Genomic DNA, 72089 nt, shown 5'->3' with positions numbered 1-72089 from the left:
AGCGAAGGGGGGGGTCCAGGGGGTCCGGACCCCCCCCGAAATTTTAAGACATATTAAAAAATAAGCATGGAGCAGGAGAAAAAAGGACAGTTATCATTACTCTTGTCTACAAACATTAAATTGATTGATTTCACTGATTGAAGTGAACCGTTGTTAAACATATAATTGTCCTTTCGTTTAAATCATAAAAGTATCAAACGATACTTTTGGGCTCGGCCTTTCGGATAGTGTAGTGTAATCACGGGTATTTCTATAGGGCGCGGTCAGGTGACGTCGCAAAGTCACCTGAACCGTAACACGACGAACAGTTTAAATTCAGCGACCACTTCGTTCAAATTCGTCGTGGGGGACGTAAAGTGACTGCTAGAATTAAGTTACGACGTTTGATTTTAGGTGTCATTAAACTGTAATTGATTGAGGATCGCGCTGCTGTGATGGCGGACGATGTCCTCATAGAGGAAACTGATTCCACCAAGTTCCTCGGAATGTACCTTAATCGAAGTCTGACTTGAGACAATCACATTGAAAGTACCTGCTCAAAGGTTTCTTTATGCTCTACGGAACCTTTCAAAATTTTGCTCCCGGGATGTACTAAAAATGGCCTACTTCGGCCTTGTACACCCCCATCTAATGTACGAGTTGAGGCTATGGGCAGCTGTTCTAAATTACAAATTTGAGCGAATATTTAGAAGTCAAAAGAAAGCTGTCCTCATCATTTCAAAATTGAAATCCCGAAATTCCATGCAGAGATGCCTTTAGGGAGCTTGGATTGCTAACTTTGCCCTGTCTCTACATCCTCGATGTCGCCCTGTACTGCCGATTTAAGTGCGAGTTCGTCCGGGGCAGGGACGTCTATCAATACGGGATAAGAGGCAGCGACAACCTTCGGTTACATCCGCACAGAACAGCCGCATTCAAACGTTTGCCATCCGAGGTTGGTGTTAAGCTGATCAACAAGCTCCCTGATGAAATAAAAAAATTTGAATGAACCAACAAAAATTTAAAGCCCGATTGAGACAACTTTTTGGTGTCGAGGGTGTTTTATTCAGTGGAAGAGTTTATGATGAGCCGCTGGGATGAAATTTAAATTAATTCGATCATCCTCTATTTCTGGTGGTAAAATTTCGAAGATTTAAAAAAACGTATGGCTGTAAGTATGTATCAGTCTTAGGAATGAGTGTGGACTGTGTATGAACGGGTATGAATGGGGGCAATTTAAAATAGATATACATATTTCTAAATAATTTAATTTGACGATTGTATGCAATCTTTATTATTGTTGACACATAAAAGTATTATTATAATTATATTATTATTACCCTCCGGTCGGAATATACGAGGAAAAGCTCTACTGATTCAGATTTTGACGATTTTGGATTTCACTGGTTGAGTCGTTGAGATAAAAGTGGTACTTAGAATTATCTTAGAACATTGATTTTAGGTATCAATTGAACGCCGATTAATATCTATATAATTATCAAAGAAAAATTGGAAAACGCTTCCGGTCAGATAATACACCGGAAAACTCTACTGATAAGAAGTTCCGACTACTTTGGATTTCACTTACTGAGGTATTATTTAATTTTCCTTAGTATATTCCGATCGGAAGTGATTATTTTTGTTTTTTTTTCTCGATAATTATACATTTATTAGTCAGCGTTGAATTAATCTCTAAATAATTAACATAATTATAAGTACTACTTTTACCTCAACCACGTCAACCAGTGAAATCCAAAATCGTCAAAACGAAATCAGTAGAGAGCTTTTCTTCGGTATTTACCGACCGGAAGTGTTTTTTTCTCGATAATTATATAGGTAGTCGAGTACAGTTTAATGATAACAAAAAAATTCGTCGTCCTAACTCAATAAAAAATACCACGTTTACCTCAATAAACCGAAGTCCGAAGTAGTTGAAGTTCTAATCATTAGAGTTTTTTCAGGTGTATTTTATTTCCGACCGAAAGTGATTTTTCCGATATTTATTTACTTGTCTACAGTGTAATGATACAAAAAAATCGTCATTATAACTCATTCATAAATACCCTAATCAGTGAAATCCAAAGTGGCCGAACTTCTAATCAGTAGAGTTTTTCCGGTGCATTTTCCCTACCGTTAGTTTTGATCTGTACCCGAGCAACGCTCGAAAATCGCCCTTCTTTTCTTAAAGGGTTTTCGGCCGTCAGTGGCCCCAATGTCCCGAAGGGGTATTTCATTTTCTCCACAGAATATAGTTGAGTCAATTATACGCTTGAGTGAAGCTCTGTTGTGTTCTTTTTCTTTCTTATCCAGTGAATCCAACATCACTTTGGTGCCTTCTACTCGGCCAGAATCGAACTTCGTAAAGTTTCTGTAGGAATACAAGAAAATTTGTGGTACTAGAGTTGCTGTGAGAGTTTAATTTGCCTATTACATATTTCCACTTTCTATAAGGCGTAGTTACTAAAGCTCCATGTTTTTGGTAATTTCCTTTTACAGTGAATTCATTGGCAAATAACACACAAAACGTCCCCCGGATCCCCCGGTTTCGGACCCCCCCGAACGAAATTTCTGGCTACGCTACTGCAAGTCATTGAGCTCAACTGCTCAGATACTGCCCACAGACCAGACCAGGAGGAGCGCCCAGAGGCCATCCTAGCGACCCGACTTGGACAGTTCAAATTAGCGACCACTTCGTTTCAAATTCGTCTTGGGGACGTAAAATGGCTGCTTAGAATTAAGTCACGACGTTTATTTTATTGTCATTAAACTGTAGACGTGTATATAATTATCGAAAAAAAAAAATAAAAGATCACTTTCGGTCGGAAAATACACTTTAAAAAGCTCTACTGATAAGAAGTTCCGACTACTTTGGATTTCACTGACTGAGGTTATTTGTCTTTGCCTACATTTTCCTTAGTATATTCCGATCGGAAGTGATTATTTTTGTTTTTTTTTCTCGATAATTATTATATTTATTTATTCGTCGGCGTTGAATTAAAACCTAAAATCAATGTTCTAACAAAATTATAAATACCACTTTTTACCTCAACCACTCAACCAGTGAAATCCAAAATCGTCAAAACTTGAATCTGTAGAGAGCTTTTCTTCGGTATGTACCGACCGGAAGTGATTTTTTGTCGATAATTATATAGGTAGTCGAGTACAGTTTAATGATAACAAAAAATCGTCGTCCTAACTCAATCAAAAAACCACGTTTACCTCTATAACCGAAGTCTGAAGTAGTTGAAGAGTTATAATCATTAGAGTTTTTCAGGTGTATTTTATTTTCGACCGAAAGTGATTTTTTGGATTTTTTTTCCGATAATTATATACTAGTCTACAGTGTAATGATACAAAAAATCGTCATTATAACTCATTCATAAATACCTCAATCAGTGAAATCCAAAGTAGCCGAACTTCTAAATCAGTAGAGTTTTTCCGGTACATTTTCCGACCGTTAGTTTGATCTGTACCGAGCAACGCTCGAAAATCGCCCTTCTTTTCTAAAGGGTTTTCGGCCGTCAGTGGCCCAATGTCCCGAAGGGGTATTTCATTTTCTCCACAGAATATAGTTGAGTCAATTATACGCTTGAGTGAAGCTCTGTTGTGTTCTTTTTCTTTCTTATCCAGTGAATCCAACATCACTTTGGTGCCTTCTACTCGGCCAGAATCGAACTTCGTAAAGTTTCTGTAGGAATACAAGAAAATTTGTGGTACTAGAGTTGCTGTGAGAGTTTAATTTGCCTATTACATAATTTCCACTTTCTATAAGGCGTAGTTACTAAAGCTCCATGTTTTTGGTAATTTCCTTTTACCAGTGAATTCATTGGCAAAATAACACACAAAACGTCCCCCGGATCCCCGGTTTCGGACCCCCCCGAACGAAATTACTGGCTACGCTACTGTCAGGAGAGAATAGGGAATTGTTACCTTATTTCCAAAGGAAGGACGAGCTAACAGTTGAGCATGGCATTGTTTATGTGGGGATATAAAATTGTTGTTCCTAACAAGTTGCGTAGCTACGTATTAAATGAGTTACACGCGAGTCACTTGGGAATTGTAAAAATGAAGTCAGTAGCAAGATCCTATATTTGGTGGCCAAATATAGATGAAAACATTGAAAGCCTAGCGAACAATTGCTCTTCCTGTCTTATGGAACGTTCTAGTCCTAGTAAGAGTAATCTACATGTTTGGCACTATCCATCTATGCCATGGGAAAGATTGCATATTGATTACTTGGGTCCTTTCAAAGATAAGACCTACTTGGTAGTAATTGATCCTTACACTAAGTGGTTGGAAGTATTTGAAGTAGGCTCTACTTCAACTAAGCTAGCTATAGAAAAGTCAAGAGAACTATTTTCTAGATTTGGATTACCTGTCACTATCCCATAGTGATAATGGACCACCATTTACCTCAGTTGAATTTAAAAATTTCATGCAACTTAATGGTATAAGACATACATTTTCACCAGCTTATCATCCTCAGTCTAATGGTCAGGCTGAGAACTCAGTTAAGTATGCTAAACGTAAAATAAGATTGGCTTTTCAAGAAAATATTGATACTAAAGTAGCCTTGAATAGGATGTTATTTGATTACAGAAACTCCGTTCATAGTACTACTAACGAGACACCTGCCAAATTAATGTTCAATAGACCACTAAGATGCAGGCTAGATTTACTCAGACCTAATGTAGCCAGAACTGTGCAATTAAAACAGGACAAACGAAAAGAATATTTTGGCGGTAGAAAAAACGAGAATTCTATTTCCTAATCAATCTGTATTAGTGAGAGATTATCGCTCTAAAGACAAATGGATAGAGGGCATTGTAATAAAACAGTTAAATAATGTGATGTATTCTGTTATGACAAAAACTGGTTTTTAATTTGGAGTAGACATATTGATCAGCTGATAGGACTACACAGCAGTATTGTTGACAGTGACAGTCAAATTCCACCATCTCAGGACCGTACAGTTGCGGAGCGTGAGACAGGCGCTCAGTGTCCGCCAACTCCAAGCCCAGTCAGAATTAGTAACACTGACCTCACTAGATCAGCTGGTCTCTCCCCCTCCTCACCGCATCATACCTCTCCATGTCACATCACTACCCCTCATTCTAGACCACGTCTTTCTCTACTCTCAGCTGTTCCTTCTCCTGTCACTAGAACAGCTGATCATACAAACAGATACCCAACTCGTATTAGGAAACCTGTAGAGAAATTAAACTTGTAAATAACTTACAGTACTTAGGATGACATTTACTAATGATATGTGTTATTTATATTTAAATGTGTTTATTATATATTTATTATTACACTTGTATTGTTTAATTTATCTATGACTTGTGTGAATTCAATTTATTTTGAAATTTGGAAGGGAGGAAATGTAATGTATTGAATTACAATAATAATTATAATAATAATTATTATACATATTATAAATTGTTACTGGCAAGTTAAAGCCACAGCCAAAGACCAACTGTATGATCGTATGATGCTGTGACGTCATATGGGGTGATCAGTTTGAATAAATGCCATTGGCTGTTCTCATCACGCCACCAGATCATACCACCACTACCACTTCCAGTGTCCTGCCCTTGTCTCTCTCTCAGTTACCCTCCAACCTTAACCGAGCACAGTCGATGATGTAAACTAATTCAGTCTTTTATTCCGATTCCCCGTAACCCGTACACAACATCAACCTTCCAGTAACATACCCACTACAGCTTGTTTGTTAGTAGATGGTTCTGTTAGTGATTACATGAGTTCAGAGGACGGGAGCTCCAAGAGACCATAACACTCATATAGGTCGGAGACTCATTGAAGTTTTAACCTTCCAGTAACATACCCACCACAGCTGGTTTGTTAGTAGATGGTTCTGTTAGTGACTACACGAGTTCGGAGGGCGGGAGCTGTCACTAACCAAAATCCTAAATTACATATGTTAAGAGTATGATTGGAGACTATATTTAGTCTTCCAGTAACAGTGCCCCAGAACTAAAATTATACCAAGATAAGTCTCCAAGAAGCTAGTTGGTACCAAGTGGAGAGAGATCTTCTACAGATGACAGATTACCAAGTCATCTTCATGTCTCCTGGAGGTTTTGGGTCTGAGATCCCGGAGGCTGTAAGCTCCATTCATGTGATATCAAAAAACAAGGTGTCATAATAATACAGACAAGTTCTATAATAAATGTAATATGTAATATAATAATATATAAATGTAATTTGGGTAAGAGGCAACCTGTAAATATTGGATTTGCAATTCAGGAATACAATTTCAATTGTTTTTAATTTTCTGAATCTTTGAACATATGTAATGTATTTCAAATACAATACCACAAATCTTCTCTATTTTCTAGTAGTGTAATAAAATAAGCACTAATAATGTATTAATCATTGTATAGGTATTAAATTAAGTACCATATTAACCGTACAGTTTATACTAAAATAATCTTGTGGATTATCAGTCAATTTACATTAGAATCTTGTGTCATGTGAGACAAAAATTATTTTGCTCTATCACAATAACTTAATATTAATTAGGAAGAGTTTTTAAAACAATAAATTATTGTCTATAATTAAGACAATTTTAAATTGTAAATTGTAAATAATATTAAGTACCTTAAAAAAAAGAATTTATGGTTTGCATATATATTGCATTACACTTTTATTTTTGTAATATTTAAAGAATTCTCTTGGTGAATATAGTTTTAATTAAAGTAATAGAATACTAATCAAACTGTCAGTGAGCGAAGAACAGTCTGTCAAAAATATGAAACTCTCCATATTTAATTAAAACTCAGCTAAGTGACTAGTATCTGACAGGCTGACAAATCCAGAATTCATATTCAATCAATGTTTCAGACATTGTGAAGAATATCCAATTACAAGGACGCAATTTTAATAGTAGTATATTAAAAAATAATTATACAAATTCCCAAATGTATTATTAACAACAATTTCTAGTTTAGGTAACAAAATTTAATACATTTCAAAGAACTAAGGATTATCATTTTATGTTATAGCTGCAATATGAATTAGAAAATCTGCTTTCTGAAACTGACATTATAAATCAAGAATGGTTAGATTGAACAAAGTTTGTTCAGTTTTATAAAAAAAATAGAATCACTCTAATTAAAATTTGTTCTCTTTGATTTCTTTGTAACCATGCTCTCTTAAATCAAAGTCAAGTATATTGTACATCACTAGACTTTGTCTTTATTGTTTGAATAATTTCTTGTTGAATACTTCAGAAGAAATCTATTCCAAATAACCAAAAGGATTACACCTCTAGGTTCTGTTATTTTATTATTTTAATCATTTGAGAAATTGTGTACAGAATAAATGAAGGTTATAATTAAACAAAATATTTGTGATATAAAGCATATGCTAATAAGAGCCAATGGCCGGGCTTTGAATCTGAGTTTGAGATAACACAGGTTCAAAGCCTGCCTGTGACCCAGGGTGTGATTTAAGCATAGGCAACAAAGGTGCACACCTAGGGGCCTGCACCTAGAAGACAAGGGTTTCATCATGTGGAAGTCGAGAAATATTTAATTGAAATTCATAAATTTAATCCATAGCTGGTTCTTTTATTGTGGAAGAAGTTGGTACTAACAAGAAGCTGTTATTCATGATAGTTTTAAATGCTGTAGAAGTCAGAGAAAAACTTAATGTAACCATAGACATACTAAAAAAATGAGAGGGCCCATTTAAAAAACACATATTTAAAAAAATTAAATTTGGTTTCTGACAACCAATCTAAACTCGCCCTAATAAGTATTAGTAGGTGTCTGTAAAACAAAATGTTGGCTTTATGGGATGGGATAGTGTATGCTCTAAGGTATTGGGTTTTGGAAACTGTAGAAGGATCGGTTAACAAGCCATTCTTTAAGCTCTCCTTTTCAATGGGTCTCTTTTTAGTTAGGGCCTGTAAGTTGTTTGAGAGCAGATGCCACAGCTTCTGACCAGCATAGGATGACTTCTTTTCCAGGAGAGTGGTCCTATGTATAGGAAGAGCCATATCGAGTGTTGTATGAGTGATAATCTCTGCCTCTTTTTGCATTCAACTTGCAGCAAGTAATCAAGAATCAAGAAGTTTATTGCAACAAAACATTCACAGATTTTACAACTTCAGATGTTGTGTGAACAGGTTGCTTGTCAATAATAAATACTAAATCTGTAATACAATTACATCAGAATAAAACTTACATTACATTAAAATATTACAAACATTAAAACATGTGATCGTAAAGACTGTCATGTAAAAACTCAGTTATGCTATAGTAAGCTTTACTAATTAGTAGACTTTTAACTGAGTTCTTAAAACAAGACATTTTAAGCTGTTTTAAATGAGGAGGAAGCTTATTATAAAATTTAGTTCCCATATAACTTGGTGAACTTTCTAATAATGTTAATTTGTGTACAGGAAATTGCAGTCTATCTTTAAAACGGGTGTTATACTGGTGCTCATGTTGCTTTAAATTTCCTGAATTTAGACGATTATGAATAAAAATTAAACAACTATAAATATACAATGATGGAATTGTCAATATTTCTAAATCTGTAAATATTTTTTTACATGAGGTTCTTATATTCAAAAATAGCATGGTTCTTATGTATCTCTTTTGAATTTTGAGGACAGAGATAATGCCAGAGCAGCTGCCCCATATTTGTATTCCATAATGTGCTAGTGAATAAAAGCAAGAATAATAAACTATAAGCCTAGTCTTAATGTCTACCAACTCCCTTAATGTAAACATTTGGTAGCAAGCTGAACTCAGTTTTTTGTTTAAGACATCTATGTATGGTCTCCAGGACAAATTTTTATCAATAAGGAGCCCCAAAAATGTACTAAAATCTACAGCAGTCAGAGTTGTATTCTTGAAATTTATCTGAAAATTTGACAGGGTCTTGCTTTGCAATGTTTGGAATTTTACAATTTGAGTTTTATCACTATTTAGTACAAGCCCATTATATGTAAACCATTTTTCTAAATCTATGAGCGAATTAACAATTTCTGATTTAATATGTTGTCCTCGGTTACATTTTACTAGGGATGTAGTATCATCTGCATACAATATCAAATTATTTTTAACATTATAAGGCAGATCATTTATAAAAATAATAAATAATAAAGGACCCAAAATAGATCCTTGTGGTACACCACTACATATGTTTGCCCATGATGATGTATGTTTTATGCCATTATTGTTGAGTAATATTCTTTGCTTCCTATCAGTAAGGAATGATTGGAACCATTCCAAAGGCTTACCTAAGATTCCATAAAATTTAAGTTTACTTACAAGTAATGAGTGATTTACACAGTCAAAGGCCTTGGATAGGTCACAGAAAATACCAGCAGTATCCTGTGACCCATCCAAGGCCTCTAGAATTTGCTCAATCATTTCAGATGCTGCCTCAATAGTGCTGTGGCCAGAGCGAAAGCCATACTGATTTTTACAGAGGAAACCATTGTTTTCTAAATATGTACATAATTGCTTGTGGGCTATCTTTTCAAAGACTTTTGATATGCTAGGTAATATTGACACTGGCCTGTAGTTGTTAGGGTCTTGCCTTTCCCCTTTTTTAAAAACTGGTATTACATCTGCATATTTAAGTTGCGAGGGAAATTGACCGCACATGAAAGAGTGGTTAATAATTAAAGCCAGAGGTTGTGAGATGTAAAACGCAGAAGCCTTCAGCACTTGCACTGGGATCTCATCCCACGCAACGGATTTTGTGTTCCTCAGACTCATTATTACTCTATGGACTTCTTGTGCACTAACATTTTTAAAGACAAATGAGGCTTGCTTATTACAATTAAAGTTACTTAAAAGTTGAATCGCAGAGTTGATCTGTGGGTTTGCACTAATTTTATAAGTAGTATTTACAAACATAATATTGAGGTGATGAGCAATGTGCTTAGTGTCTACACAAATTTCATCTTTTATTTTGAGTCTTGTACAGTCTTGTTTTTTAGTCGTACTAATACCTAACTCTGACTTCACTACATGCCACACAGCTTTACTTTTGTTTTTGGAATCACTGATATATTTACAGTTATACATTCTTTTAGCAGCAGTACAAACTTTTAAAAAAATGTGTTTGTAATCTTTTACATACTGAATAAAATTTACATCATTGCTAGATTTAGCTATTTTATGTAGTTCCCTTTTTTTCTTACTTGACTCGATTATACCATTTGTAATCCATCTCTTGTTCTTTAAAATATTTTTAGATCCACATTTAGCTTTGACAGATTTATAAGGGAAAGAAGATTCAAAACATGTCTTAAAACTGCTAAGAAAACTATTGAAATTCTCCTGCACAGTGCTTAATTGACAAACATTCCATGATGTATTACTAATACAGTCAACCATACCAGCAATATTCTGAGCTGTAAATATCCTTTTTCTAGTGGAACCTTTTTGTGCTGTAAAATCATTCTTACAATCAACTGATATTAATAAGGCTCTATGGTCAGATAAACCTAGCTCAATATTTAATAGTTTACTTTGCTTAACTCTATTATTGGTAATAATGTTGTCTATACATGACATAGTTTCTTTAGTTACTCTAGTTGGCAATTTAAAATTGTAAGTATACCCATATGAAATCAGTAAATTTAAAAACCTATTTCGTAAATTGTAATCTCTGCATGACTCCAAAATATCAATATTAAAGTCTGATGTTATATAAACCTGGTTTCTTTTAGATTCTCTTTTAGTGCCTTAAATAGTTTTTCAAGTTTAATCAAAAAGCCATCTACATTGGACTTATTTGTGTTATGATAAATTGAAATAACAAGTTGGCTCTCATTAGGGATTGCTATACAACAACTCTCAAAAACGAAATCTTCTTTGAGAGAAACAATCAAATCATTTCTTTCAATAAACTGTGTACCTTTTTTAACTAAAATACAGGAACCTCCTCTAGTACTACTTACCCTAATATAGTGAGAAGCCAATACAAAACATTCAAAAGTATTCAAATTTGATAGCTGAGAGCTGTTCAACCAGAGGCAAGTAAAATGACCTCTTAAAGGTATAGAGATATTGCTGTCATTATGCCTAGATTTATGAAGGCTTCTTGCATGATTGGCGAAGATGGTTCTCACTGCCTTTTTTTGCAGGACTAAGATTCTGTTATAGAGTTGGCTGATGTTCCTCCCCATATCCCTATACCATATCTTATGTGTGACTCGATAAAGGCAAAATATGCTGTCTTGGCTGCGGGTAGGCCAGCGATATGCATCATTTGACGGACAACGTAAACTCCTGAGGCAAGTTGTTTGCACAAACAGTTCACATGGTCATTCCATGATAGCTTGTTGTCCAGAGTTATTCCAAGGAATCTTGAATTTGTTGTTTCTGTGATGAGTTACAAAATAAATAATCTATTGTGATGTTAATTACACCTTATTAGATTCATAGGTTCAGGCCTTATGGGTTTTTTTTTATAATGAGAGCTTTTATATAAATTTGTAAAATTACGAAATAAAAAACTTAACAGCATTTTTTATGTAGACAAAAAGCTGAGAAAATATCTCACTACACTTAATTCCATAAGGACTTCTTCAGAGTGACAGGATTCACTTGTATGAATGAGGAATAGGGTACCGCCAAAATCTGACAAAATATGAAGGGGACAATATTTCTTCACATATTATAGAATATAGACTAGAACACAATTTAATTTTGTACTTACGTACAAATATTAAGAACACTTCTAGTAAACAATATGCAATTCACATTTTAAGTTATGTGTACCTTGTTAAATTCTCTGTGAAATCATGACCCTATAAAACTAAGTGAAATAATATGTGTAAATAGTTCACAATTGAACATGGAGTTTTTTTATTAAAATATTTTTATGAAACTCTATAAGGATTAGTGATGTTTGGTTTACTTTGTAAATTTTGGAATGAAAAAGAGTAACAGTTTAAACATTTATTATTGTTTTCACTGTATATTTTACTTTATAGAATTCGAATTTATCCTAAACTGTAATCAAAGTTCAATACATTTCCTAAATTTGTTCTTTAGTGGAGAATATTCTTTTGTTCACAATGAACTTATAGTATATAATAGTATGGTTCCTTATGAATAAGAGTTACACTGACAGCATAACAACATGTATGTAAATTAGAATTTTTTTATTATACTTAGTAAAAGTGCTTAAAACAGTACTAAAGTAAAATTTTAGCTATCTTCTATTAATAAAAAAATAGAATAAATCTAATTTTGTTATTAAAAACACTGATTAGTCTTTTCATGAGAAATTTTGGTAACTATATGCTATTGACATCTTAGTATCTGCTTTTTATGGATATTTTGAAAGGTCTTGGAGCAGTAGTGAACCCTGGAAGAGCCATTGTGGAAGGTTCTGGTTCACCTGGTGGTAAACTGATGGAAAACTTCTCAAAGAAAGTCGTAGTGAAGAGGAATATAATGTTTCTTGCTAACATTTCTCCAACACATGTTCTCTGTCCTGTAATACAAAAATGTAATTTGTAGTAGAAGCAATAACACAAGATTATTACATTTTGGAATTAAAATATTACAGCATGTGGTAAAAGTGACAAAAAAATTATAGCAGAGTACATCCTGAGAGAAAAATAAAATACTTGAGAGTTGATCTTTTATAGTTTGATCTATTCAAAATGTTACAAAAATCATCTCTTACACTTACCAAGTCCAAAAGTTGGCATAGTGGAGGGCTTGATGTACTGTCCGTCAGCATTTAAAAATCTTTCGGGAATGAATTCTTCTGGGGTTTTCCAGTATTTAGGATCATAGCCTACAGCTCTGAGATTTAACAGTATAAGTGTATCCTGAAACCAATTTTCATTTTATAATGATACATTATAGAGATTAGCATACAAATGTCTCTACTGATAACCCTGAAGATACTAGGATTGTTCTGACAGATCACTGTGTTACAGTCAAAGTTTATTACTTAAAACTCTTTAGTTTCAAATTTCATACTGTTATATTAGCACTGGAAATACTAGGATTTGTCTCGAATATCACTGGGTACTGTCAAAGAATTAAGTACCATTCTTAGTATGAAATTATGTATCAAGTTACTGAAACTCTAAAACATTACAAATAAGGGACAACACACCAAAGTTATAGCATTACAAGACATAGGTTGTCTGCCAATTCCATTAAAATGAGCGAAATGAGAGAAATTTTCATGAATTAGACAGAACTAACTCACAACACAAAAACAAAAAAATTATTTATTGGGACAGAACAGTAATGTTTCTTTTGTTTAATTAATACACATAAGCTAACATATAGCCATATAAACATTTACCTTTTGAAATACTCCTTTATAAAACCATTAATGTAAATAAAAATTGTTTTAATCTCCAAAACTAGTTAGTGTACCTTAGGAACGAAGTAACCACCAAACGTAGTGTCCTTAGAACAAAAGTGAGGCACACTCGCTGGTGCTACACTGTTGATTCTCTCCACTTCATTGAGGACTGCCATCGTGTAGTGCATCCTACACAACACAAACTTGTTGGTAATTAGGCTCATTCACAAAGTGAGGAACACTCGATGATTCTACTCTGCTGATTCTCTCCACTTGGTAGAGGACTGCCATTGTGTAGTGCATTCTACACAACTTCCAATTGGTGATTAGTCTCATTTACAAAAGCCACATGTAACTTTGTACAGCATGGTAAATTATTGTAGTATGACTAGGTACCCAAGTAGGTTAAAGAATCAAATCTGCTTGGTTTGGTAAATTTTTTCTCTTAGGACGAAAAGTTTAAAAACCATTCATTGTTCTGCGTAAAAGGACCTTTTACGATTACTTGTTGATAACCATGAGGAAGAATTTCGGACTAGTATCTCAGACATGTCACCTTGGAAGAAGGGGAGGCCAGCTCTTACCAGCGTCTCCAAAGTGGTAGGAGTAGCATGTCCTTTGTCCTGACTAGCAACAGCTTTTAACACTTAAGGAGCCCTACCAACTCCAAAAGTCATCTGTCGCAGTAGACAAAACCTATTGATTCACCCTTGTATCCCAATATCTCAACATTTAGGGTTAGTGGTGTGCAATCCATAGGGTTGCCTATATTAAAGTGACACGAGTTTTCCTTTACACAGTGTAGGTTCACCTAGAAAGTATAAGTAAACTAATCCCTCCTGGAACCTTACTGGTATAGTGAACCCTCCTGGAGATTTGGTAAGTATTGGATTCTGTTGGTGCTCCTATAAGTGTGGTTTGTATCCCTGAGTTAAAGCGTTATAGTCAATATCACTTTAAATAGTAAAAATATACATAGATAATCTTTTTTAGATAGAACTTCATGTGGGTTAGGGAACAATTTAATCTGAAATGACAGCTAATTTTTCCAGGTTCTAAACAGATTTTCAATTCAATTTAATTTTTAAATCTTTATTTTCATAAGTACATAGTAAAAATTAAACATGCTTGGAACCATTAAAATTATCATTATTTAAAAAATGGCAATGCGTTTTTAACCAAACAAATTCAAAAGTTTTGAAATAGATATGTTTATAAAAATAATAATATAAATGTGTTATTATCAATAGAACTTGTCACCAATATGTACATTTAAATTAATAATGTACAACTTTACATATATTTATATTTAAGTTTCATTTGCTGTTAAGCATTTGAAGCCTGAGAAGCATTCCAGAAATTCTTTCTTTCAGAGGTTATAGGACCACTTACAGTAATTTTCTGTTAGCATTATTGTGTATTAACTAATTATTGTCCTTGGCACTGGTGTCAGCTGATACTCTTAGTATCTATCATCACAACCTAACACAAGAAGTGCATGTCTATCTAGTAAACTAATTAAAACTAAAATACCGGTAGTGTTAATTTACCCTCTTACTAACACTATTATTCCACACTTTACAACTAATCTGACTCGAATTTCAATGAACTAGAGAGAATTGTTTATTTTACTGTCCATTGGTATTAATTTTCCCATCTCATCTTTAAATTGATGAACAATTTAACCTATGCTGACGTTTTTTGGATTGTTTCCCTTAAGATCTGGCTGTAGTGAAACAACCTTGATTATCACCCTATAACAAGAATGTTAAATCTCACACTTTTATGCCTTTACTTTTGGTTGTGGACTTATGAAAGATGTCTTACTAAAGAATATAATAAATGTAGATGCAAACATTTTTCAGTTTTTTTATGTTATATTATATTATTAATACATTTTCATTATTAAAATACAAAGTAAAAACCGTTTGATAGTTTTTCTAAATAACCAATAAAATTGTCAAAAGGTAAAACTTAAAATTATTTGGGTGCATATTAATACGTTTAAAATAAGACATCTTCCATGATTGTATAATTAAAATTAAGGGTGTGAAAGTGTTTGAGGTTTAACATTGTTCTTATTGAGTTAAAATTAAGATGGCCACTAGTGAAGCCAACTGGAGAATGCTGCAACAATGGGGGACTAACTATGCCAAAGACTACTTGTTACTTATAAATTGAATTTATCAAAATAAGATCATCTATATAGTCCCTAACACAGTTTCCATTGTGTTTGACTAAAAAATGTTTAATATCTTTTGTAACAGGGCCTTTAAAAAGATATGGTGCACACCATTTTAACTCTAATAATTTGAATAAATAGCAAAACTGAATCAAACCTGTTGAATTGGTTTTTCATACAATTACAATTTTTTAATATTTGAAGCAAGTAAAAAGTATATTTTGTAGTTGATGAGCAATGCGTCATTAGATAGTGCAGTTTTAGATAGTTAAACTCAATAATCTTTTTTAACCTCATGCTTTGGATTAGCAAAGTAGTAAAAAGGGCTTTTGTAGTGTTGAATGAAACAATGGTTAAGAATTGATTGTACTGTATATGCATGGCAATTCTATATCAAAACAATTGATATACTATCTAGTTTAGCCTGTCAGACCAGATTAATTTAGTCTGATGACCATGCTCTGTGTAAGTATTGTGCGTGCATCCGAATCCATATTGTGCGTGTCCTCAACTTTAAAGCATTAACAAACATGCAGTTCACCAGACATGCTAATATAACTTATTGTATACTAAATATCTAGACAAAACAAGTTAATTCTGCTAGCTGTAATGGAGTCTAAATCTATGCACTGATTACATCAAGAACATCACTACATATTCAACAGAAAAGCAGCAAAAAATAAATCAATTCGCTCTTCAATTCAAATTAAGCCTGTTTTAAATCAAAGATGCTATCTGGAGTACTATATAGGTACAACATTCAACTAGGAAACCCATTGTTCAATAGCTGAAAACTCTGGACTTCTTCCAAGAAGAAAGTCCAGCTACTGAATGCATCAAATGTGATTCTGGAAAGGGACCCCATACACAGCTTTGATGTTTTGTAGTAGTGATGTTAGCTTTGATCATCTTACATCATTAATGTGTGACTTGGGAAACAGGTCATGGCAGAAGGTCTCGAGTGGTTCCACAAAGTATTAGAGGTTCAGATTCAATAAAATAATTGCAAAGGATTGTATTGATATAAATAACAAAAGAATACATCAAGCAATAACCCCTGAGGGACAGCTGATGATGACAGCCAAAGAGGGTTAATGAAACACAAGAGGCAAAATATACTATGAACTCTTTACCCTTAATGTAGCTTCCTAGCTAAAGAAGCAGCTCAGCTATGCACTGTAACCTGAAGCTTTGTGAGAAGGGACAAGAAGATTACTGTACTTCAAGAGATCGGATGGAGGGATGCCATAAGTCACATTTTTTAGAGGGATGCAAGTTCATGAGCAGTTTTATGACTTCCTTAACTCTCACTCTGCACCTAACTGTGTTGGTAAAGCTAGGCACTGAGAAGACAGAGGGAAGTATACTCTAGTAGTTTGCAAACATTCCACACATACAGTATCAGCTTGAGTTGAAGCAGCCTTGTTGTTCTATTTGAGACCTGAGGACGTAGCCAGCAGGGGGTCCAAGGGATTCGGAACCTCCCCCAAATTTTCAAAATTTTTAAATTACTCTTTTAGCAAAATATTATTATTATTTAAATAATTCAGTATTACTGACATGTACTGCTGAAGTATTGTTCTCAACATTGAAACAAGTCAAGTACTTATTAATTATCAAAATGGGGAATGAGCGGTTGACTGTACTTTCCTTACTTTGTTTTTGTCCACTACAGGAAAATACGGTATCTGTCATCTTGAACCCTAAAATGTTTTGTGGCTCCTTTCTTGTTGAGAACTATTAGCAACTATTCTTGCAACTATAAACTTATATATATATATATATATATATATATATATATATATATATATATATATATATATATTAATTATGCTATGACACAAATTTTGATTATTGACATACTTAGCTTTGTCTTCTAACAACGGTTTCCTTGACCGCCCCAATACTCGGTCGATTTCTTCATGCATCTTTTGCTGTACTTCAGGATAGAGAATCATGTACAAAAGTACAAACTCGCAAGAATTACTGGTAGATTCTGCTCCAGCAGAGAATAAATCACTGGCAACCACAGTCAAGTCCTCCTCTGAAAATTGTATGTGTATGAATTAATTGTCAGTAATATGAAACAGTGATGATATAAATGTATGATCTTTAATCTTGTAATTTAACACTTGGCATGTCAATGACATAAAGTTACTCCTGAATTGTAGTCTAGCATTATCCTGATGATATTGAGCATAGAGATCTCTAATGACTGTCTGTGTTGCAGGTAATTCAGCCCCACAATTAGACATTGACTTGAGTGTAGGGTGAACATATGCTTCATTTTCATATTTTTTCATGACAATACATTTTTTAATGACCTGGTCAGCCCATCCAATCTTAATTCTACACCTTAGTGAAATAAATATTAGCAAGTACATTTAGTAAGAGTTAAATCGAAATGTTAAGTACTAATATTTTATGGCACACTACCTTACAATGTGCTGACAGACCATCGTTGGTATAGTAAAATTTGAATACCTGAGAAATACGAAGGATGGTTGTTCTTGTTTCTTTCAATTTCAATCAAATAATTGTCAATTATATCTCTTGGGTTGTTAGGATCAAGGATTTCTTTGTGTTCTTGAATTGTTTCCTGCACAGCAAGCAAATAATTTGATTAGTGACATTTTGTAGTATTTTAATAAATGCCCATCCATTTAAAGACCTGATGTTTGTTGGTTTCTTAGATAATTACAAGGACTAAAAAATAGATATACGAGTGTGTATGTATGTATATATATTAAAATATATATTATAATATACAATAATTTAACATTTTTATATAAAGGGAAATAGAATTTAATTTCAATAAAGATTGAATCACGAAAAGCACCTGTAATATTAAATTAAATTAGGTTATTGCTATTTATATACAGGGTGTCCCATGAAGAAATGGAGAAACTGTCAGGACTTGTTCTTACGGTGAAAATAATGAAAAAAGTTCATATACACATAGGTCCAGAAACGCTTAGTTAGCGAGCTATACAGGGTGAAAGATTTCGCTCAGATTTCAGTGCCACCGTTAAAAGGGAGCCCTATTAAATTATTTTGGGCGTTACCCAGGACGTAAAATCTAATGTATATTATTCAAATTGAACTGAAAAATTGAATGAAATTGGTACCAGACCTCTAGCTACAGTAATTTTTAAGATATCTGAAGAAATACGCAAAATTCGGTGTCCAAAAACAAGTTTCATTTAGGTTTCAAGTAGATTAACTTTGTTAAATGTGTAACAAACACGTAAAATTCTTTAACAAAACTTGTATAGAATTAATTTCTTAAGATAATGATGTAAAATAAGCCAATAAAAATTATACGTAAACATTAAGAAAATCATTTGAATGCTAATTTCTTGAACTGGATTGGGCATGGTGGACCAATCAACTGGCCACCACGATCGCCTGACTTATCGCCTCTTGACTACTTCTTATGGGGACATATCAAAGCTATGGAGTATAAACATAAAGTTGATATTACTCGTTAGAATTCGCAACGCATTTGACAGTATAAGAAACAATCCAGACATAATTCGCAGAGCCACCACAAATATTTTACGTCAAGCAGAGTGCTGTGTGCATTGTGAAGGAGGGAATTTCGAACAGTTACTAAACTAAGGTTAGTTTAGTAAGTTAAAATAAAAATTTATAAAAACATGTACGTTCAGGAAGAAAAAAAGTGTAACCGATTTTGTCTATTCTTCGTACGTTATTTATTTAATTAAAAATTTATTTTCTTAAAGTTTACGTATAATTTTTATTGGCTTATTTTACATCATTATCTTAAGAAATTAATTCTTTACAAGTTTTGTTAAAGAATTTTACGTGTTTGTTACACATTTAACAAAGTTAATCTACTTGAAACCTAAATGAAACTTGTTTTTGGACACCGAATTTTGCGTATTTCTTCAGATATCTTAAAAATTACTGCAGCTAGATGTCTGGTACCAATTTTATTCAATTTTTCAGTTCAATTTGCATAATATACATTAAATTTTACGTCCTGGGTAGCGCCCAAAATAATTTAATAGGGCTCCCTTTTAACGGTGGCACTGAAATCTGGTCGAAATCTTTCACCCTGTATAGCTCGCTAACTAAGCTTTTCTGGACCTATGTGTATATGAACTTTTTTCATTATTTTCACCGTAAGAACAAGTCCTGACAGTTTCTCCATTTCTTCATGGGACACCCTGTATAAAAATGTAATGAATGTAAAATAAAAGTCGCTTTACAGGTATTTGGTCTTTTGATTATTTGTTAGTTTGTTTATTTGAACACATATGTTACAGAATTGCCTAATTACAAAATAATTGAATCGTAAAAAGTAAGGGCTTTGTGGTGTAGTGGTAGCGCACTCAACCTGCAAGTGAGAGATCCGAGTTCAAGTCCCAGTGGAGCAAATACTTTTTTTATTCAATATTTATTGAAATTATGTATATATATATATAAGTTTATGTAATTGATTATATATATAATCATTTATATACATATATAATATATATATATATATATATATATGTATGTATATATATATATATATATATATATATTTATATATGTATATATATATATGTATATATAAAATAGGATACTTTTTTTACTTTATTTAAATACTAATGTTACAAAACTAACTCAAATTATCAAATTAATCTTAGTCACCTGAATGAAACCATAGATTCCATATGTCAGAGCTTGATCATGTTTGAACTTCTTACTCACAAATCTAAAAATTGGAAACATATCTTCTATTTCTCCAGTTGTACTGCCTTGACGGAAAAGTTCATGTAAGTTTTCTAAAAATTGGATTGATCGTTTGTCATTGAAATCAATTCTTTTGCTGGCTACTATCATCCAAATGACATTGATGGCTGCTAGTCCAAACATACCATTCCCCTGTAAAAAATCAATTTGATATTATAAATTTAATATTATAAATTGTAATTTTGAACCAAGACTACTGATAATAGTTTTTCATAAATTAAAAAGAATGAAATAAAATGTTTTTACTTTTAAATTTTATTTAACACATTAAAATTTGTTAAATATTGTTCATTTCAACAGTTTGTATAAAACTTACCTGAACAATAGATCCATCTTTAATTGTTTCCATAAGTTGGCTTATTTCATCAGCTATTAAATTTTCTTTCTCATTTTTCCCAAAAGCCCGCATTTGTTTAACAGTAAATTTCCGGCTGGAAGACCACTGTTCTCCGGAACTAAAAAATATTCCTGTGAATAAAATTGAAATGTTTTATACATCAATATGAAATTTCAAATTTTTAAGAAAAAGAGTTACAACAAATCTCTTTAGATTATTATTTTGTAAGAGTTTAGTTAGGTACCAATAACGTACAAACTGAGATGGCAGAATATTGAGTTTGTTAATTCAGTTATCACAAAGTAGTTTTACTTACTCATAAAAATTTGATTGCAAGAGATCTGAAAGGATGTTCTAACAGGTAAGATTTTTTTAGTTTGCACCTCCATTTGATAGTTTTATCTCTAAGCATTGAGTAATAATTAATCTTCACCTAAATCTTGGCTGTGTTTTTCTGAACTTTATTTGTTAATATTAATATTTTTATGGCTAAAGTGTTTTAACACTGTTCAGCCAGTCACTTTTTGATACATTAACATCATATCGTTATTTTTACTAAGCATCTCCTTAAAATCTTGGCTCAGGGTATTTGAAAATTAAAAATTCTTGTTGTACTAGTAATTTTTAAAAGGTGACTTCAAAAATTTTAATTTTCGGTGAACACTGGGAAACAGAGTTAATATTAGTTCATCTTCATGTGGTATCTTTAGCTGTCACAAAGTGCTAGTGATAATAACAGTATAGCACTGATAATTTAGTATCTACAGTATAACAATGGGTCTTTAGATTGTGATAGGGCTCTAAAAGTAAAGATATACATTCAAGATAGCAAACAAGATTGTATGTTTGTTTTGTAGGCTATTGAGTAGAACGGACAATATGAAGGAGGCCAAATTTAGTTTTGCCATTATGTAAGTATTGTTTTGTGGGTACGTTCCACGGCATACTTGTAGGCTCTTGTTTTGAGTGAGGGAAGCAATTTTTAAGGTTTACTGATTTTGGTTGATGTTTTCGAGTCAAAGTGCTTGAGTCTTCAAATTACACTGAATTACATAACGCATGCTGGCGTTTGATTCTGTCTATGTATGTTTTGACCTGGATTATAAAACTAAACTTATTTAAAGCTTCCAACTTCACATTTTCATCTGTTTCTATGAGTCCATCATGTCAGCTTAGGTTGAGATAAAATATACATTCAATTATATTTTGAACTGATAGTAAAGGTTCCTTGGCTCTGCAATATTTATCATTGTTTGTGCTAAGTATTTTAAGTTATATTGAGATTATTTAATTGCTCTGGCTAGTTTGTGTCAGCGATAATAAGGATGTACCTTTGAACCGTGTCCACACTGAAGTGTAATTTGAAGACTCAAGCACTTTGACTCTTCAACAATAGACTGGTTGCTCCCTTTTTGGATTTTCCTGTTTCTGCTTAGATGTTTTGGTAAGCTTCAAAGTCATAATTTTGTCCACCATTACAATGTTACATTCGAAATAAGTCAGGATGGTGTCTGTGGAAGAAGTGTCTACCACAGTACTTGAGACCCTAAGATAGTTATAACCTTGCTGTGGCGCACCTAGAAATCTTCTCTGGGGGTTGTCCAAGGTATGAAAATAATCCCTACCAGTAGGGGATCCTAAATATTAAATCCTAAAATCGTTATTTAGTAGTGCTTCTGAACTAATGACAGTAGGACAAAGATCAGGTCACAGTGTATACTTTACAGTAAAACCATTCTACTACCAATCACCAGGAAGCTTGTACAAGAATAATTAAAATCTTCTGTACAGTATATGTAAAGCTTATTTAACTAAAACTAATTTTAATCATAAGGCTCAAAATATTGAACTAAATAGTTAAGTTTAAATCAGAAAACAAGACAAAAGCTAAATTTGATATTTACTCTCAGTTCAAAAAGTTTATATATCCCAGTTTGAAAGTATAGAGCTACAATAACTGAAGTTGTATTAAAATCTAGCTTGTTTACTTTTTCATTTCAACGTATAAAAGTGTTTACTACCAATAACTCTCAGTTTTTTATATCAATAACAACAAAGAAAATATTAGTTTTTTTGTGCTTTTCAACCAAACTGCAACTTTGATAATTCATAACTAGGAAACTTGTGATCTGATTAAGACCAAATGTTTGTACAAAATATATACAATGTTGCTATAATTGAGTATGTAATTTTAGAATAGTATGAAAATAATGTTGTTATTAAATTACAATCTTAACTGTTATTCTTGAACAGGTGGTCCACAAATTCGGCATTAGTCACATTATGGAACTCTTAGTTATTATCTGCATGTAATTCTGTAAGCCACTATTTAATTTTTTAAACAGATTACATTGAGCAGGTTTTGTTAATTTACACGTTTTCAAAAAAATTCAATTATTATATGTGCATTTACTATGTATTTTGTAAATTAAAATCGTTATAAAGTTTGAATTTATATTTTTTATTATGATTGATTTTAAAGTAGTAACATTCATTGTATTTTTTGTATAAAATAGACTATTAAAAAAAAAAATAACTAACACTTTGAATATGCCCACCACGCATCAAACTACACACTAGGAGTCAATCAAACTTGTAATAAAAATCTAGAAAACATATTGACCCACACCTCGACAGAACAAAGTTCACCCCCCGACCTCAGGAGCCAGTCAAACCTGCAACAAAAAACTGATTTTATATACAAGGACAACAGAGGCAGAGTCCTCTATTCCCCTACCCACGACAGATGCAAGCCTACCCATAACGCCAGGAGTCAGTCAAATCTGCAGAAAAAAAACTGAAACATATGCGGACTACACCACTGAAAAAACAAAACCCCTTCATCAACAACAGGAATGAGCCAAAAATGGATTAAGAAGACAAACAAGTTTAGCGTCTCCCTCCAAATGGCAAAAGCCACTGAAAAAGCTAACATCCAGGAATTTCAATTACCTAAAAACATCCAACGTTCTAAACAGAATAGCCACCTCCCAGAACCATCCCCAACTCCTGTGAACGACAATCTCGCTCACCTCACTTGTAAACGAAAACTCAGGGCATGGGAAAAATGTCTCCTCCATGTACTGCACAAGTACTTAGTGAGGGGGAAACATACGAGGAGTTCCTCACCAAACATCTTGAACAAGTATAGTAAAAGAGGTAATATTTTAACCACTGGACATAGCTTGAGCATGACTAACTTTAACTGTACTGAGGGAGCCAGCCAAACCCTGTCTAAAAAACTGAGCCAAAACACTACTGAGGGAGCCAGCCAAACCCTGTCTAAAAACTGAACCAAAACACTACTGAGGGAGCCAGCCAAACCCTGCCTAAAAAACTGAACCAAAACACTGCTGGGGAAGTCCCCCCAACCTTGACTGGACAACTCAATGACAATCTGGAACTGATCTCACAATCTGACCAAACCCATGAAATCACCACTCCCTAGACAAATTTTTCCAGAGACTCAACATTTACATTTTTTAGAGATGACTCAGCGGAAGAGGAAAAGGTTCAGAATTTTTCTGAACTCAAACCTAATAAAAAAAAAGCAAGCCATCTCAGCAAAATATAATAAAAATTGCCCACCAAAACATAAATTGGCTCGCTGGTAAAACAAACAGACTGTCACATTTCCTCGCCAATCACAGACCTGACCTTTTAAATACTAACAGAACACGGGCTCACACAAGACAACTTAGAAAATACACGGATTGATGGCTATACTCTGATAGGAGGCTTCTGCAGGAAGTTACATAAGAAAGGAGGGGTCGCAGGATATGTAAAGAACGAATTAGAAAAGACCATCAAACTAATAAGAACTAGTAATGAAGAGTCAGAGCTAGTGTGTGAAACAGCTTTTTTCGAGATAAAAATCAACAAAGAAGTAATCCAAGTACTTGGCACTTATAGGCCCCCGACATCAAACATTGAGCAATCAATTGACATTCTAACGGACCAGCTGGAAAGCGCCATGGCAAACAACCAAACCAATGGTCATTGTCGGGGATATAAATGTTGACAATCTGGGGGAACCGAGCAAACGACAGTAACAACATGAAGCTTAACGAATTTTTAACATCATTTGACCTCAAAAGACTTAGCCTGCCCCCCACCAGACTCACTAAAGACACAGAGACCTCTATTGACTGGATATGCACGAATATCGACCCCCAAGAAGCCATTCAAGCTTCAGTCGTTCTCTCTGGCCTTTCGGGACCATACATCCCAACTGGCCACACTACATCTGACAGCAGGAAAATATAGCAGAACTGTAACTGAGAGAAAACGCATTTTTAACAAGAAAACCATGACTCTCATAAAGGATACGCTCAAAACACACGAGTGGAATAGTATATACAATGCGGAAGATGCAAATCAAGCATATACAAATTTCCACCTCATCATACAAACCGTCCTAAACAGCAGCTGCCCATTCAAAAGTGTAGCAATCACTCCGCCGAAAGAAAACAACTTGCTGGGACGATGAATGCACCACCTTAAAAAAAATTCGTATATAGAAAGCCTTAAACAAGGAACTTTGTACTGGAAAACCTGAAGACAAAGCTGAATCAGCACGGAGAAAAAAGGAATATGACATGAAGCTCAAGACGCTAAAAAAACAACAAACATCAGACCACATCTCTCAGGCCGACAATAAATCAAAAGCACTTTGGCAAATAATAAACAACGAAAGAAAAAACAAACAGGCCAAATCTCAGTAAATGGCAAATTGTCACAGACGGGGAAGTACTGCAAGATCCCAAAAAAAGTAGCAAACACCTTCAACTCCTTCTTTGCCACAGTCTCGCAGAAAGGACACTAAAACCAAACAACCTAAACAATGGGCTATTTAATATCTACAATCCACCCAACATGACAAATAGCAACCTAAATCTACGACCAGCAACAGAGACTGACGTTATAAAAGCCATAAACTCCCTAAAACCCAAAACATCCTCGGGTATAGACGAGATCTCGGCTAAACTCATCAAAACCTGCAAACATGAACTCACTAAACCCTTGACTGCTCTAATAAATAAATCGCTTCAACAAGGAATATTCCCCACTATGCTAAAAATAGCCAAGGTCTACCCGAAACATAAAAGTGGATCAATGAATGACTTAATGAACTACAGACCGATCTCCCTGATATCTACCTTTTCAAAAATCTACGAGAAATTGTCTTAGATAGGCTATTATCCTACCTAGAACAAAGCAAATCTAATGACCAACCAGCAACATGGATTCCTAAAGGGACGGTCAACAACTACTGCTCTAATACAGTTAACGGAGTACATCATTGACCAACTCGACAACGGACATGCAGTCACTAGCCTGTTTCTTGACCTTCAGTAAGGCATTCGACTGCCTTAACCATGACCATCTCCTTAACAAAATGAAGTCCCTAGGGATAAATGGGAAGACGGGAGAATGGTTCCATAGTTACCTAAGTGACAGAAAGCAAATAGTTGAAATTGAGCATGAAGAACAAAACAAGCGAAAAAAAATCTATTCTGACATGACAAGCATTGCCAGAGGAGTACCACAAGGGTCAGTACTGGGGCCGGTACTGTTTCTCCTCCTAACAAACGATCTTCCAGACTACCATAAAGGAATACTGTGAAACAACAATGTATGCAGATGACACAGTCCTCACCATAGCAAATAAATCCATTCAAACCCTGAAAAGGAACTACTGACACTGCTTTTTAGTTACACAAAACAATATTGCCTAAGAAATGACCTTGCCCTTAATGAGAAAAAAAACAATACAGCTAATTTTCACCACAAAAAACAAAGAATTACCTCTACCAATCCCTGGAACTGCAGCTCAGGATACAGTCAAATACCTGGGCATTACAATGGATTCAAAGCTCACATGGAAAGCACACATAGAATTACTTTGTAAAAAACTCTCTTCAAGCACTTATGTAATAAGAAGGGTAAAACACACAAGCAATCTGGAAACTGCAAAGATAGCCTATTATGCACTATTTGAATCTCATCTCAGGTACGGAATTGTGACCTGGGGCGGAACATCTGCTACCAACCTGCAAAGAATCCTAAAACTTCAAAAAAGGGCAAATAAGATGTCTAGCAGGCCTAAACTACCTCGAAAGCTGTCGTGATGCCTTCAAGGAACTCAAAATCCTGACGGCCCCAGCGCTCTACATGCAAGAGGCAATCATGCATGCTGTTCTCACCAATCAAACCCGACAAAGAGACATACACAACCAAAATACACGCCATGCTTCAGATTTTGCTCTGCCGCCTCACCATCTAACACTCTTTACAAGCAAGCCTTCCTATAAGGGAGCCTTGCTCTACAATCAACTACCAGTCCATCTCAGAGAAAAACCAGAACGCCACCTCAAGAAACATCTCACAGTCTGGCTCCAGGAGCGACCTTTCTACTCTATTCAAGAATTTTTTAAATCCTGTAACTCTCAACTATTAACATTCTTTAACTATCTCATGTATTGACGCATTGTACTGTTCTCTAATGAATATGTGAAATAAAGAAAATTGTCTATTGTCTATTGTCTATTGTCTATTGTCTATTAGGCGATCTATTATTTTAAAATAAAATGCTCCTGGGGGATGGGGACAGGCCCAGTCGTACCCCCATTAGTGCGCCTCTGTAACCATGCTCAAGATTTTCCGGACAGTTTTAAACTCTAATAGAAGTGAATTCAAACTCGAATTAATTTAATTTGAAGAGAAAATCTAATATTATTATCACAGCACCATGAATGGGCTCTTTTCTTGCGATCTGCTGGGTTCAGATTAAATATTTATCTTTGTATTAATTAAGATTAGTATTTATACTAAAGCATTTTATTTGACTGAAAAACTTAGAATTTAAAGCGGAATTTTAGAAGGAATTTTGACCCCCACTATCGATCCCTGGATACACCCATGCCAGGTGCTTATGCAACAGCATGGTTCACCAAGGTTGAACCAGTATTTACCAAATGAACTTTAGAGTTACAGATGTTGTGATGAGTTGGGTAATTTGTTCACTTCTTTTGGTAACCTTGAATATCGTGGGTCATTAACAGGCCGCTTCACCTTTCCAGATTTTTCTTCTGCTGTATCCCTACTATTTGTTTGGTAATCTAAGGCATCCACTAAATGTATAAATCTATGTTTCATTTCATTTCAAAACTCATAAGAATAGTTATCCAAGGTGTTTCTACTTAGTAAAGAAAGGGAGGAACCAGGAGAACAAAGCAAGGAAGAGCAGCATGGTCTCCAAGTTATCAGACTTTGAGTATGAATTAGAGATAACATCAGTTAAAATCCTATCCAGACAGTTATTAACAGTACTGTAAACTTCATAGTAAACTGACACTCATCCCTACTGTTTGTAAAGATCTCTGTACAGACTACAAGAGCAGTGGTGTAACTATGGGGAAAACAAGGAAGATAAAAAAAAACTCCCCCCTCCTCCTAAAAAAGCCCCAGAAAATTTTAAAAATATATGAAATACAGCAGCTAAATGTTTTACTTTGAATTAGGCATATCTAATTTATTTTCGCATACTCATATTCATTCCAAATCTTCCTGTTCGGTGTGCTCTTCAATGAGATCCACTGCTTTGCAGTATAGACAAAGTAAGATTAAAAGGAGACTGACTTTTCCTTTTTATAAAACGGGTATTGATTTTGGAAATATTTTTTAACAGACAAAAAATAGTGTACTAATTGTCATTGTAAGAAAACTATATTACTAGCAGCCATGTTAGGGTTGTTCTTTCCTAGTTATGAATTATTTACCTACATAACCATTGAAAAGAAGTTTTTAATAACTGTTAATTTTTACTTAGCAACATTACCTAATAATTTTCCAAACATCCTCTCCCGTATAACAACGTTGTTAGGTCGTGCCTGAAATTCCTCCTTGCGTAACGCAGCAACAATATGATCAATCTCAGTAATTGCAACTATCAAGGTGTCAAATGCACTCAAGCCTATGATTGGTCCATACTTTTTAGACCACTTGTCCATGGCAATCCAGAAGTGACCTCGAGGCATCTGATGTATATTACCAATGATAGGCAATGGGGTAGGACCTTTGAACAGACACATTTTGATTAAAAGCTGCATATCCAAAAGTTTATTTTTAAAAGTTTTCTTGTATTCTTAATGATTATGCTCAATTAAATCATCAATTCAATAAATATTTTTAAATTTCATTAATATGAATGTTGAGTTCAGCTCCATTTCATCCTCCACTTAGTGCAGTGTCTGAAATGTGACATTACCATGGATTTTAGGATCGTGTCTGAAACACCGTAGTGCCCTCAACCATGCACTTGATGAAACAATAAGATGCCTCTTCATCTTGATTAAACTGGATGGCTTTTGGGAAACCAGATAGACCTCTTTTGTAGTCTAGGTGACTCTGTTGAAATGACATAAATATTTTTTTTTTTTGGACTTCTTCATCACCGACTGTTTTGCATCTCTTCAGATGTGGACAGATTCCAGGAGTCAAGTCTGTAATAGTGTCAGATTTCAGACGCTGCACCAAGTGGAAAGTGAAATGTAGCTAAACTCAACATTCAAACTTCATTTTTTAAATATTTTCATTAAATATAAGAAACTGCTAATGTTGTGACATTACCTGGAGGAAAGTTGTTTGGTCTTCTTTTGATCCAAAGATACAGCAGTAGAGCAGAAACAATGAACAAAACTATTGTTTCAATCATTATTAGTAAACCTGCAATAACAAACAATAAAACACACTTATTGTTTGGCCAGTGGAGTTCATAAAACGCTACAATGCAATAATTTTGATGTAATTCTATTTAAGTCACTTATTATCTGTGCTAGTCTTTGTACCCAGACTCCAAACCAATCTCAATTTATTGATATATTGAAATGTGAACTATATAAAGTATTTTATTTAGCTAGAAAAAAATGTAGAGACAATATAAAAAGTATTTTATAAATATTAATCTTTAGCGAAAATATTTCCTCAGTCAAATTGTTTGATATTTTAAAACATTGTGAGGGAGTGGCCAGTTATTACAATTACAGCTGTTACAATTACAGTTTATAGCAAATTACAGATTTCTAGCCCAGAGCATCTACTAGAGTGGTTTTATAACTCATTATTAACATTGTTTATTATAGCTGGTCCATTATTGCTATATAACATTTTCAGTCACAAATTCTTCTTTGTTAGATTACATAAGTGTAAACATTATAATCATGAATCTTCACATGGAGTTGAGAGAATTTACACTGTGTACTTTAGATAGTTCAGTATTGCTGTTTAATTAGACAATCTTTTGAATCAACTTATGTTTAATGATTATGATTATGATAATGATTTATGATTAAATAAAGATCCATGATTATGACTGTTTACGTTGTTTTATGATATAGTGTCATTTCAACTATATGAGGTGACTATAATAACTATTGGAATTAATGTTTTTATAATAAAATGATTAAAGCTTTTAATATTGAATTTGATAAAAATGTTATTTCTAATATGTTCTAATGTAGAAAAAAATAGACAAAGGGCTTTAAAGTTTTTAAATTGAGTACCACAAATTGACAGTACTGTTTTATATTTCATTAGTATAAATATAGTTGTTGTTCAAAGATGTTATTGTGAAAAATTGATTATATCAAAAGTAAAGGCCTGTGACATAAAACTTAAAAGCAGAATATTCTATAGGAATAATTTATCAATAGTTTTGGTATGTTGTAAGGTTTCAATGTCACTACTTCAAGGTATCAAGATTCATATTGTAAACAATAGTACAAACAGTTGATGAAATAAACAACTTAAACTGTTGTGTGAATCAACCTTGAAAACTTATATAACTATTGAAAACTTTCATTGTCTTTCAAGGTGACACTTGATTATGAACTTATCTTCCTACGAACTGAACTGTGCTAAAACTATATTTATCTTTTAACAAATTATAGTATTAATAAGACAAATATAAATAGATTCAAGATTCAAAATGTTAGAAAATAAATCAATACAAATCATACCAACAGAATAAAAATACAAAGTAGGACATCATGTTCATAAGTGGTGGTGTTCACCAGTTCATAAGAGTTGAGTGTGAATAATGGAGTTAGAAAGGTTTTCATTGTAATTTGACTTTCACATTGAAACCGCCACATCAATTGTTAAAATATTTATAAATATAATTATTTAAAGTTGCCCAACCCTTCATACCATATGAAAATTAGAGCACATTTTGTTAGATGTAGAATTTACTAGTAAAAATGTATTCAGTATGTATACATGTTTCTAAGTGTTTATACATGATGTAAGTGTATACGTTCTATATTCATAAGATTCTAGGTGCAATGTAACTTAGTTTATACTGTTTTGTTTAATTAAAATACAATTAATTGGATAAAGCTTTCAGTCTATTTAAATTTTTAAATAGATTGAGCTGGCACAAATGGTTGTATACATTTGAAGTTTGGCTTATTATGGATAATCTTTACTTTTTTCAATGAATCAAAGTTGTTTCTAATTTATGTTTATTTTGAGAGAAGAATTATTACCACAGAGTGTGCAAAAGTTAGAAACATTTTCCTAAGTAAGATTGTTAGTGCATAGTACTAGAAGTTTGAATCCAAGGTATTACTTATTATCATTTGGGTAAATATATAAATCAAAACAATTAAAATCAAATACTTCATTGCCAATAATCACATTTACATAATGAAATAGGCATTATCAAAAAAGTAAGAACTTTAAAATAATCACGTATCTATGATACATCATATTTAGACCATATTTATATATGCATTTAATCCATAAAATCTTGAATTGAATAAAAAGGATTCTCTACTAACCAATCATACAAAACTATTTAACATTTGTTCGAATAAATGGTTCTTGCTGAAAGAGGAAGTTTATTGAGAAATATAATTAAATTATTTGAACAGAATTTGCTGTTTTACACAGTCCGTAACTGGGAACACACATGTTTTTCTTTGTTACAAGTATTATAGTAGTGTGTATTCTGTCTAGTGGTTAAATTATGTAAGTTAGATTTTGTTTAAAGCAGTATACAGGGTGGAAAAAAAAGTATGGAAACGCTTTCACTAATTTTGTATGGCTTCACTTATACAAATTAAATTTTGTACATCACCACTTGTATTAAGAACCTAGTTTTTGAGACCAGTGGGGACATTTTATCTTTTCAGGGGACGGCCCGTGAGGAGTCGGACGAAAATCTTAAATGTAAGCATAGGCCGAGTTTGGTATCAAATTAAAGGTTTAGTAAAGAGAAACTCATTACCGCAAACCGCACTTAAAAGGTTGACCCTATCCAGAGTACGGGCCGTATGAATTTCATGACAAAGAAATTTAGTAATTTTTGTCTTGTGAAGTAAACTATTTTACTTTCAGTAGTATGTTTTATGTCGGTTATGTAAATTTGAAAAACAATTTCCAACAAAAAATTATTTTTTTTACCTCTACATTTTGTTGGATAACAGTAAATAGGGGTTTTCCTGTCTTTTCTTCAAGAAACTGAGAGTATTCCATAATACCACCGTAATTCCTTATCAACATGAGGTTAAGGTCCAGTACCTCCAGCCCTTTTATCTCAGGCAAACATAAACTGGTTTAGGCAATACAAACAGTACTGTCACAGCAAAACTCCACAGTTTTGTATTTTTAATATCAGCTTGGTTTTTAGTCTACTTTATAATTTCGTTCACGTAAGATAAAGTTGAAAATCTTCACTAGAAGGTACTGTGATAGTTGTAAATTTGTTTACTTAAGTGTTTACATTTTTATTCTACTAGTTTTTAAAAGCAATGTCACTTAGTGAGTTTGAGAGAATCACGCTGCTTATGATGCGTGGGTTATGGATATCTATTTCGTCCCTATGAAGAAACAGCGCATTTTGTTTAATGACACTTTTCTTGATAGACTCCCCAATTAGTAGGCTAAGTCAACAGTGCTTAAGACAGTAAAAATATTTGAAGAAACTAGAACAGTCAAAGATCGCGAAAGAAGTGGCAGGCCTAAATAGGCAACAAATGAACAAAAATCTTTGGATGTACTCCAAACATTTGTTGAAAATCCCAGCACCTCGGCCAGAGTGGCTGCAGAAGATCTTGATATGAGCCATACCTCAGTGTTGAATGTTTTTACACAAAAACAAGTATCACTCTTTTAAAGTAACCCTAACCCAAGAACTTGCAGAGAATGATTTTGATCAAAGGACTGAATTTTGCGAAATAATGATGAGAAAGTGTGACGAAATTCAAAATTTTTTAAGTTCGATATTGTTTTCAGATGAAGCTACATTCTTTGTTAATGGACAAGTTAATAGGCATAATTGCCGTTACTGGGCCGACCATAATCCACACTGGATGATAGAAGGCCACACACAAAGGCCTCAGAAAGTGAATATGTGGGCTGGAATAATAAACAATAACATTGTAGGACCGTTTGTGATAGATGGAAATCTAACAGGCGAAATTTATTTCAATATGTTGACAAATAACATTTTGCCAGCAGTGCGTGCTCTTCTTGGGGCAAATTTTAATGCAGTATGGTTTCAGCAAGATGGAGCACCGCCCCATTACTATTTGCGGGTGCGCAATCTGTTAGATGAAGTGTTTCCTAACCGTTGGATTGGTCGCAGGGGTAACCGTTGAGTGGCCGGCTAGGTCACCGGAACTTAATCCAATAGATTTCTTTTTGTGGGGCTTCTTAAAAGATAATGTGTATAAAACTAAACCAGCCAACATTGAGGAGCTGACAAATCGTTTATTAGAAGAAGCAAGAAGAATTACACCCGAGATGCTTCAAAATGTGACTGCAGTAGGTTTTTATAATAGACTAGCTCATTGCCAACAAGTGTTTGGAGAGCAGTTTGAGCACCGCATTTAAAAGGTATGGTTATTTTTTGTAATACATAGATAATTTTTAATTTAATTCTTTTGGATAATTGTGTTCTATAAAGTGTCATTTTCAGTCAGAACAGTTTACTTGAGACTGTGAAATTGCGGAGAAATAATAATTAATCAAAAACGTTACTTATGAAATTCAAACGGCCCGTACTCTGGATAGGGTCAACCTTTTTAAGTGCGCGTTTGCGGTAATGAGTTTCTCTTTACTAATACCTTTAATTTGATACCAAACTCGGCCTATGCTTACATTTAAGATTTTCGTCCGACTCCTCATGGGCCGTCCCCCTGAAAAAGAAATAATGTCCCCACTGGTTTCAAAAACTAGGTTCTTAATACAAGTGGTGATGTACAAAATTTAATTTGTATAAGTGAAGCCATACAAAATTAGTGAAAGCGTTTCCATACTTTTTTTCCACCCTGTATACAGAAAATAAATGCGCAGTGGCTTCTTACAACAATTAAAGAAAAAAGACTTCATACAATCTTTTAATATTTCGACGAATGTCATTCTCAAAAAGGATGTAAATATTACATATATAAGCAAAGAATAAATGTAAACATTATATGTCCTAATGACATTTTTTGTAACAATTAGATTTCATTTCTATGATTAGGGTGAGTATTTAAATATAGTCGCAAGTTGTTGATTGCCACTATATCGAATTTCAAGAATGTCTCTGAGTTTCCAGATTAAATAGTCAACTCTATTCAATCTTTTAATAGTGCTGTTTATATGAGCCTGCCAATTCGGTTTACTATCAACATTGAAACCTAATAGTTTTACTGTATTAAGGTCAATAACTTGGCTCAAGCTTGGAAGATATTTTGGGGTTTTTTCTCCATTGCAAGAAAGTTTATGTGATGAAAACCAATTAATGGCGATATGTTTTGCATCTTCCATAATTGCCTCAATATTTATTAGGTTACTAAGAGAAGCCACTAAGATCACGTCATCAACATATATAATTAATTGTGTATTTAAATTATAGTGGCAAGTCATTGATTGTAACAGTAAAAAAAGATCCAAGAATGGATCCTTGAGGAACTCCCATACTATCATTCAACAATGATAATGTCCTGTAACTGAAACATACTGCTTCTTACCAGTTAGGTATGGTGTAATTATATCTATGGATTCAATTTCAACACCTTAACATTTTAGCTTATTGATTAATATACCATGTGGTACACACTCAAAAGCATTACTTAAGTCACACACAATAAGAGCTACAATTTTTGTTATTTTCAAAGGCTTTAATTGATTTCACCACTAAATTTAGAAGAGCTGTTGTTGTTGATAATCCTTTACAGAAACCAAATTCACAGTTTGAAATTAGATGATTGTTATGACAATAGAAACTTAATTTATTATGCATTACAGATTAAAAAACACATTTTAATGGAAATTAATGAAACTGGGTGGTAATTTTTTTGTAATCTTTTGTCACCCTTCTTAAAAACTGGATTGACTTTATGAATGTTAAGTAAATCTGAAAAATACCATTTTTGAAGGTGATGAATCAGAACAAAAGCTAGAGGTTCACTAACGTAATGAATTGTCTTCTTAATTAAATAGTTTGAAATCAAATAGTGATCAAAACCTTTAGAATTTTGGAAATATGATACTATTTTTTCACTCCCAATAAAATGTGAGTTAAGACTTTCTTGATCAAGCTCCATTTCTTGTGTGTGTGTGTGTGTGTGTGTGTGTGTGTGTGTGTGTTTTCCTGTGGAAACTAATGTTCCATGCCACTTTACACTTATTGAGTGATATATCAACATAATTAGCACAAGCTTTCTTTTTTTTCTTTAAAAAAATGGCTTACATCAAATCTTGATAGTAAATTTATATCTACTTGCTGAAATCGTTATTCCTAATTAAATACAGATGAAAATAAGTGTGTAAGAAAAAGAGATATGTTATGAAAATAAAAACACAATTTGAATAGAAAAATCTACTGATTGCTAGTGTGTGTTTAAGAAATTTACAGTGTGATCAAATAAGTATAGATTTTACAAACTCATCAAATTTAGTGTTTTCACTAGAAAAGCACATTTATTTATTCAAAATAAACCTTACTTAAAGTCAAAAGTAGGAATTATCACTTTGTTTTAAAACAAATCTGTTTTGAGTAATGTGTTTGTTTTTAACCCAAATTAACAACCATGCAAATGCAGAACATTCCAGACTAACATGTATTGTTAAGAGCCTAAAATCTCAGACAGAAAAAGTAGTGTTCTGGCATAAATTCAGAAAAATTGGTTTCAAATATAAAAACATTATTTTGATTAAATAACAATGTTATTTCTAAAGCAAAGTTTATATTACAATTGGATTGGAAATTTTAAATATAAAAAGTAATATTAAAATATACGTAACTTTGAACTATCTTTAATCCCAATAAAATAGAGTCTGTTTTATAATAATGTTCACTTTGAAAGATTATAATACTTATGATTAAATATTAATCATCTGATAAATAAATGATGTACTAATCTAAAATTGTTTAATATAGCACAATATGAAAAATCAACTTTATTTTATAATGAATATAATATTATTTACTACAACAATATATTTATTAAAAGTAGGTTGTACAAAATATTTCATTTTACCTGTAGATGTAAGCTTAAATATAATGATTTCGTACAAAACTTATAATTATATTAACTATGTAAAGACTCACTGCCAGTAACAATATAATGAATGTAGGAATGTATCGTTCAGATAGAGATGGATGACCACTACTGTCCAATATGTCTCACAACCACCAAGGTAACACTGATGCCCCCCCCCTTCAGTCCTCACTAACTGACAAACAGTGCTGATAACTTGCCCACCTAGCCTCTCAATGTCAAGTGGAAATCTAACAAAACCTTGCATCATCATTGCACCAAATGCTTGTTCTTTGTCATGATTCACCTATTCATACTAACCTAACCTCCTTTACTGAACTTGCAGAATTTGGTCTTTACTTCAAAAATATAAATTATAAAAATAATGCTTAATTTTTAATTTCTGAATATTATTGTTTACTTTTTCACGCTGGCCAAAAACGTTGAGATGTTTGTATAGTTATGTATTAAGTACCTTATAAAGGCACACTTCTGCTAGAGTTCTTCATTAATTTGTGAGCAGTGGCGCACCCAGAACTCTTCTCTGGAGGGGGAGAGGGTCCGGAACACTGGGGAGTCAGGAGCATGGAAATTCCCGATATTAATAGGGAGGTCTTGGGGTCATCCCCTGAGAAAATTTTGAAATATTAGGTTCTAGAATCTTTATTTTATAGTACCTCTGAACTAATGAAAGGAGGCCAACAATCGGGTCAGAGTGTATCGTTTACAGTGAAATCACTCTACCACCAATCAACAGGAATCTTATACCTGTACAGGGATAATTAATATCATCTGCAACAAATACAGTTTATATGAATTATATTTAACTAAAACAGAATTGTATTATAACTTTAAAAAGATATTGTACAAAATAGTTAAGTTTTAATCACAAATCAAGACCAAAGCTAAATCTAGATGTCTGCTCTTGGATAAAAAAGCATAGATATCTGAGTTTGGAAGTTGACTTCAAATTAATTAATAGCGCTATGCTACAGTATTAAAATTTAGTTTGTTTATTTCTGTTTGTCAACATACAAAACTGTTCACTAACAATAACTTCCAGTTTTTATATCGATGAAAGCGAAAATATCTATACCAGTTTGAGCTTTACAATCAAACTGCAACTTTGAACATTCATAATTCATAAGCTTCTGATCCGATTAAGACCAACTGTTTAAACAAGATATACAGTATACAAGTGTACTGTAATTGAATACGTAATTTTAGAATTTATAATATTATGAAGATAAAGTTGTTATTAAATTATCATCTTATCTTTTATACTTGACTGGATGGTTCACAAAATTCGGCAATGGTCACGTTCTGGAACTGAGTTATTGTCTTAAGCGTGTAATTTTATAAACCACAATTTAAAATGTTGAATTTTTAACACAGATTGAATTGAGCAAGTTTTGTTAATTTATCAGTAACTGTACAAATCTCAAGTCTGCGCTTAAGGCAGTGTTGCCTCATTGTAACAACGAATAACAACAAACTAACACAGTTCAGAACTGCTCAGAACTCGGGAAACTCTGTCACTACAGTCACAACTAATCACGAAGGGACTACTATAAAAAGATACTCTGTCCTGAGAGTAGGTACAAGTTACCGCAAATCAGACTCGTTTAGCAGTAACAGTAGCTGGAACAATTAGCTGTACATTTTAGCACTACTCTGTAATGTATACTTCTAAACAAGTACGAGTACATTGCACAGTTTCCGTCATTCTTGGGTTTAGCAGTAACAGTACTGGAACAGTTACCTTTACCATTTTAGTAGTTCCCTGTGACATATGCTTCTAAACAATTATGAGTGCATTAATAAGTTACTGTCATTCCTGGGTTTAGCAGTTACAGTACTGGAACATGTACGTTTACCATTTTAGGATTACTCTGTAACGTATGCTTCTAAATCAGTACGAGTACATTTTGTGCTTGGTTACTGAAAGTACTAGGTACAGGCAGAAGCCACGAGAAATAGTAAGAATTAACCTCACTTTTATAGTTGCTGCGTGACGGTAAAATTCAAATATTAATTGCTTTGAACACACTGAACTATTATATGTGCGATGCAGTGTATTTCACAAATTACAATATTCATAGTTTTAATTTATATATTTATTATGGCTGATTTCAAAGTTCTATGGCTGGTTTCAACATAAATGTTCTTTTTAGGCCAAAAAATACTATTAGGCAATCTATTATTTTGAAATAAAATGATCTTTAGGGGGGATGGGTCCTGTTTGTCCTTCCCCCTCATTGGTGCGCCACTGTTTGTGGGTATACAATTTTGGAAGGTCTGCAATAATATATTATTGTGAGGCTTTTTGTGAAAAGTTTTATGTGACAATATTTCTTTGTTAAGTTATAGTTTTATTTTAATATTATTCTTTAAATTTGAGCACATAGGTTCTCACCTATTTTTAATTTACCAATATTTAATAAATTCAATTCCCTTCATTAAAAATATAATTTTGTTCTTGTTTTAATATAGTAACCCATTTTTATATATTAATATTGCCTCAAAGTCTTGCAAGTTTATTCTTTACATAAGTTGACTATATTTTATTCAAATTACTTAACCTTTTCAGCATTTGTTCACAATTATATTTATATTTTATATATGCTCAATAAATAAATTATAAATTAAATATGCATTATCCTTCAAAACTAAAAAATAAACATAATTTTAAAACCTGAACACTTTTAATCATTCTTTTTATTTCTGTGAATTCCCTAAGGGTTAAGGAAGTTTTTAATTTAATAAACTACTGTTTTGCAACAATTTATTAAACTAATTGAACCATTATTAAAGTTTAAATCCTTATTAACATCTTCAAATTGCGGATCTATTACCTGGTAATACCCATCATCTAAAAAAAGCAGTCCTGTCTATTGATTGGTATACTAATTGAATTTCTTTATACCTATATTTTATGGTCATTTGACTTGTTCAAACTTTTCAGAAGAATACTACAATTATGTTATAATAAAAAATAAACTATTTTTCATATTATTTTATTAAAATTTTGAATGTCGATGAAATGTTTGGATCTACCAATATCTTAAGGTCTAAATAAAATATATTATTCAAACAAACCTATTTGGAGACCAAGCAAACCCAAGAAACTTACTGTGAAGAAAGAAATTTTTAGAGGGATTGATTTAAAAACACAAATTAGCCAAAACCGTTTGACTAATTGTATGACTAATAATCAGGAAAGATGAGAAAAATGTAACACTCAAAAACTTACAGGATATAACTGAGAACAAAAAATAACCTTGTTGAGTACCTTGACTCATCTCTGTTATATAACAAAAATATGATGAAATATTTCAACATTTTTGAGGATGACAGACACATCAACAGAACAGCACCGTGATAAATATTGTTTCATACTTTATAGACTAGTATTTTAAAAACGCTATAGTATTTTTAAGTTTGGTACAATAATTTTTAAATACCCTATATTAATCTATTTATTAATACAGTATTTTTGTAATACCATATTCTATACTATCACGCATCTGTATTTTAAATTATTATATACATAGTTTCAGTATTCAAAACAATACTTGCTAAATTAAATGTTGACTTCATTTTAAAACAATTTAATTTTTTAACTTACCAATTTATATAAATCTCAATTTTAATAACCAAAGTAAATCAAATAAAAGGGTATTTAATTGGAATTTAACATAATACTGAAATTCTTTGCACTTATGCAGATTATAAGCTGACATATTTCTAATATATTCAAGGAAAGTTAATATAAACAATGGTTAAGATATTACTAACTTAATACGTTGGAATTTAATATATATATCTTATTAAAATTACAGTACACGATTTCTCCATTTTGGATTTATAAGTAGCTTTTCTTAAAAGACTACTTATAAAAAATTGATAATAGAATACAATATACCAAAATAAATTTACTAGATATTATATCTTATACACCTTTGCGGAGCAGATGTGCTCCAACCCTTTGCTCTTGCATATCCTAATAATTTTATAAATGCAAAAGTTTGTAAAAATGTCTGGATGTACGATACATAATCACACATAAACCAATAAAGGCCTGTTAAGATTATGCTGAGATGTTCCTCCCCAAACTGACATACCATATTTGATGTAGGATTCAACAGCAGCATGGCACATTGACTTCACTGCTTCCCCTCCTATCCACTTAATTCTTATCACTGCATAGATTCCTAGTCCAAATATTTTGGTTAGGCTGTTTTTATGGCCAGTCAAGTTAAGATCTCTCTATAAATTAATATAACTAAAATAGTTGTTATTGTTTTTCTATTGTGATGTTTTAGATGTTTGAAATTTTTTCATGCCCTCTGCTAAAATTGATTTGTCTTGTCTTTGATGGGTTTATTGTTAGGTAATTTTGCAGTCAGTATTACAGAGTTTTGTTTGCTGATGTAACAATGCTTCTATGCAGGCCAAGTGCAGTGTCATTTTTCATAAGAAGGGTTGTGTCATCTGCATACATGATAGTTTTTACATTTAATGATCTTTCACTTGTTGTAATCCGAAAAATCATTAGTAAAATCGACATCAGAGACACCAGGACTACAAACAAATATAACGAAAATGATAAACACAAATCACGATGGGGCAACTAAGTTGTCTAGACATAACGTAGAGCAATGGTGAGAAGGGTTAATTCAATAAGAATGTTAAGTTCAGCTCCAGTTTACCTTCCCTTCCCACCATTGTTCTACGCTATGTGTAGAAAACTTGGTTGCTCCATCGTGATTTGTGTACATCACCTTGATTATATTTGTTTGTAGTCCAGGTGTCTCTTATGTCAAAACGATGTAGAGAGTTCTTTTTGAGCTTCTTCGTCACCGGCTGTTTTAGATCTCTTCAGATGGATGTTGATTCCAGATTCCAGGAGTCAAATCTGTCACAGCATTAGATTTAAGATGCTGCACTAAGTGGAAGGTGAACTTGAGCTGAACTTAACATTCTTATTGAATCAACACTTCCCAATATTGCTCTACGTTATGTGTAGAAAACTCAGTTGCTCTATTGTCATTTTATTAATGGCATGACTCCATTTATTGTTTAGCTATGTTTTCATTGATTAATAAAGACATTTTAGATCCTGATCCTGATCATGATTATAGAAATTTGAAAATTAAATAGTATAATCAATATACTAATTTTAATTAGTATAATAGTATTAGTAGTTTTTACTTTTAGTATAGTTAATTTTTATTTTATTATATTATAAGTATAATAAAATAAAATAAATTTAATTTTACAAACTGTGAGTTATGTTTATTTTACGAGTTATAAATTAATAATAAATCAAGGAAAATTTCATTGTTGTATATACTTTTATCATTTCCATAGTTATTTTCAGTAGATAATTTGGGTTATAAAGGGTCAGTAAAATTATTTCAATTATTATATTTCGTTATCCTTGTTGCTAAATAAATTAAGTATATTATAAAACCGGTAAAATATCTTTCTTGTAAAATGGGATTTAAAGGAGGTAAGTTTTATATATCGGTACTTTTACTTCTAGCATTATGTGAAAGTTCAAGATATTTATGGAGGTTAGGTAATGTCTGCCATCGATATGGAGGTGTCAAATACCACACCTCTCCCCTTTATTGAAGTGAAAACTTCTTTAGGCGCGTTGAGCATTTTGGTAGAGGGTAAAATCCTCGGTTCGCGTCACCGACATGCTAATGATACTACCCTGCATGAAAAAGTCAGTCTCGCTGTGTTTTTTAAACCGTAGACTTGGCCGCGGACTACTAACCTGCATGAAAAAGTCAGTCTCGCTGTGTTAAAACTGTCCCGGCGGAGTATGAAAACAGACTGCGAAAATCAGTGACCTTTACGGCTTCCTCTCGCGATTTAAAAGTGAAGCCAATGTCGTACAACTCTGTAAGATGCGTCAAATTAAAGCTCTTAATATTGGCAATCTATTGGTTACATTTTTAAATATTAAAAAAATTTCGAAATAATTTTGATTACTGTTTACATTTTACATAGCGTTTACAATGACAAGAAAAAAGTAGTAAGCGAGGATTTTTTTTATTTTTTGGTCAGACAAAATTTGTCAGCGAGAAAGTTGTGTGAAAATACATGAATATTTTTTTTGTAATTTATCATTTTTTTATTGGAAGTTTAGTTTAGCCTGTAGTAGCGTATGAAGTGATGAGTGAACGTTTCTGCCGGAACTGTAGTTGGCGCATTGGCTCACTGATACCGTATTAACTCAATAAATTAGTTTATTGTGCAATAAAAATTCCTTTACGAAAGAACCAAGTTAATTTAACTAATTTATTAGTTTTAAAAATATTGTGGGTTTAATTGTTATTGCAATTATATACTTTATCCGTAAGTAAAGTTAAATTGACCACGTGGGAAGTTCAAAAGTGAGTATGAAACATATTAATATTTTTATACAGATAAATGAATAATGAAAACAACGAATATATTTTTAAACATTTTTAATATTTGTACGAATATTTGTATTTAAAATTTAGCATTATTCATTTTAATTATGTTTTTAATATTTAACCTCTTCATCATGAAATGAGTATTATTACGGTATAAGATTTATCTTACTAGCGTGGTAAAATAGATTTCTAGTTATTTGATAATATTTTTTCGTGGATTTTAAAATTGGAAAATTAAAAACGCGTCACATTTACAATTACAGATGTACTGCTACTATAACGTATTGTTAATTACTCTCAACTTAATAGTTCCGTTCTCACTTCTATCGGCAGTCCCACGACTGCTACTGGTTTTTTTTTTTAATTATTATAGTTTTCTTTTTAAAATTTGGTGTTTCAATACTATTAAAGTTCAAAATTGATTACTCTATTTTTATTGTCGGAGGTCATAGGAAAATGAATATTGAGCAATGGATAAAATGTTGAACAGAATTTAACACATTGCTTTTCACAACTAAAGGATAAAAATACTGCTAATAAATTAAGAAAATACAAAATAAACAGTATTGGAAATCAATGTTTCCTTTGAAGTCATTGATTAACAATATAAAATTAAAAATGCATTTGTGCAAGAAGCACTCCTCAAGGTAAAAAATTATTGTGTTGAGATAAGGGAAATGGCACTATTAAATCACTGTCTCAGATGTTTTTCATACATCAAATTGTGAAATATTCAACAAACATTTACTAGATGCCTGACTTATATGACTTTTTAGAATTTATATAAACTAATCTCTATGGAATTTTAAATAATTTTGTAAGTTCAGTTTAATCCTCATGCATTGTGATATGACAAATGATCCACTTTGAGACCAATGCACTTTTGACAGATATTCATTGCACTGAGTAAAATATGACATTACTAGAATTTGATAAAACAGGCAACACATTCTTCTTGGGATAAATAAAAATCATACTCCAAAAATAAACTTGAAAACTTTACAACATGATTGATTTTAATGTATTAGAGGGATAAAACAAGTATTTCAGTGAAGTCATTGTTTCTATCAGGTACTACTTGACATTTGCTAATTCAATTAAGAGGCTTAATATAATTTGTAACATTTACAAGTATCTCAAACCTTTTACAGTGACGAACCCTATTTTCTTTTCTTGCACATTTTCTTTGTGTTATCTCATAACTGTAATAACTGATACCACATGTTGCTCCAGGACCAGCTCCAAACACATACAATCTGCCTGGTGGTACAGGTCATAACTGTCATGATGTGACTAAATTGCGAGTTCCAGCATACACTATGAGGATCAAGCTAGATGACAGATCCGTTGGTCTTGGTCCGGGAATGTATAACCTCAAAAATAAAACAAGATTTGGTTGCTCAGGAGCTCCATCATACACCATGGCAACTAAACTTCCAGAGCTGTGTGAGTCATTTATGAAATTTTTATTTTTAAATAGATAATATGCTATGAGATAAATGATGGTCTGAATGCGATTGATTATAAAGTGTGTAAATAAAATTTACAAAACCTCTTTCTCTAATAATGAGATTTTTGTGTTTTAAACATTTTGAGTACGTTATCTCCAAATATAAAGGATTTTGGAGAAACACAAAATGTACATACATTTTAAACTTCTATAATGACCCTTCATTTTAAACAAATTTTAAAAGTAAAAGAATGGTAAAAAATAGATATCTCTTTCTCTCTTTCCCAACCAGTATGGTAGCCAATCAACGTTCTAATGAAAGCTTTACTTGTGGTGTTATTACAGTGTTGGCTATTTTAACATTCACATTGCGCAATTTATTAATGTTTACTAGTTATTGTATTTAGTTCAAATCCTCTAAAAATTAGGATTATGTATCAAAAACAGAGTTAATGATTACAACAGTTTTAAGTATAAACATTATTATATCACACCATGGAAATTTTGGTTGCTAAAGTCTCAACTATGTTTTTTGTTTCTTCCAGTTTGTTATTGATAATTAATTATAAACTTATGTAAGCTTAGCAGCTTATATTTTGAACCAATTGTAAGACATGAATATTTTAGGAAAATCTATCTAACTTCAATGAACATCAAATATTAAAGTAAAACGAAGCAGAAAACACTATACAGTACAATACAGCATAAATACTTAATAAAAATAAATAAATATATATATATATAATATTTCAAATTTTTATAATAATTTGGTTATGAGATAATAAATAAAAGAAATAATTATATTTTTGTACCAATTCTAAATCTGCTGTGCTATTTTTATGCTGAATCATCCATTAAAAATCAGGCTTCAATAGGACAGATAGAAGTCATTTTGAAGTTGGTTGGCATCCTGACTTGGTGTTGACTGCGGCTTCACTGGTTCAAGCAGCCAATGTGAAAAAAAGCCTCCACTGTTAGCTGTTATTCCTTTACCTACAGCCCTTTTGTCACGATTTGCTGGGCTGATTTATAATTATTCATAAATTAAAGGTTTAGGCTATTTGTAGTAAACACGAGAAGTATTTGTATTCTAAATTTGAAATGTGATTCTAAAGATCTGAATCCAATCGAAATTTGTTCAATAATTATAATATAAAAAGTTTGCTGGAGTAAAAATATGACTTATTTTGTTTGAGTTGTAATTATTCAATCTGCCAATTGCTTTGTATTGTAATACATAACTAGTACAATGCTAGTGATACATTTTATGTCATTTCAAAAATATCAGCTTATCCTATTATATTTATTTGCAGTAATAAAAGACAGAGAAACTCAGTCTTAGATCAGTTTGGAGTAAGTTAAATAAATAAATAGGCTTCCAACATTTAGATATAAAAATAAGGTTTAGGATGGTATTATTTGGAATTAATTAACTTATTACCTAACATTATTGTTTAATTGCCACTAACATTGCTATAGTACAATATAGAGAAGTTTATTGCCAATCTTGGGTTGGTTTACACTGAACAATAAAGAAGGCCATCTTCTTGATTTGCCAGCCGTTGTGTTTGTTGTGACAATGTGGGGGGGGGGTGGGGGGGGGGGGGGGTGGGGGGGGGGGGGGGTGGGGGGGGGGGGGGGTGGGGGGGGGGGGGGGTGGGGGGGGGGGGGGGTGGGGGGGGGTTTGTTAGAGTTTAATACATGCAACACATGATTATATGATATGTCTTTCATATATTCAATTTATAGTTTTTTTAATATATTTTCCTCTAAAATATATTGGGGTTTTTTCTTTATTTAAGATTAGTAATTTTATAAAAATATACTTGAAAAGAAAAAAACTTAAACTCTACCATTGTATTACAATAATGGATAAGGTTGAGCCGGTTATGGTTGATGTATTCACGGTTCCCTCTCTAACTTAGTCGTCCTTTTCCATACTCCTTAGGAGAGATACATAAGAATCAAGGAGGGCACAAGAGTTGGTTGTGACGCCTAGTGATGAAATAATCAGTACCTAATTTGATAAGTTGTCACATTTATTTATTTACGAGTTCTGATTGAAATAGTAGTAAATGTTTTGATTATTGAAATATAATTATTAAAAAGCTATTCTGGTACTATATTGATTTCGAATAAAAGATTGCGATAAAGATCCGGTTTAGATATTTCTTAAACCTTACCTTATTGAATTGAGTACGGAAGTGAATGGCGGGATACTTTGTTCGTCGTTCTTTTTTTTATTTCAGTCTGTAAATAATTGAAAATTTTTCTGTAGTGTGCTGATTATCTTTATTTAGTTGGATTTTTCACTCAATTGTTTAAGAGAAACTGAAGTAGCAATACCTCGATCAGAGTATACAAACAAATAAGGTGAGTAAAATACTTCTATCCTTTCTTATCTTAATTGTATGAATTTTAACCTTCATCGTACTGTAAACTAACCAAAACTAATAATCATCCAGAGATAAGCTTCTAACTATTTTGTTTATGGTGGTGGCCACTAAAAAAAATCAAAATCTCTCACATTTTAATGTGAATGTATTTTGTCAAAGTCCTTGGGCCCCATTCCACTCCTACTCTTTCCAACACCAACTCTATAAACTCTCATCATCTGTCAAATTGAAATCTTTACGCTTTGTGTAAAAGGAATATTTTATCCACAAATTTGTTACAGCTTTATTAATACAGTGCATAACATTCACAGAAAGGCCTATTTAAGTAAATACATAACTACTTTGTTTTTATAAATTATTAGTTTATTTTAATATAAATATCTTAAAATCTTTTCAGTCTGTTAGAGTAAACCTTGGTGTAGTTAGACACTCTTGGTGGATAATGTGAATTGTTTTCCGGCCACGCCCCTCCTTGGAGGTTTCAATTATCAATGTTCATATAGGAGTTTGTGTGTGAAACCATTTTACTCGAGTAACAATTCAAATGAACTAAATATATTTTGGTTTTGCATTTTGTTTGTATGATCTTCTCTTCATAACTCTAATTAATAAATGTAGTTTCTTCTTTACAATACATTTATTTTTACTGATTAATATCTGACTTTAAAACTGCTAATGTATTATGTATGTTAATGCAAAATAATGAATTAGATATTTTTAGTTGAATCTCATGTAAAAAAAAAAAATATAATATATAAGAAAAGGAAAATCTTAGAACAATTTTTTATGGCTTGATGATATGGTTTAAATGCCCAGCCATTTAACTATGCTCCTTAGAAAAGACAGGATAGCACTAAGGCCCACATGCCCCTCCTGGAATGAATCCCATCTGTATATAACTGAGTCAAGTTTGAAGTGAGTATAGGTTCTCTACTAGATTTGATTACAGGTATAAAAATATGGTGAATGCTGGGAGGGAAATAAGTAATGGCTCATAGTAACTCAACCACGTTACTAACTTGTATCTAAATGATAATTAATAGTTTGTGTTAATAGTAATAAAACTCATGTATATTTATTGACAATGTCAAACAGTTACTGGGTAAACCCCACAGCCCATAAACAAATTAATGGCCACTTATTTTTAAAATCTATTAGTTCTTTGATTATATGGTATTTATAAGTTGTGCTTTCCAGAAAGATATAATGTCAGTTTCTAGAAGTTAAAGTTTTATTTTGTCACAAAGGTACACGGCAATGGGACAACAAGGTTGCGAAAACGAGTTTGCTCAAAAGTTCCTTGTTTCGTTCAAGCTTCCTCCTACAATATTTTTGCTGTAGAGCACCATATTATAATTAGAAAAAAAACCAATCTCACACAATTATATACAAACCAAACCTTCTTTACTTGATTTGTGGCGTGGAAAGAGAAAACCAGTTAATCAATGTCATATAACAGACCTCTCCTACAGACTTGGCCATGTAAGACAATAACATTGCAATAGTTCTCTTAAAAAACCAACACAACCACATCTGTTTAGCTGCTGAGAATGCCTGTGTAAATTAAAATGTAACACTTAGTTTATTAACAATTTACTTGGTTAACTACCATATCACATTACTTATAACTTTTTACACAAGTACCCAGGCACCTTTTTGCCAGTAAGCAGTAACCTTGGTGCAGGCAAACACTAATTGTTACGCTTACAAGTAATCATAAAATTTCCAACTAACATTAGCACCATATTTTTTTTAAATGGTTGCCGTTTTATTTTAAATATGAACTAAATGTAATAATAATCTTGGTCCCACAAGGAGTTTGTTTTAAATTATAAAAATTTTCCAATCTAATTACAAATTTTAGATATTTTTGTTCGATAAACAAAATTTTGATTTGAAAAGATCTAAACGTTATTTTACTAAAAACTATCTGAATTGGTTAAACATAGCTAAAAAGGGGCTTATTTCATCAAATCAATAATGTCATCCAAACAACAGCTTTTAAAAAGTATTACGATTATGAATTAGACCTAGATAAAAATTGTAAAATAAGCATGCACATTTTTATTTTCAATTTCAGTTTTGGTATAAATTTGTTTTTAAACTATTTTTGAGACTAACTGACGCAATATTTATCCGTCATGTTGATACAGTATTTTAACTTTTATACAAAATTAAAGTGTTTAATGAATTTGAAATATACATCACAGTTTTAGTAAAATATACTTATATTCTTACTTATAAAATATACCACTTCCACTGTTTGGCTCTTGATTTGTTCTAAAATTACTTTTTGGGGAACCAAAAGTGCAAAAAATTAGTGCAAGATGATTATTATTTTTCATGAGTGGAATTTTTTTAACGTAACAAAATTATTCATTTCAAGCTTAAAACCCATATTATAATAAGAAGAATAATTTAGACTAAAAACAACATTTTCCAAAGCAGTTTAAGACAGTTGTAGGTTTTCATTATGTAATACAATTTAAAACTATTCAAATTCATAAACTTTTTCATGTACATAATTTATTTTAAGCATTACATTAGTGTATTTTAAGTATCAATTTCAAATGTAAGCATCCTATTAAAATATGATGATCTAATATTTTTGTTTGTTTCAGGAAAAGTTTGGAGGGTCACCAGCAGGAGAAAAGATGAATATTTAATTTTGTTTTAAACATCATTCTGATCATGTGAATGGGTTTTATCAATGCAACTGTGAGTCTAGTGTCCCTTGTTTGTTATCTCAAACTTTGTATCTGTGATAGTCAGGCCTCACAGCTTCATCCACTGATTTGAAATACATAATTTATAGAACTAGACAATATGTGGGTTTAGAGTTATTTCTTGTTTGGCTCACACAAAAAATGACAACGTAGTAGATTTTTTGAATGTTTGAGTGAATTGTTGAAATAAAAAGTATTTTACAAAGTTAGTGATTATGAAAATAAATTATGTAAATATAAGTAAAATATTTTGTTTTTTATATTATATATAATTAATTGCTGTTATTTCTAATATTGTTTCAACTATTTAGTCTTTAGTCATATCTGTTAATTATTTACGATATTTTATTCTTGTTATTGTGTTACAGTTTATATTTTTGTTTATATATATATATATATATATATATATATATATATATATAGTTGTACAATATTTACTAATATTTAATGAAAGCAAAACCTAATTATTGTAATAATATAAGACTGACTAGATGTATTGTATCCAATGATTAAAGAAATTCTTGAATCTCAAGCTCCTATCCCAATCCCATTGCCCCAACCCTCACCCCTAATCAGTTCTATTATCTCTCCTTCAGCTGATAAAGCTGAAATTCCTACCAATAACGGCTGCTTGGTTCCTAAATATTTTTAAAGCAGCTTGGTTCCTAAATATTTTAAAGCAGCCTGGCTCCTAAATACTTTAAAGCAGCTCACATCAATCACAGAGTTTATAGTCCAAATTCAAGATCATAGAAATAACTTTTTCTCACTCGGATTTACTTCTCAGGGAGGTTCTGGTATCAGCCCCCAAAAGTGCAAATGAAGGACTTTGAAAGTATTCCCTCATGCCTCCTTCTGGATTGTAGTCATATATTGATTACAAGGGACCTCAATACAAATTCACTTATCTGAGTTGTCATGATTACCTCCATAGACTGGTTATCTAGACCTGATGAATCAGTATCGCTGGCTTTGTAAGCAAGTTATGCAATAACTTGGTTGATCCCCATGCAATCAGTAGTCTGTTCAATGAGTTTTTTATTTTATAGGTATTGATTTTTCAATCATTCCACAATTAGCACCAAAAAGAAAATATGACAACAGCTCAACAACTTGTAAAGCTTACTTTTATGCTTTATCAGTGCTATTTTCCCATCAAATCTTAAAATAGCAAAAGTAATTCCATTATTCAAAAAGAGTGATTCAAAGGATCCCTCCAACTACAGACCATTATCACTACTGCCCACCTTTACAAAAATTTATGAAAGAGCAGCTTCAACCCAATTAGTGCATTATATTGAGACTCAGTATGTACATGATGAGAAACAACATGGTTTTCAGACTTGTGAGATCAAAACTACTGAAAAAGTCGTATTGTTTGCAGTTATTCTCCTCTTGCACAGATTCATCACGGCATTCCACAGGGCTCAATTCTAGGTCCACTATTCTTCATCTTTTATTTAAAACGCCTACCACTTTCATTTTATGGTGGTCCAACAGAAAATTTGTGCCTATATGCAGATGATGCCAGTTTAAAGATTAGTGAAAAATCATTAAATAATTTAGAAAAATAATACAATCCTAAGTCTAATAGGTATGAACAATTAATTAAGTAAGCAAATTTATTATTAAATGCAATTAAAACGAATTATATCATGTCCTCAACCAGGAAAAGTAAACAACCCATTAATTCAGTTATAAATGTTAATAATTAAGTTTTGAAAAAAATAACTTCCACAACATTTTTAGATTTAATTGTAGATCAAACTTGACATGGAGTCTTGACATTGACCATGTAGTAAGTAAAGTTACTTCAGGAGTATATTGCTATTTAGCAAATGTTAATATTTTGGTTCAATTAAATACAATAAAGGCACTCTATTATGTACTGGTCAAATCAATCTGTCGCTTTAGGTACTGCTATTTATGGTGATACATGAAAGCAGAACTTAGATAGAATTCTTCTTCAATAAAGAGCTACATGAATCATGTTGAATCTAAAATTTGACGTTTCAGTTCACCAACATTTTTCTCACTTGGGTATTATGACTGTTTTTATGTGTGTTTCATACATACAACACTACACGTTAAACAATTATGTAATTATAGTTTAATTAATAGGCTAGGTGACAGACATACATATTTTACCAGACATGGAAACAAAATTTTCATTGACTTCCATAGACTAAAGCTCTTTATACAAACAGAAAATTAAAGTGCAGTTACAAAATGTTTATCAAGGCTTTCTGTAAAATTGAGAGGCATTACTAACTTTTAAAAATGTTCAAAGAGCTAAAATTGTATTTAACAGAGAAACCATTGTATGGGTCAGCGGAACTATAATTAATTTAGTTCTTTTATCATATACTCTATATATTTGATCAATATATTATATGTGTGTGTGTTTTAGCTTTTAAGTTTAAGTTTAATCCAAAGATGTTTTTCAATGTATACCACTATATACTTTATGAATAAAATTATTTTCAATTCAATTCCTTAACACAACACGTCAACCATTTATTTTTTGATAGGAATCAAACTAAAAACTGTCATGTGGTGTAATGTCAAAACTGTGCTTACTACAGTATTATGACAAAGATAAACAACTAGGACTCATTATTAACAAACTGGGTTGGGCAGATACAGTTGTGCTCATATGTAATAGGGTGTTTGCTGCTGTACACACTGTTGCAAATAAAACAGTTCCTGCTTTTTCATATCAAACTTCTGTTACTGAAAACAGTTGTATTCCTCACTTAAACTACTGCAATGCTGTAATCAATTACATGAATGAAGTTCTCAGGGCTAAACTGCAGATTTAAAAACTATTGCATCCGTTTTTTTGTTTAATCTCAAATGAAATGACTATGTAATAGTTTATTACATTAAAATTTCTACATTAAACCTAATCGTATTTTAGTTTTGGTTTGTTATATTATTTAAACAGTTCCCCAACGTATCTGGCAGAAGGGGATGAGACAGGAGTACATTCTGGAATACACAACCCCCAATCATAGGACCTAGAGCATATATACCGATCCACGACTCAACCGTCCCATACCTGCCCTTAAAACATTACTTCTGCTCACTAGTACCATGTACCTCATGTAAATTGTAATGAATAAGGTTTGCATGAGTAGAAACTAAGTTTTAAGTTATTTCTGTTCTCTTATTGTAAATAATTATATATGTTGTTTTTATAGTTATCTTTAAAAATAGATAAACTTATTTGTAAATTTTCAATTTGGATTAATTGATTGTATTGAGGTTCAGTTTAAGATTAGTCCTTAATTTCCATCCTCACTTATAGAAAATCATTTTCTATTCATCATTCTAAGTCTATTCCAAATATAACTTACTACTAAAAAATGTGTAACATAACATAATTATTATAAATAATTACCTTGAAAAATCATATTCTTTCTGCATTTTGGAGCCTTTTTTACTCACCCTTATAATTAATATCCCTTTAATGAAATATGCTGTAGTCTTTTAGTTATAAACTGTAAAGTAAAATAATTTGGGATTTTCAGTAATTTTTAAACTATCCTTACAGTAGAACCTCGGATAAGTCGGATTAATCGGGACCCCGGCGGCCGATCCGGGTTAACGAAAAATCCGGGGTGAGCCGCCGGAGAATTAGGTAAAAATTAAATAAAAATACGGTTTGTATAAACCTTACAGATTAAAACTCCATTATAATTGTACCAAAACATCAAAACATCATTGCACATTTAATTATTATTAATCCATACAGTACATTTATAACTGTTCATTTTCCTAGGTAAAAACAGGTCTCTTCAAACATGAGTAATTTCAGCTCGGGCGATGTTTCTTGCCTGCCGCTCGAAATAGAACCATTAGTTCGTTTTATGTCTTTGGTCACTGCATCTTCCATGCCTCTATCAACTGGATGCTTCCATGTCACCGCGTCCCTACCTCCTCAGCGTTCTGATTCATTAGGCATCATAGGTAAAAACGGACGCGTATCACTTTCCTCGTCATGTAAAATGGTAAAGGGTTCAGGATTTTAGGGGAAATAATGCGTCTGTTAATTGGTTTCCCGAGAATACCTGGGACAATGTACCTGCCACTCGGGCCGCCGATGTGCCATGAGTCACACACTGCATCTGGTCGTACAGGTCCCATCAAATACTGATGCAATCATCGATTCACGGATACATATACACACTCAAAAATATTACGTTTTTTTATTATTGAATTGTTTGTCTGAAAAATTTTTTTAAATTTTTTTTATTGAAAATCGGTCCGGGTTAGGCTCGGTACTTCCGGTAACTGTGTGTTGTTCAGGGTTTCCGTATTGAGTGGTTTTTGGTTTGTAGGTTTAAGGGTCGTTTGTGTTCTGTTAGGCTGGTTTATGTTTTTAAGTTTTTGTTTTATCAGGTTATGGTGGTTAGGCGTATCTTACTGTAAACGTTTCAGGTTCAATAACGCTATTGTATATTAGCCACATTAGTTATCCTTATTTTTGGTAAAATAGATCAATTAATTATGTAGTATTCCTTTGATTACATTAAAATTGAAATTGGATTACAATTTTATACAAAATGACAAGGTGTTGTTATTTTGCACTTATGTATTGTGTTAATTGTATAGGTGGAGCAAACATTAACATATATTTATTATTTTTTGTTAAGTTAATAATTAAAGTAAAATATATTGTGGTGATTGTTTTAACTATGTACGGAAATTCCTTATACATACACAGTAGAAACTCCCTAACCTGGCATCTTTGCTACTTTGGCCAATGTTCGGACTGCTAGCAAAGTGCTCAATTATTGAGTGTTGTCCGAAATTAGCAGTGAACCAGGAGTAAGAGGAAAGGGGGGGGGGGTACCCCAAAAATCAAAACATTTTTCTGCTTTATTCCGCCTATCTTTCAGTGCTTTTATTGAGTGTGTAGAAAATTTTTTAAGTAAATACATTTGTTGTGTTTCGTAATTAAAAGAACAAAGGAACAAACTGTTTTAATTCTGTTTATTATTTATAAATGTAATTTAATATTTCATAAAGTATTATAGGACTTAATAAAAACTCCATTAACACTATATAAACCTGGTTTTCAACAGTTACAATGTTATTCTGAAATCACTTGAAATGGGGAATTTTTTTCTTATGTTTGTTATCTTTACATTTTTGTCTTTCAAGAACTTCACAACATACAATATACAAATTTAATAAGTTGACCAGTAACTTTAGATTTTATTGATTCAGGCAAGTCTTATTAAAGGATATCTATGCATACTAGTTGCTTCATTCCAAGTGGGACAAACTTAATTTAATGCATCATCTTTTCTTCTTTCGTTTTTCTATTTTATATATTTGCTGGTTGATTTCCTTGTTGAGGGCTCTATCACACTTTCTACATTTTGTTATTGTTATTTATTTAACTAGATTTTCTTCATTGTCAATGTGCTATCTAGTTTGAAATATTATCTAACGGTATAGATTGTTGAATTTCATTTTGAGCATTATCTTGATGTTCAATAACAGCATAATTTTCAACTGGAATGATGGCATTATGTGGGGGGGGGGGGGGGTGGGGGGGGGGGGGGGTGGGGGGGGGGGGGGGTGGGGGGGGGGGGGGGTGGGGGGGGGGGGGGGTGGGGGGGGGGGGGGGTGGAAATTTTCAAAAAGTGCTGAGTATTATGGCCCTTAACTCTTGGCTAAGGTTTAGCTTGTGAAATTTTTACATTCAACTTGCCTTTCTGTATGTTTCAATTTACTTTTTAATGTTTGTTACCAATAGCAAATTTGAGTTTTAAAATCATTCTAGTAGAAGGAATTGTTTTAATAAATTTATTGATAGTCCTCTTCCTGAAAGCTGTATTGTTCTATCTTTGCAACCACCAAAGCTATTAAATTTCTATAAAAACTATAACATTAGGCTGATTTATTGTACATTTACTGTCCAAATCATCTGTTCACTTATGTGTCGTTGGGTTTAACAAGCTATAACGTAACGTATAATACCGTTATATCACACATCAGAGATGTTGGCAACAAATAGGAAACTTCGTGAATAATTAGATCCAGCAGTAAAGGTTGTGGTTCCGCTCAGATCCAATTATCATATGAAAGCACAATCAGTCCGACACTGCTTTCATTGCGGACGGGATGTCAAAGTAACCGGATTTGCATTGAAGTGTCAAGCAGTCATGTTATACGTTTTGGCGTTGATATACGTACACGATTTGTACATATAGTAGTGAAGCATATTTAGTAGGCGATTAAGTCCAGATTATACTGTCGAGATTACGTTTGGCGTACCTACGAAATTGACTGCCAGTAGTCGAGCGGAGCAATAGCGCTGGAGTTTGGGTCTGAGTTAGAGATATCGCAGTTTAGAATCTGACTGTGGTAACTGTACTTTTTCAGTACCATCAGTATGGTATCAGTACCATCGAAGTTGCCTTCTCCTCCTTCTATTTTATACAATCTCACACAGGCCAGTGGCCTAAAGAGAAGGGAAGGCTATAAACAGGAAAAACTTATAATTGAAAAATTTATGATGAAAAGTAGCATCCCATTATTTACTCGGCTATTGGGCTCACACAAAATTGAAGTGTTTGACAATGACGGTTAAAATTCTAGTTGTACTGATGACCATGTTAATTGTTGCTCAAAAAAGGACAATGTTAAACCTCATGCAACATCAAATACTTTTTATCTAGATGTATTTAATACGCATTCTAACTCTTTTTCTTTTTTTTTCTTTTTTAAAAAACTTAAACGATGAAGGACAAACGTTTTTGAAGTTTTTCTTCAATTGATATATCTGAAAAAAACTGAAAAGTGTCTGGAAGCGTCTTCCTAAACATGCTGTTCACGAGTATCGACTGAATTAGGCTAATGACGGTACATATAATAGGATCATATCATACATTAGCAGGATACAGGATACAAAATGGAAATTCACGTGAGTGACTAATTAGATCCGGTATAGAACCTGTGGTTCTGCTTAGATTTAATTACGACCTGAGAGCGCAGTGAGCTCGGCCCAGCTTTCATTACGGACAGGACGTTAAAGTGACCGCACTGTCCGCCAGTTAAAGTTATATTTGCTTTGGTTTTTGATGTGAGCTTGGGATTTATTTTTGAAAAGATGAAGAAATTATACGAGCAAATACGCGAAAGTGCTCTTACAGTATTTGTATATACAGTTTTATATACTGAGCTTACCCTATTATAACACGACATTGGCGTTGTATAGCCGTTATAAATCCAAAATTAAGGTGCTAATTAAAAATAATTTCAAAATAAAATTATAAAATGTAATTTTCAATTGTTTGTCTAGCCATTAATTGTGGTTAAAGAAAATCAGAGCCACACAGCAAATTGGCCATTTTTACCGATGAAGATCAGAGCTGCTGCCTTTTGTATTTTCAGAACGATAATAAGTCAGTACATACTATCAGACATATTCTTTAAGTAGAGGCAGAATATGGACCCAACTAAACGAGATACTGCTAGATCATTAAAGACGAACAAAGAATTTTAAGGAAAACCTACGTCATTGTTTGACGAGCAACACTTGTGTCACTTTCCTTTAGAAATTACGGCCTCTTTACAAAACCTGAGCTCATCATTAAAACTTTCAATCTCAGGTTATCCTTTTTTGTAAGGATGCGTAATATAGAAACATCTACTCTGACGGATATCTCTAATTTCGTTCTATATCAGTTCACCTTATTTCAGTCACCTAGAGATTTTTTATGATATTTAAAATACGATTTAAACAATTCAGTAGCCTTTAATGACCTTTCATATTCCAAAGATTCTACCTTTGACAGAGCATATATTAAACATTCATAATATATCACTTCATTTTAAAACATAATTAAATATTATTAAACTTTTCTAATCAGACCAGAACAGAGGCCAATGTTATATTTTTAGAAGAATCATTGTGATTTACAAACAACAAAATACTTGCAGAGGTATAAACAAAGCAGGCGAGAAGCATCCCCAAAAAACTTAGATACTTCCAAACCATTCAATAAGTAAAAGAAATTTTACGAAAAACTTATGTCAACGTTGGAAGAGTAACATTTGTTTTACGTTATTTTGAAGTGTACAGACGCTATACAAAGCCTGATACCCTCATTAAGTCTTTTTAATCACAGATTGTCATTTGTCATAAGGATATGGTACAACATGGAACATTACTTTCTATTCAACAAAAATCTTAATTTCAAACAGGTAACAGTTGGTTCAATGTATTCTTTACGTGTTTTGAATGAATGAATGAATGAATATTTATTTTCCTCATAGAAACACAGATCACAGCAAATACACAAAACAGGAAACGATTTCCGCATGGGCGTAACCTGAGGATGGAGATCGAGACGCGATCAGCAGCATGACTAATTATATACTAATTAACAGTATCACTACTGTAAAGTCTTCGGGACGGAAAAATTACACAATTCAAAAATGAAGTTTACAATATAAATATTTATTAATGTACCGTATATATACTCTTAATAATAACAAAGTGAAAACAAATACATCATAGCAACTACTACAAAGCACAAACAAGTATTAGACAATAAGATGACTACCAGATAACAAAGTCAGATATGAGTATGTGATTATGAATGAGTAATAAATAATAACAACAATATTAACTTCATTGTCTAAAAGAAAAGATTATATCGATAACAGTTTACAGTTGTCAGTTTATATACTGATAATTTTAATTTGCCTTACGTCTATTGAATACTTTATAGGCAATCTACTAATTTAAGCTGGAAATACGTAAAATACTGCAATTGTTAGCATACAATCGCTGTATCCGTTATTAACAGTGAGTGAGTCGTAACAAATTCCATTAAACGAACGATTTTGAATAATATGCTACGTCAATCTCTCTCTAGAGTGCGTATTTTAATAAAACATTGGGGTTTAGCGTTTCTATATGTAAATAAGCTTCTGCGACAGTATTTACCATGATCTGTATTTCAATACGTAATGCCATGATAGTGGTGGTATTGGACGTTCTGTAGTGTGCTCTACTCAATGGAGCATTCATATGAGTATTGATTGTTCGCAATTGGACGTATTGACTCTGTGCGTTGGTACCTACTATCGCATGTTTGTTAAAACTATTTAAGTTATGTCTGCTTGAGTATAAAATTTATATGACGAAATAAAGTATTTTAATGTTTAATTCTGAGGCATTTGATCAAATTCTAGTTGGACCCCTCGGAGTGTCATCCATCACCTACACCAATCCTATTTTAGAATCATCTGATATTGAAATAGTTAAGTATTGTGCAAGAAGGCACAACACCTGGTACATTATATATTTAAACTTAAATAAGTATAGTACTGAGGTCTGAGAGAACAGATTCTTAATGAGGATCTTTGAGGTGACTTTAATATCCTTACAGAACTCTTTAGCATCAGTTTCAGTGGTTTCTAGTTAAACTTTAGAGAGCAAAGATAGGATACCTTGAGGTGAGAGGAATAAATAGGTTTCTCCATTACATGACCTTCTTGAACAATTTTCTATACAGACACACTGATGTAAAAGTAGCTTCTCTTACCTTATTATTATTATTATTTATTTTTTTTATTTATATATTTTATATTATTTTTAATTCAAGGCGAGTAATTTGAAGTAAATGTTATTGCCTGAAATTCTCTATTGAAAGACTTTAGGCGTACTATCAAGCAAAATACACTTTTCCTTCCCATTTATGATTGACAGCTACGAGAAAATTGCATAATAAATAAATAAAAAAGAAACTGAGTATAATAATATGAAATTTTACATGAATGTGACAGTAGCGCATTGGGATATAAACCTGAAATTTGCATGCAACTTCTACGAAGCCTGTTACGTGACACCTGGCGTGGCTTCCTCCTACCTTGTCGGTACTTTATGAATAGGACTGCATATAATTATCTTTACTATGTTGTGTTTCTTAGTAATATGTTTACAGTTTACTGTTAACTGTCTTAGGTTTAGATAATGATTTTAATACATAATGAGGTATCTCTAGATTAAGAGAAGGAGATGTCCGACGCTACATCATTGTTTACAAGCTATAAGTCACGTGAGATCAAGTACAGCTTTTATTTATAAAGTATTTTATTTATTTATCAAGTATCTTGTTACAGTTCACCAGTTTCGTAATATCAGTTATCGGAGTATCGGAAAGATATTGTAAAAATAACTTTCCTTCTGTTCCATTTACGATTATTTACCATGTAATTCTATCCGTTGGTTATTTTCATCCGATTGTTTGGTATAATACGTTTTGAAACGAACATTTGTACCAAAATTTTTCTTTACAATTAATGTGGATATTTATTGAAGAAGATAAAGTAAAATCCACAGTAAATGCTTACAAATAATTTATCTAATGTTGAATTAAATAATATTCAACTAAGAAATCACCTGTCATATAGTCTAATTATAAGAGCTATTATTTCAGTAGCTGCTAAAATAAACGGAACTTTTATGTGCGAATGGGAGGTCCTGTAAGTAAAAGTAAAGTAAAGTAGTCTTATTTTGCCAGGCGAAGTTAGGACTAAGTAAAGGGGACAATTCGTAACTGAAGGTAAATCCGTAGATAAACTTAATCAGTGGAGATGTAGTTTTGAGTATACACTACATTTCGCGCATGACAGAACTCAGATCAAATCATGAGTTTTTCATTATTTTAGTTGCTCTAAGCTCCTTTTAGAGGTTTATAAAGGTTCGTAACACATACAGAAATTCTATGCACTTATATTTTAGGTTCATTTATTTATATCCACGCTTTATCATGGAGGAGTTTTATGAATACTTATAAGCTCGTATATTCAGTTGCTTTTTAACTGACAGAGAAGGCCTACTTAAATAATCAACTTTTATAATAACAGCTACGTTAAAAAATCTACTAAATACTATCATAAGGAGAGGTTATAAAATGTTATTCATGAAGTCTTCATCAGTTTTGTTTCATTATTATTTTGAATTTTACTCTTCCACATTAAATTTAAATTGTCTATAAATGATAATTTCTGTAAACCTGTAATGTATTTGAGACTACTTAACACAACGTATAGTTTTCCTGAGTATGATGACAGAATTTAGTTTTCAAATTTAACTGTGTTAGATTTATGTTACCCAACTATACTATGCAAATGTAGATACTAAAATAATTTGTGTTAGTATCTTTTATCTACTTGGCAAGATCTCTCGCAAAAAATTAATTCCACGTTTTAATTAAATATATGTTATCACTTCTCACTTTTGATTGTATACACCAGTACAGTATATTTATTTACATGGTATGTTTAAAAATAATAGAGTTACATATATTAGCTTTATCGTAAATTATTAAAATAGAGGATACATACTGGAAATGAAATTGAACACTTAATATCTAGTCTGAGCCCGTGATCGCGATAGATTACTTTTTTTACCTGAGAGCACTATCGGTCTAGCACAATTTTCATTACGGATGGAACATCAAAGTAATCGCATTGGCCTGGAAATGTCCACTCGTTGAAGTTAAATTTGATATTGGTTTAATATGCGCCTTATATTTGTATGTGTCAAATTGAATATTGACTGCTGAATTACATTACGTACACTCAGTAGAAAAGATTTAATCGGTTTTATTAAAGTAAACGTTAGCATCGATTTTCATTCAGGTTGTTTACTATTAAACATGTTAAATAATATCAGTTTCAAATTGAGACAACTAATTAAAAGTGTTCCGGTATAACAAAATTAATGTTAAGAAAAACAAAAAAATAACGTGAACTTTGATACGCTTTTTAAACAACCAAACCCGCTACAGGACACGTAAACAGAAACAAATGAAAATATATGGAATACTACTAACTTGTAATAAAAACTTAATATGAGAGAGGTGTGCTGCTGATTAACCTTGACGGTAATAAAGCAATAAAGTTGTACAGTTACATCCATATCCGCTAGGAGGATTGGCGTTGTTAAAGCGTTGTTTATAAGTAATTTATTCAAGTCACGTGACAACAAGTTGAGATAGTCTCGTTAGTCTCTTGTCACAGTTTATCTTCCACTTATCTGATATAAAAATGTCAGTAAAACCCTCAACACATTGAAAGCGTAAAATTAAGTTTTGTTCTGTTTATGATTTTTCGCTAGTAAATTTTACGATAAGCTATTTTTGTGCCAATTATTTTGTAAATTTAGTTTTGATTTCTGCATGTCTTACAAGCTATTCAATTTCCATAAGTATTTAAGAATGTACATTCGTACATTGAGTTCTTATATTTTTGGACTAAATCATAAAATGATGAATGGTTTAGTTTTATTTGTATAAAAGGATTTATGTCTCTTAAGTATTAGACAACTATGTATGTCTTTACAATGTAAAAGAAAATTCCGCTGCATGAGGTGAATATGTTATCATCTTAATTACAATAATTTGCTGAATGTTTTTAATCTGATTGAATCTGTTTTTGATCTGAGATTGAATGAAGTAGCGGGTAACACTGTTGATATGCCCAAGCTTTGTCACTAGAACTTGTGTCAGTTTAAAGGCCTTAATACAAATGTATGTCAAATTTATTCTATGTCAACAACTTCTTGGCACACAGCAAACAACTATTAGGTCAACTAATGTTTATTTAATAGTTTAAGAATAGTTCTCACGTTTTTAATTAAATATATAATTTAATCTGTAAACATAGAAAAGTATAAGGAAATCATTTCAAGAGAGTGAAAATGAAGAAAACTTCCTTAGTCCACTGGTAAATGTATCGATGTTAAGAAACCATTTCAGCAACTAGTCGAGTCAGCTTGACATAATAGGCTCTTCTGCATTCCACCTCCTCTCTCATCCTGCAATATATCATTGCTCTATTCCAGCTATATCTCTTACATCTTGCAAATCTATTATTCTTCCTTCAGTTAATATAGTATTAATATATTACTAGTAATAATAGTTGCTATAGTTTTCATTGGAACTGTTTTATTTAAAGACAGTTATATTATTAAATTGTCCTTAATATATACATTCACAGTCGTTTTAAAAGCTTCAATATGGATTGTGTACCACAAATTAACCTATTTATTATTTTAAAATTAAGTTCAGAGTTGATAGGCAAACATGGTTTTTTTATTTATTGTGCTCGATAGTGAAACCAAATCCATCGATTTGTCAATTAGGCATGCAGTAGAAATGTTATTAAATGTTTCATTTTGTGTAAGACGAAAAGTATTTATAGTAATCGTTATTTTTATTAAGGCGTTCAAAGAACCTCCTTAATTTTCCTCCGCGGAATTAATATTATTGTATGTTTAAACTGTTATAATAACTCTTAAGTGCACGAGTATCTGGTGTTTATTTAGCAAAGATACTACATAAAGTCCCCAAATTTGTGTAAACATTTCTATAATAAAATCCAATTTTTGGATTGTTGCAGTGTAATATTTATTAATTTCTTTAGATTCTTATATGTTTCTACAAAATAATATTATTCAAAGATTTTCCCTAAAAGCACTGAGTCTCAAATTGAATCAATGACTAACAACATTTTAAACGGCGAGAAGGGTGAGTGACTGCCCTTCTTAACATATTTGGGGACGTGGACACTTCTTTACTGTTCAAAGAACGAATTTTGCTCGGCTCACTCAATCACTCACTACCAATTTCCCCATTTTCTTAATTTCAAACCCTAAAACCAACACACAAATAATGCTTAATGCATTGAAAGTTTGAGTATATGCTGAGTATATTATGTGCTTAAAAGAAATTTATAAACGATTAAAAATTTGTATAGTAGCTAATTTAGAACCTGCTAATGGATAAGTTAAGCAATGGATCTTTACTTTATTTCTTCGAGTTAAAAAAATTGTGTAATTAAGTCAAAAACCTGTTAAAACTACATACTCTTAAGTCAGTTACAGTATAGTAAGCATATGATTGTTCTTCTCGTGCCAAATAATTATTATTTCAGTCAGTTCTGAATTGATGCCCACGTAATAATTATAAATCAATTATTATACAACAGTTTGTAAGTATCACGACACTTTAGTAACTATACTACGGAAGCCCATGAAACTTTGCACACACGAGTGGCGCTCACTGAGTAAAAGTTTACCTCTTTCAACTTAGGACTTCCTCCCACTGACCTTTAAAATTTCAATAGAAATTACTGAACCCAACCCTATAGAGTCTCGCAAAGCCGTTTGTAATACCTAAAAGACGTTCATTAAAAAACATTTGTCTCTGACCTCGTACTTCGATATAATTTAATTTTTAATTTGATAAAATTGAACCAGGTGCAATTAACACTTCATAGTCATTAGTGGCAACAAAAAAAGGTAATCAAGGTTTTACTAACTCTTGCAAAACTTTTAAATAAAAATACATTACTCCGATATATAAATTGTATATTTAAGCTAACATAATTGAATTAGGTTTTCAAACATACGACAGTCCAATTGGGACCGATCGATACACATAACATGACTTCTGCTCCATTGTGTAGAGTAGACCACAGCGCGTCCAATATCATTACCTATTGACATACAGATAATGTTAAATACTGTCATAAAAGTGTATTGACATACATAATCGTAAAACTTTTATGTGTTATTAAAATAGGCACTCCAGAGACAGACTGACCTAGCACATTATTCAAAACCGTTCGTTTAACGGAAGTTGTTATTACTCATGGAATAACGGATAAAACTATTGTATATTAACAATTACCTGTTTTAAATATCTTACGAATTTACAACTTAAATTAGTAGATCGCCGATTAAGAATTTCGTAGACGTAAGGCGAATTAAAATGATCAGTATCTAGCACGCAATGACTAAATTGAACTTGGCTGTTACCGGTTTGAAATTCAGACTTTTAATGAAGGTAAAGTACAGTTCCTTGTTATACCATATACTTACGACAAATGACGATCTGTGATTAAAATACTTAATGAGGCTCTCAGCTTTTGTATAGAGTCTGTACATGTCAAAAGAACGTGGATACAAATGTTATTCTTCCAACGCCGACAAGACTTTTTCTTAAAACTATTTGTTCTTCTTTAATGATCTGGAAGTATCTCGTTTTTGGGGACTGCCCCTTGCCTGTTTCAATTATGCCTCTGCAACTATTGTTCGTTTTTTTAACACTCTAACCATTGTAACACTATAAAAGTAGGCTATGCTCTGGCCTTACTAGTACGGCGAGTCATTTAATTTCATAGTTTATTATGTCGTTTTGTGTGCCGTAACAGCTGACTAAAATAAAGGGATGCTACTTTTATTTCTCTATTTAATTGTTTTTAAAAAAGGTCTATCTCCTTTTTAATCCCATTCTGCACGTCATCATGAGCCTTGGCCTTCACGAGAATGGTATAAAATAGAACGAGGAGGAGAGTCGGTACAGACATGGACGATGGTACTAATAAAAAGTACACCGATCACAGACAAGACCCATTAGTTTGTTATGACACAATATCAATTAAAACGTCTGTATAATAACATTTAATTATATGTTTTCCAATTATATATTAATTATATGAGATATTATGAATATTTAATACTCACTCTTTCAATGGTAGAATTGCAATCTTTGGAATATGACAGGTCATTAAAGACTACTGAACTATTTCAATCATATTTTTAAATATAATAAAAAATCACTACGTGACTGAATTGAGGTGAAGTAATATAGAATGAAATTCAGTGATATTCATCAGAGTAGATGTAAAGTTTCTATATTACACATCCTTACAAAAAAGGATAACTTGTGATTGAAATTTTTAATGATGAGCTCAGGTTTTGTAAAGAGGCTGTAATTTCTAAAGGAAAGTGACACAAGTGTTGCTCTTCAAACAATGACATAGGTTTTCCTTAAAACTCTTCGTTCTTCTTTAATGATCTAGCAGTATCTCGTTTAGTTGGGTCCATATTCTGTCTCCACTTTAAAGAGTATGTGTGATTGTATTTAGAGACTGATTATCTTTCTGAAAATACAAAAGTCAGCTCTGATCTTAATCAGTAAAAATGGCCAATCTGTTGTGTGGCTCTGATTTTCTTTAACCACAAATAATAGCTAAACAAATAACTGAAAAGTACATTGTATAATTTTATTTTGAAATTATTTTTAATTAGCACCTTAAATTAAGATTTATAACGGCTATACAACGCCATTGTCGTGTTATAGTAGGGTAAGCTCAGCATATAACTGTATATAAAAATACTGTAAGAGCATATTCACGTATTTGTTCATATAATTTCTTCATCGTTTCATAAATAAATCCCAAGCGCACATCAAAACCAAAGCAAATATAACTTTAACTGGCGGACAGTGCGGTCACTTTAACGTCTGTCCGTAATGAAAGCTGGGCCGAGCTCACTGCGCTCTCAGGTCGTAATTAAATCTAAGCAGAACCACAGGTTCTATACCGGATCTAATTAGTCACTCACGTGAATTTCCATTTTGTATCCTGTATCCTGCTAATGTATGATATGATCCTATTATATGTACCGTCATTAGCCTAATTCAGTCGATACTCGTGAACAGCATATTGAGGAACTAAAAATGCAACGCATTAGTATTGCGTTGTATGTGTGAATTTCTTCCTCAAGTGATTGAACACTAAATTGGAAGATTACGAATGGAGGAAAGATAACAAATAACAAATTATTATTCTCTACGTGTTTTAAAATGAAGGTTTAAGAGTAATGTAGTCCTACAAGAATAGTGCTAAATTTCACGCAGTTATAATTTATTTCATTTCCAATCATATAGTTACGTTATATGAGTAATTTTAAGGATATACTTAAGACGCATATAAACTTGTATTATAGTTATATGTATTATATATATATATATATATATATATATATATATATATATATATATAACGATGATATACCGTTACAAGACAGAGTTTCCACGAGAAAACAGTTATCTCCTTTTAGAAGATTGAATTTAATTTACAAAAGCAAAAAGCCGAAAAACAAATTTATGTGTCTCTTTGCGTGGTGCAGCGTCTTTGTTCTTTTCTTCATCGACTTCAACAAGATTTAAAAAGTAGAAGAAAACACTTTTGAACTAAAAATGTATATTTTAGTTACCATGCACTTCAATAAACATATCCCTAGATAAGGGTACGTTTTCCAAATCTTAGTCTAATTTCATACCTTGTTGTAATTTACGTCTTAAAAGTAGTTTTTCTCTAAGCATTACCATTACCTTACATGATGTAAAATGAAAAATAGAATTACAACTTTAAATTATATTACTTTGTGGAATAAATATGACTTGATATTTTAGTAACATTACAATAATGAAACAACATTTAATATTACATTCAAAATTTCCCTAATCCTAAAAATAGCATAACCTATGACAAGAAATTATTATTTTACGCCCAACACCCTTAATCTGTAATTGTTACACAACAGAACGGTAGTTTATATCATAATGATGTAACTTCTCGTAGACTCAAACAGTGCAAACATTACTTTACTGGACATTCCCATCTCAGCATTATTATAAATTAAAACAAATGAAAATAATAACAGTGCAAGATTGGACTTGTAAATTACGTTATACTATATAATCTATTCAGCATGACCTCTACTAAATAGTTTTTGAGATTATAATTAACACATTACACATCTTTTAAAAATAACCTTAATGGAGAACAATTTCAAAAAATTAACATTAAAATACATGTATTATTTTTAAAATATTTTCAAGATGCATTTAAAACATATTTTTCATTATATTAGGAATATAGATTGTAGAATTAATTAACAATAATAGATTAACGTATTTTTTGATGCAGAGAGGGGATTCACCATATCCATGAGCAAGCGGGGAGGATCATCATTTATCGAAACCTGCTTCAATTGCCTGATTGCTGTGATCTACCTTGTTTATAACACACTGATAGAACCTACATCTACAACTGTACCTGAACCCACCGGAAATCTCTTTACATTTCGTTTTTATGCTATAAGTTGATAAGCATTTAGAGTGAACAATTAGAGACATCTATTTTATCAACTACAAACTTTTTATTGCATCATCTTCATCCTCACTTTGTAACGTCTGGTAATATTCTCCATGCATTATTCTAAGTTATGTATGGTCATTGGTCATCTATACAAATATAAGACTTTCTGCACATTTTGAGGGAACATTTTCATATCGATGATACTCGGATATGTATTTAAAGTTTAAGTGCATTTATATACCCTTTATCTATGCAAAACTGAAGCTCAACTCCAGTAGAAGATTCAGCACTGTTCTATATTAAACATTACAAACAATGTGTCCTAATTTAAGCCCAAACTAAATACCTGACGCACAAAAACCTTCTAGTTCAGAGTTTACTTTCAATTAGTAAAAACCCATTAAACAGTTGGCATTACGTCACCAACGTATAGTAAATGTAGGCCTACTTAGCTCAGAGACGGTTTCAATATTTAAAGTAACATTTTAAAACCTACCCTAAAACAGCTTTTGAACAAGGAGATTTTCAATATCTATCTTTGAATTATCTATTATTACTGTAACAATGGACAACCGCTTAAGTACTGACATACTTGACACTCCGTTAACAATAAATGGCTGAATAGGCGTTAAGGTATTTACCAAGAATGTCACTACAGCACCGTGTTATTATGAATGACTACCCAGGTGATGGATGGAGTCTGCCGTATTGGAGTTCGGCAAAGGGCGGATGAATTCCGCAAAGCACAATATTGACGCCATTGTCATGCAAATTATTAGGCCTTTTTGGGAACACGGAGAGTTACCAGTTATTTAAATTTATTATATCATAATCACCGTTTCAAGGGATTTTTGCAGAAATGGAGTTTTTTTCAAGTTTGGAACTTACGAAGGACAAACACTGAAATGTCCGTTTTTATTAACTATTTCCATAATACAACAAGAATTTGACTGATTATAGAATAGGTTACACGTATTATAGGTGTGACACGAATTCCCATTTACTATCGATCAAGTGTCTGAACATGAAAACTACTTCCATAGACACTAACCGGAGCTACAAATTGTTTGTATGCAAATTTGCACAATAAACGGGTATTCAGTTTGATCTGAATACATAAATTTTAACAGGGAAAGGTAAAATCCAAAACATCGTATCTCCATTTTAAATAAAGCAATTGATCATTTTCCTTCCATAGTAGTGGTGGGCAGAGGTCAATGGGTGGTGAAGCAAGGGGAAGGGATGTAGTAAATACTGTTACATAATTAATGTACAGAATGAATGCTCAATTAATTTCCTTCAAAAAATAAGTTGTAATAATTCTTTTGTTTTCTTACTATGCAAATATTAAATTCGTTTTTATATTTGGCTCTTTTCAGAAGGACGGTAAATGGATACAAACTGGTATATAATCAATGTAACAAATTAGAAAAAACAACGAAAAACAATGTAATCTCAGAACTGTGCTTAAATTATACATTATATGACGAAAGTTCTAATTGTAAGACCAAGAACAAGAGGTTCCGACTTAATAATGTTGTGACAGAAAGATATAGTGTAGGCTATATCTTTGTTATAGCTCTAGCTGCTTTTTCCTCTGTGGATATCGAACGATGAACTCAAGAAAAACAAACTAAAATAAACAACAATCAATTTTTGGACTGTTGTACATTTTTTTACCAGTTTTTTTACCAAACTTTTATCTAGCATCGGACGAAATATGATAATTATTTAATTGGCTGTATGTGTTAAACAATTAATGTAGTGAAAAACTGGAACCAATAATTAAAAATAGTCTTACTACATCGATAGACTAGTATAAATACAAGTTCTCTGGGACCTCCAACGACAATGGTCAATAGTCAGCTTCGATGTAGTAAAAACTATAATACAAACAAAAAATGCCAAGCGAGCCAAATGCAATTAGAAATTTTATTTGTACTCTCAAATAGTAATTATTGTTGTTGTTCAGTAAATATTATTTTTGGGATAAACAATTATATCAGGGAATAAGTTGTACGATAAAGCTGATTTAAAGTTAATATTACACATAACAGTTATATTACGGGGATAAGTTCGGAAGGGACGTCAGGCCGCACAGACAGAATATACAGAAATGACATTAGAGGGTTTACGTCGATGATTACATATTATTGCTATCTCGCTGCTGCAGCTTTAACCTCAAGTCTCTAATACATGTCTACTCCTGTGGGATATTCATACATACATACCTGCGAGTTATATGATTGTTCTGGTTCAACACATCAATCAAATCTATTTATAATAATATCATTGAGATATCTTCGTATTCTTCACTGAAAATAAAAATACTACAAGCTACAACTTGAATAATTTCTATACATCTATATCACCATTTGTAAACGGAAAGAAACATTTCTAGATAAAGACTTGGTAATAACAATTAATACAGTTGCTTTTGTCTTGTAAGTGGTTGAATATTATACTCTAGGCATTTTCCATATTTAAATAAAAAGTTCCTTGTTTTAATACTCGTCTAATAGTTTCGACCTTTTTTTATTAGTTGTTTTTAAAAGTAAAAAAAAGGTAAAGAATGTCTTATTTTACCACGCGAAGTTAGGGCTAAGAAGCCCTCTCTAACACTTAACCTGGGGACAAACAAGATGAATTTAAAACCATACTACTATTTTTATGAACGGAAAAATCTATAACATGAGGTGACCAGAAACTTTAATATCTTTAAACAATAACTTTTTTCTTTACTTTTTTAATAAGATCTTTTACAGAGCGCAATTATAACCTTGATGTCTATAGTTATATTAGAGGGACTGGTTGCCTTTAAATTATGTTTACTTTGCAGACCAATGGAAAAGAAAAGAAAATTAAGAGTTATTCTGATCTATTGTAATGTGAAATAACATAATCACGTTATCACAACCCACTATCCTCTCCCACCCAAGAACATGTGGGGTTATTAAAATAAACTCTTCTTCTATTCGTCTTCCTTCCAAAATGATTAATAACTAAAGTGCGATGGCGTGTGCGTAAACTTAGATGGTAATTACTGTCTAAGATATGGATAGACAAAATAAATAAAAGAATCAAGTATTGGAGGAGAAGACTGGCATAAATGGAACAGAGCGATAGATTATTGCGGTAGGTGAAGGGACGAGGGATGGTGAAGAACCTGTTAAACCGTGTATCAAGCTGACTCGACAAGCCACTGCAACAGTTTCTTGATAATGATTCATTTAAGAGAAGTTAAGGAGCTTGCCTCAATTTATATCTCAACTTTAATCGATTACCTTACTGATTTTTATATTTATCTTATGGATTAAATTATATAATTCATCAATCTTCAAAGTCCTTTGATAGAATGTGAATTTGGAACGGGTTACAGATTGAATGAATACAACACAAAGAATCGCACAGGAAATAATAACTATTCGCTTAATAACTATTAGGCACATGTAAAGACATGGAAAAATATGCTTAATGTTTTTTATTAATATTTGAATTGAATATTGGCAGAAACATTTCCAGTTACAAGCCCTGGACATAACGACGTATTTACTTCTCCCTACCTACGTAATCGGCTCATTTTAAAACTAGTTTTAAAAGGGTAAATGAAAAGTATTATTTTTCATTAAGTTGGTTAGTTCCATAAACAAAATTAGCCTCTTACAACTTAATGCCCTTAAAGCGGTTATACATTAAAATGTCATATACCTAAATGCCAAAAAAGTAACACATTGCCATTTTTTATGTTTATATATTCCAACAAGTGGTCTTGAACGATTAAAAATGAGAGAGAGCCCTTAATTTTACTGAAATGTCTTCTGTAAGTGCAACAATTAGAGTAAACAATACAGCAAATTACAGTGATAAGCAACGGGTTCACTTCCAGCCACAAATTGCTAGATTTTAGTCAGAAACACTACCGGTTCTACTTTCTGTCTAGACTTACTAAGTAAGTTTCACAAACAAACAAAAATATTAAAAAAATTATTAAATATTACAGCATTATGCAGAACGAGTGTGATATCTTTACTTGTGTGGTTTTAAAAGACGTATGGAAATTGAACATTTTTCTAATTGGTGATTGAGAATTAGTGAAGAAACAGAAATGTAAATAGAAAGTTATACAATACATGTAATGAACGAAATTAAATTTATTTCGTGTAAACCAATAGTTGTTGATTGGAAAATCATTATGAATGGTAAGGAGTTAAAATAAAAATGGTAAAGTTCTATTATTACTAAGTAATGGCAAGGAGATCAGTGGACGACTGAATTAATCCGGTGCGTGACATTTGTAACTTCAGAGTGTTTTGCAATGTGGGATGCAAAGTTTCCATGTTTTTTTTTTAATTCTTAAGAAAATATAATAAAAACGATAATTGGAAAATAATCGCAAAAATTACTTAGTGATTTATCTGTTCAAGTTCATAATATTCGATTGATGTCTACATAATCTAAATTGAGTATAAAAGGAATTTCTCGATTTTTTACGGCTTTTTTAGTTATCTAAAACTATTATTTTAAACACATATGTGGTACGAATCGAAAGCTCTTACACTGTAGATGTGCCTTTTGTCGACTTGAAATACACCCGACTATAGGGCTCTGGCCCACGGGCTTCTGAACTTCCAATTTAATCTTATGAGGCTATCTAGGAAACTTCGTACGCGCGTATCAGGCGCTCATGAAATTAAATATAACCTGCTTCACCTGAGGGCTCCCTCCCAAGTTTTAATAGAAACCACCGAACCAACGTTATAGAGTTTTGCAAAGACATTCTTGTTGCATATACGCGCTAATTAAATGTTTTTTTCTTTCATCTCAATAATTCATTATAATTCACTTTAATACTTAATCATACATGAATGATTTGTGTACAGTTATAAATATTAACTCAAGAGTAGTCATAAAAAATGAGTCAATTTTGTCAAATTAGATAATTGGTTTAAGTTGATTTGACCAAAATACTTTATAAAT

At 32.2% G+C, this 72089-nt stretch overlaps 2 protein-coding genes across 3 annotated transcripts; one reads left to right on the top strand and one right to left on the bottom strand.

Moving 5' to 3' along the window:
- Window positions 1-12119: 12119 nt before the first annotated feature.
- On the bottom strand, window positions 12120-36298 carry LOC124354880 (farnesoate epoxidase-like). Of its 2 annotated transcripts, none has more exons than XM_046805643.1 (10): window positions 36192-36298; window positions 29220-29313; window positions 28429-28665; window positions 20568-20719; window positions 20150-20383; window positions 17972-18086; window positions 17351-17531; window positions 13377-13494; window positions 12673-12814; window positions 12120-12471 (listed from the first exon to the last, which is right to left on the bottom strand). In XM_046805643.1, exons 2-10 carry the CDS (start codon window positions 29302-29304, stop codon window positions 12290-12292), a joined length of 1446 nt encoding a protein of 481 aa, XP_046661599.1. In that variant the 5' UTR covers window positions 29305-29313; window positions 36192-36298; the 3' UTR covers window positions 12120-12289. The 2 variants fall into 2 exon arrangements, with proteins under 2 accessions (XP_046661599.1, XP_046661600.1); XM_046805644.1 differs by having other exon boundaries at window positions 36121-36269.
- Window positions 36299-41510: 5212 nt separating this feature from the next.
- On the top strand, window positions 41511-44039 carry LOC124354881 (outer dense fiber protein 3-like). The gene is made up of 2 exons (XM_046805645.1): window positions 41511-41636; window positions 43789-44039. The coding sequence occupies exons 1-2, from the start codon at window positions 41621-41623 to the stop codon at window positions 44037-44039; spliced, it is 267 nt and encodes an 88-aa protein (XP_046661601.1). The 5' UTR covers window positions 41511-41620.
- The last annotated feature ends 28050 nt before the right edge of the window (window positions 44040-72089 follow it).

The sequence above is a fragment of the Homalodisca vitripennis genome, chromosome 2, assembly GCF_021130785.1.
Source record: "Homalodisca vitripennis isolate AUS2020 chromosome 2, UT_GWSS_2.1, whole genome shotgun sequence".
Lineage (NCBI taxonomy): Eukaryota > Metazoa > Arthropoda > Insecta > Hemiptera > Cicadellidae > Homalodisca > Homalodisca vitripennis.
The sequence above is the reverse complement of the archived record's forward strand: the minus strand, read 5'-3'. Positions and strand labels throughout refer to the sequence as shown.

Excerpts from the sequence above, each read along its gene's own strand:
- LOC124354880 (XM_046805643.1), bottom strand. The coding sequence starts at position 29,304 with ATGATTGAAACAATAGTTTTGTTCATTGTTTCTGCTCTACTGCTGTAT. Across the intron at positions 20,720-28,428 it reads GATGTTTGGAAAATTATTAG|GAATATTTTTTAGTTCCGGA; the intron begins GTAATGTTGCTA and ends TTTTATTCACAG. Across the intron at positions 12,472-12,672 it reads TATGCCAACTTTTGGACTTG|GACAGAGAACATGTGTTGGA; the intron begins GTAAGTGTAAGA and ends TTTGTATTACAG.